Source organism: Benincasa hispida, chromosome 2 (assembly GCF_009727055.1).
Source record: "Benincasa hispida cultivar B227 chromosome 2, ASM972705v1, whole genome shotgun sequence".
Lineage (NCBI taxonomy): Eukaryota > Viridiplantae > Streptophyta > Magnoliopsida > Cucurbitales > Cucurbitaceae > Benincasa > Benincasa hispida.
Genome location: NC_052350.1, coordinates 19,661,224 through 19,723,662, shown reverse-complemented (window position 1 = coordinate 19,723,662; position 62,439 = coordinate 19,661,224). Strand labels below are relative to the sequence as shown.

General features: G+C 32.8%; 3 protein-coding genes across 7 annotated transcripts; 2 read left to right on the top strand and 1 right to left on the bottom strand.

Annotated features, from left to right (window-relative positions):
- The first annotated feature begins 12,597 nt into the window (after positions 1–12,597).
- Positions 12,598–17,968, top strand: LOC120070700 (protein OS-9 homolog). 2 transcript variants are annotated; one of them, XM_039022545.1, is made up of 8 exons: positions 12,598–12,864; positions 13,153–13,232; positions 14,824–15,027; positions 15,919–15,990; positions 16,154–16,269; positions 16,788–16,854; positions 17,128–17,234; positions 17,592–17,968. In XM_039022545.1, exons 1-8 carry the CDS (start codon positions 12,780–12,782, stop codon positions 17,740–17,742), a joined length of 882 nt encoding a protein of 293 aa, XP_038878473.1. In that variant the 5' UTR covers positions 12,598–12,779; the 3' UTR covers positions 17,743–17,968. The 2 variants fall into 2 exon arrangements, with proteins under 2 accessions (XP_038878473.1, XP_038878474.1); XM_039022546.1 differs by having other exon boundaries at positions 12,602–12,864; positions 13,156–13,232.
- A 5,682-nt stretch (positions 17,969–23,650) lies between these two features.
- LOC120071438 lies at positions 23,651–24,642 on the top strand. The gene has a single exon (XM_039023724.1). It carries the CDS (start codon positions 23,696–23,698, stop codon positions 24,479–24,481), a length of 786 nt encoding a protein of 261 aa, XP_038879652.1. The 5' UTR covers positions 23,651–23,695; the 3' UTR covers positions 24,482–24,642.
- A 2,516-nt stretch (positions 24,643–27,158) lies between these two features.
- LOC120071112 (uncharacterized serine-rich protein C215.13-like) lies at positions 27,159–31,143 on the bottom strand. 4 transcript variants are annotated; one of them, XR_005480159.1, is made up of 3 exons: positions 30,433–31,143; positions 29,890–30,086; positions 27,159–27,487 (listed from the first exon to the last, which is right to left on the bottom strand). XR_005480159.1 is itself a non-coding variant. In XM_039023172.1 (2 exons), the coding sequence occupies exon 1, from the start codon at positions 31,056–31,058 to the stop codon at positions 30,444–30,446; it is 615 nt and encodes a 204-aa protein (XP_038879100.1). In that variant the 5' UTR covers positions 31,059–31,143; the 3' UTR covers positions 28,216–30,086; positions 30,433–30,443. The 4 variants fall into 4 exon arrangements, 1 of the variants encoding a protein (XP_038879100.1); XR_005480160.1 differs by having other exon boundaries at positions 27,159–27,481; XR_005480158.1 differs by lacking the exon at positions 27,159–27,487 and adding an exon at positions 28,216–29,793.
- Between the last annotated feature and the right edge of the window lie 31,296 nt (positions 31,144–62,439).

Here is a 62,439-nt window from a genome sequence, read left to right as displayed (position 1 = left end):
ACTCGTCTGCATCATCTGTGAACTCACGAAATTGTGTTCCTAACCATATTAAACTTAACCTTATCCTTTAATCTTGTCGGCAGGTGGGGTCGCATCGAGGTACAATTGACAAACTTCTAACTAGTCATCGTACATCACTCCGGTGACTGGCTCACCGTAACAGGTAACCCCAACAACACTCTTATGTTTTGTAGATGATAGTGCACTCTCCAACAGACATATGGATTGTATGCGTCTCGGGCCTCCATCTCTTGACCAAGGCTGTGATCAGATGCCAATCCAACTGAATAAATCCTAATTTGGCAACCCCATAGAATCCAGATGTGCGCAGTAGCGGTAGTATTCGAGGATGAAGCGGGAAGTGCGCTCGAGAACTGCCTATCGATGCCTGCAAGATATTTCTCCAATAGTACGATCTCGTCATACAATATATGATCGATGAATGGACTGGTCGTACAAAACATTGGGATCAACAGGTCCTAGGTTTAAAGCCATGATTTGAAAAAAAAATATATATTATTAAAATTGACTATAATTGAATATAGAGAAAAGTGTGAGGGTAGAATAATGTAAAACTTTATTGATTACAATAAAAAAATTGAATATACAATAGATTATTATAAAAAAAATTGAATATACATAAAATTATAATAAAAAAATGAATAATACAATAAATTATAATAAAAAATTGAATATACACTAAAATGAATATAAATACAAAATTATTTATTTTTCAATCCCTAACTATCTGGAGCCCGTCTTAGTAATGAATGACACTTCCTTCGATTATGTCCTAACTGGTCACAAAATCCACATCGTTGTCGAGTGGCTGGTTCTGCCCAATCCATCTCGTTGTGATACGTGAACTTTTCAGTCTACCAGGTTTTCTCAACAACAATGGATCAGGAGTTAGGACGGGCATATTAAGGTGTGTGATCCAGTAATCTTCATGCGGTACAAGTTGAAATTGAGGAGAGTAAACATTCAACATATGTTGACAATTTGTAGTAGTTCTCAATAAAATCTTCGTAGTTCATGTTAAAATGTGAGCAAACGGCCATAAAATGCGAGCATGGGATGCCGAATGCTTGCCACTTGTTACATGAACAGTACCGCTCGAACCTATTTAGCCTCAATATTTGAACGTTTCCTCCTTTGGTATTGAGACTATGACGTCAGCCTTAGAAGCTTGAAAGTAGAAGTCTTAAAAAGTATTTGTATCTTCAAAGGTCTTCTACCTTATAGGAGTGCAACTTCAGGAGTCTTGGAAGCTTGAAGTAAAAGTCTTGGAAGAGTATTTGTGTCTTCAATGGTCTTCTGCCTTATAGGAGTGCAGCTTCAAGAGTCTTGGAAGCTTGAAGTAGAAGTTTTGAAAGTATTTTGTTTTTTCTTTAAAGGGGCTTTCTGCCTTATAAGATTGCAGCTTTAGGATTCTTGGAAGTTTGAAGTAGAAGTTTTTGGAAGAGTATTTGTATCTTCAAAGTCTTCTGCCTTATAGGAGTGCAGCTTCAGGAGTTCTTGAAAGCTTTGAAGTAGAAGTCTTGGAAGAGTATTTGTATCTTCAAAGGTCTCTCTGCCTTATAGGAGTGCAACTTCAGGAGTCTTGAAAGCTTGAAGTAGAAGTCTTGAAAGAGTATTTGTGTCTTCAAAGGTCTTCTGCCTTATAGGAATGCAGTTTCAGAAGTCTTGGGAGTCCTCTGCTTGTTAGTGAATCTCTCTCGGGTCTTCTGAGTGTAGAAATACCGCCCTTACAAATGAAGAGAATTTCTCTATTTATAGAGTTCTCAGGTGGGCTTCGTGGGCTTGGTTGGTCCATGGTCTGACCCTTGGGCCCAATTAGTTGGTTTTGGCCTGATCTGGAATTTGGTCCAATTCAACTTTTTTTTTTTTTGTAGTTTGGACTTTAAGCCCAAATAGTAATATCAAATTGACCAATTTAATCTCATCTGATTCATCCACGTGATGTCATCAAAACTTGTCTTCAATTAATTCGGGACATGTGTCAACTTCTAATTGGACCAAAAGTCAATGATTTAGAAATTCGTCGTTAATTTAGCAAAACGACATGGTGACTTGTGATTGGTCCAAAATTTCTCATTCAACAATTTCGAAGGCTTATTTTCGAAAGCAGTGAGGGGCAGTGAGCAAATCAAGGGGAGAGCAGTGAGCAAAATCAAGGGCAGTGAGTCTTCAAAAATTATCAAGGAGTGATGAGAAAAAATGAAGAAGATGGTGGTTTAAAAGGATGTAGGTCGAGTGTTGAACACTCGACCCACGGGTTTAGTGGGTTGAAAAGCATTAAGGCTATGGCAGAAGGGGCATGAATACGTCAATGAATGCATGGAATCGGAGCAGGGAATCGGATAACATCAATGCATGCAGGGAATCGTGCAGGGGAATCAGAGCAGGGCAGCTTGGTGATATATATGCACTTTTTTCAGACTTATGGAAAGTAAATAAAGTGAAGACGATTTCCATGTGGCAGACCACGTCAGCTGACTAGTTGACCGTTTAATGATGTGGCAGACTCAATCTCGCTCTCGCTCTCGCTCACAATCTTGCTCTCTCCTACAATCCTGTTTTCAATCTCGCTCTCTCCTACAATCTCGCGCTTTAATCTCGCTCTCTCAACCTCGCTCTCCCCTACAATCTCGCTCTCTCCTACAATCTCGCTCTCTCAATCTCGCTTTCAATCTCACTCTCTCCTACAATCTCGCTTTCCATTCGCCTCTCTCCTACAATCTTTGCTCTCTCCTACAATCTCGCTTTGAATCTCACTCTCTCCTACAACTCTGCTCTCTCTTACAATCTGCTTCACCCACTTATCTCCTTGTTGAGGGTTGAAGTTTCGACTTATGTATGCCAGAACTTCAACATTCGACAACCTAATATAACAAATTAGCAAATTCCCTTCAAGATGAGATCCTCATCACAAAATTAGCGAGATTTTCTTTTCCTTGTCGAGGGTTGAAGTTTCGACTTATGTATGTCAAAACTTCAACCCTCGACAACCCTAATTTACGTATTGTTTCCAATTTTTCTTGTTTGTCGAGTTCTCAACGTTCGACCTCTACATTAGTCGAATCCTCAACCTTCTCGACTTCTAGCCTCGAAATCCCAAAACAACAATATTTCTCTAATAAGTTTCAAAACAACAATATTTCTCTAATAAGTTTTGAAAACAACAATATTAATATTAAAGGTCCGATTTTGAAACACACACGTATTGGGCAAATTCCAACAAAAATGGAGAAAGTGGAGAAATTTGAGAATTTTTTCATTTCTTATTTTGTTATTTTATTTATATATTATGTTTTATTTATTTTAATATTATATTTTATTACCATTCATATTCCTGTTGTGCTCCTCAAATCCACAACAATTTTGTAACTAGATTTATCATTTAATTTTTAGAATATTTTATATCTTATATTTAGTGTAATAGAATTTAACATTAAATGTCAATAATTATGTAATGTCAAATTTATCATTAAATGTATAATCCTTTTCTTTTATTGAATGTCATATTTTGATCATTCAATGCTAATGATAATGAATGGTTTTTTCCTTTAAATCATTTTTCAAAAAAAATTGTCGCATTGGTGAATTGATTTTTTTCTTAATAATTATCTTCTCACGCTCAACATTTGATTTCAAAAATTGAAATTTTAATTTTTAATAATTTTTTTCATACCATTGTTGTGTAGGCGCTAAATTTTTATGGTATATCCTCATATTATTACATTTACTACGAGAATATAAATCTCATCTTATAAAATATAACCCAAATTTATGAACTATAACATGGAATGAAATAATAATAATATACTTACTAACAAATAATAATATGTACTTTATATTTTTAAATGTATCTCTAGCCAACAAGAGTATAACTCAGTTGACATATTGTTATGTATTATTAATTTCAACATCTGAGGTTCGATTCCTCCACCCCACAATTTAATTACAATATTTTAAAAAAAAAACTGTAATCAACTACCCAACTACATTTTTTTTTACAAAAGAAAAAAATTATAATGTTTGTTTTATTTCATAGATATGGTGTTGAGCAATTACATGTCAGAATTGGTTTTTATATGGAAATTATCATTAAATTTATAGACGTGAAACTTTATATTTGTTTAAGTAAATAAAAATAGATACGTACATGAAAAAATAAATTAAAGCACGTGACACATTTGTAAAGCATACATATAATTGTAACGCATTTCGTTTTTTTTTTTTTTTTTGGTTCTTTCATTTATAATTTTTTATTGGTAATTCTAACCTTAAATTTACTTTTTGTGGGTGTTTAAATTTCATGCTTTAAATAACACAAAAACAAATTAAAAGTTCTTAATTATTATTTTTTTTTATATATATAAAAGCCATTAAAGAAAACATAATATTGAAACTAACGGTGGGCATGAGCTAACCACCACCGCACCAGCCGCTCCACTCGTGGGACCCAATGAGGCTGGTCGGTTAGCCTTTTTAGGCGCCTTTATCAGAATTCACCCACTTCCTGCTTTACCTTGCATCCTAAGCCACCGCCCTTTCACAAAACTCTTCTATCTTTCTATGAACTACACTAACTTTTTTTTTTTCTTTTATTCACGAATTTACTAAATACAATAAAGAGTTAAAAAGTTCTATTAAAATAAAGTTTAATTTTTTTAATAATATATGCAGTAGCCTCGAATTTCTTGTGTTTTCAAAAGTGATTCTTAGTCTTAGTTATGTTTGATATTACTTTTGAAGTGATTAGTTTGAAAATCATTTTAAAAAAAGATTAAAATGTTTGACAACTAACTAAATATATTTTTAATGAATATTTTAAACAATTTTTATTAAAAGAGTTTAAATAAAAATGAGATTTTTTTAAAAAACGTTTTTTCCCTATTCAATCCAAACATGCCCTAAAACACTAACTAACACAACTTGAATCAAATATTAACTGATGAAAATGTAATGGTTTTTTTCATTTTATATAATTATCCATCATGCAAATCAAACATTTTTTTTTAATTAATTATAAAGTTGAATAAGGAGTAAATTGTTAATATAAGCATAGTTCAACTAACATGTAATGTAATATGTCCTCTCAATTGAGTAATTAAAGGTTTGAATCCCCATGTATTACTAAACTCAAGAAAGGAAAGTAAATGGTGAACTAATACATTGTTTAAATGACATTAAAAAACTCGTCAGTTGAGTTATGCCAACAGGTCATGTTGACATAAATCTTATACTAACGACTTTAAGATTAGAAATTTGATTATCTCATCCCGCATATAAAAATAAAATAAGGACAACTTAACAAATGTCTAATTTGTAGATGCAATTTTGAAAAATATCTAAACTAAGATTCTACTTAAAAAAATGTTTAAACAAAAAATAATTTATTAAAATACACGTTATTTAGTTTTAAGCATTGACAGATATACCCTTTCTAACAATAACATAATTACAAAATAGTTAAAATCAAAATGTAATCATTTGATTTCTCTAAATTCTACTTTGAGTATTTTGGTAACCACTCAAAATAGTTTTAGGAACATTTTCATAGTATATTTTGAACCATTTTTATCAAAAGGGTTTAAATAAAAATAAGTTTTTTTTTTTTAAAAAAAAAAAACTCTAATCAATTCAAACGGGTCCTTAAATACTAATTAACGCAATTTCAATCAAATATTAACCAATGCAAATGTAATATATATATATATATATATAATTATCCATTAAGCCTAGTTTAACAAATATGTAATGTGTACTCTCAATTGAGTAGTTAAAGGTCCGAATCCCCATCTATTATTGAACTAAAAAAAGGAAAGGAACCGGTGAATTAATATACCTTGTTTAAATTACATTAAAAAACTTGTCAGATGAGCTATGTCAACAGTTTATATTGACATAAAACTTATACTATCAAATTTGATTATCTCACGCCACATATAAATATAAAATCAAATAAGTTTGAAGAAGCCCAGCAATAAAATCCTAAAATTAAGCGTAGAAGTAGAGTCCAATGATAAAGCCCAGTAGAACTGAAGCAACGGTCCATTAAACGCTGGGCCCAACTTATTGCGGTCCATTAAACACTGGATACGACTGGAAAAAACAAAATTTGGGCTGGGAAGATGAATAGCAAATTAAGTGAATTAATAATTCATTAATTAATAATTAACAAATGTCAAGGAGTTACTCCAAATGCTACACACTACGAATGTTTTTTCTTTTTTATTTTTTTAAATACACATATTCTTGAACGATAATTAGTTTTTCATTAACCTGAACTGCACTTCATATCCTCTAAATCTCTAGCATAATCACTGTTTGTATAGACTTTTAGACCAATATTTTCATTTCCTCCATGCTTATAGAAAATTTCAAAATCAATTGTCCCTTTTAAATGCCGCATCACTCTATTAAATAAGAAATTTTGGACCAATCATAAATTGTCATGTCATTTACTAAATTAATAACAAAATTCTAAATAATTGAATTTTGGACTAATTAGAAGTCGTCATGTGTCCCAAATTGAATTCGAAGACAAATTCCGATAACATTTGAATCATATAAAATTAATTTGACCCAATTTGATATTATTGTATGGGTTAAAATCCAACTAAGCCAAAAAAAATGGGCTGGATTTGACCGAAATGTCAAATCAAGCCCAAATCCAACTAATTGGGCCCAAAGGCCAGGTACATGGACCAACCAAGCCCAAGCCCACGAAACCCACCTATGAACCCTATAAATAGAGAAGCTTTTGAGGGGTCAGCAATTCTACACTCCAAAGAGCTTAAAAGAAATTCTCCACAATCAAAAGACTCCTTGACTCTTGAAGCTGACCACGCTTGAAGACTGAAGTCCTTTGAAGACATAAACATTCTAAAGGCTGAAAAAGATACAAGCATTATGAACACGCTTGAAGATTGAAGTCCTTTGAAGATACAAGCATTATGAACATGCTTAAAGACTAAGTCCTTTGAAGATACAAGCATTCTTCCAAGACTCGAAGCTCAAGAACATCCACATGCCCCGCTTCTATACATCAAGCGTACGCATTCAACCGAGAGAAAATCTGAGGATCAAGCACTAAAGATCGAACCACATCGCATCAAATTAACATCAACATCAACACCAACTTAAGTTCAACTCCACGAAACAAGTTTCTTCGGAAGCCTCGTGTGGACACTAATCCTCCAAAAAGATCAACAAGCCCAAAGGTCGATCGTCCAAAAAGATCAACAAGCCTGAAGGTCAATCATCCAAGAAGATCAACAAGTCCAAAGGTCAATCGTCCAAGAAGATCAACAAGCCCAAAAGGCGATCATCTAAAAAGATCAACAAGCCCAAAGGCCAATCATCCAAGAAGATCAACACGCCAAGGTCGATCGTCCAAGAAGATCAACAAGCCCAAAGGTCGATCGTCCAAGAAGATCAACAAGTCCGAAGGCTGATCATCCAAGAAGATCAATAAAACCCAAAGGCCAATCGTTCAAGAAGATCAACAAGCCCAAAAGACGATCATCTAAGAAGATCAACAAGCCCGAAAGGCGATCATCGAAGAAGATCAACAAGCCCAAATGTCGATCAAGATCAACAAGCCCAAAGGCCGATCATCCAAGAAGATAAACAAGCCCAAAGGCCGATTGTCCTAGAAAATCAACAAGCCCAAAGGCCGATCGTCCAAGGAGATCAACAAGCCCAAAGGCCGATCATCCAAGGAGAACAACAAGCCCAAAGGCCGATCACCTAAGGAGATCAACAAGCCCAAAGGCCGATCGTTCAAGAAGATCAACCACTTAAAGATTATAATTTATTTTGAAAGTATCAAAATACTATGTATTAGAGATTGTATTCACTTTCCACAAGATTAATGCAAATACAAAATTCAAGTTCCATGAAATAAATTTCTCTTGAAATCTCGTGCGAACACACTCTTTTTGTAACTTGTAAATGAATATTCTATGTTCGTCGATGACCACACCATTTATTTTGGTGGCATTGAACTTGACCATCAGGTCGAGAACATGTTCTCTCACAGATTGACCTTCCTTCATGTGCACATTAGAAATGTACTTGAGGGCCTCGTGCCCAATCTGAATGGACAGATGTCCAAACATCTTCGAGAGGGATTCCATGGTTTGACACACATATATCATGACCTTATGCTTCTTGGTAAGAACGTAATACAGACTTGCTAAGATGTAGACTCGGGTCTTGTCATTGCCCTTTGTCCAATGGTCATAAGCATCCTTCAATGCTTGGGATGTATTACGAGTGGGGATTGGAGGACATTCTTCCATCAAGACAAACCACCGATAAAAAATAACTAAAATCGTATTTAGGTTAGATTTTCACGTCGCATAGTTTTCACTGTTAATTTTTTCGTTTTTAAGTAAGGAAATGATTGTGGAAGACATGTTGAAACAAATAACAAACAATTGATCGTATTAATTATATTTGTCTTAGCCTATTACTTAATTATCCAATCAATTTAGCAAAAATGCATATAGTCATAGAACCCTAATTAAACTAATGATTTAGTTTTTGCAACGATACTTCAAAGGTTTAGAGCAACAACCACTGAAGGGTGATCACCTACTCCTCCCTCAAATTGAAAAAATCTCAGCTAATCACTAATACCAGAATAACTCTTATTCCTATAGTTTTTAGCTATTGTTGTTTCGATCAAGGATTCATTAACTAGTTTAATTCATCCCGTAAGTGTGACCCTCTTATTTTCGAATTCCAGAGGTACACTTCAATAGGCTGTCGAAAGGAAAGACAACTATTGAAGATTAACCTAAGAAACCCTATCTATTGTTAGAGTTTGCATTGTTCCGACTCCTATAATTAGACTCTCCGAAGGGATGATCGCTCCAGGACGGCACGCAGGCGAACCATAGGAATCTCACGATGCAACCTAATGGAGGAGACTATAGGATACATTGATACACGTCCCTCTCTCACTTACTATGAACATTTTCCCTATTCACCTTGCTATTGACCCATGCAAACACTTTCTGAAAGGAGGCCGCACCCAGAACTACACAAAGCCGAGCATGAATTTCACAGTGTGAACTCTTAGGAACGTGAGAGCTAAAATTTGATATATCTCATATACTATTTTTCTCCCACTAAAATATTCTAATATTTTTAGGGTTTCATTATACTTAGTTAAAAATCGGTTAATTAATTTATTTAAGTCCTTTTAATTTGCTTAATATAACACTTATATTAACAATACTTGATTTCATTTATTAAAATCTTTAATAAAATCAATCATTTATTGCATACCTATAAAATATTTGTCTAATTCACCTTCCAGGTCGGTTCCTGGGTGGAGGTGTTTCGTTTCCGTCAGCTTAAATATACCCTGCCTAGACAAAATGTTCCTTAGACAAAGGTCCCATATGGACAATTATTTTATAAATTTAAGCTTTTAACAGAATTCATTTTAATCCCATTAAAACAAATTAAAAGATTAACCTATTTCTAATCTCATTAAAAAAACTTCCAACATAAGTCTAGGTAAATTAATTTTAAACCATTTAAAATTAATTGGGACCTATGTTTGCATGCAAATCTTGATTATAGATTTTAATTTATCTCATTAAAAACAGAACACTTATATTTTAATGTTTTATTAACACCTATAAATTTGCATCTAATGACATTGATTAAATAAAAAAAATTATATTTATAGAAAGTAATGATATGTTCAATGCAAATTCCATTTTTATTTGATAAATATAACACTTATATTAATCGTACATGAAAATCAAGCATGCACATACATCATTCCACCATTCATTATAACAATTATAACATAGCATGATGCATGTTCATGCTTAATGTGATCATACATTCTTGTAACATAACACTTATATTATGATGCATGAACATGCTAATTTAATCATGCATCCATAAAATATAACCCTTTTTAATTATGATGCACGAACATATTTATCCTAAGGTGGAATTTTAATCTAAATGGCATACATACACCACTCAACACTAATTTAAATCATAAATCAAAACACTACCAGGATTCAAACCTACGACCTCAAAGCCCCAAGTAAAAGTAGGAACCAACACACCAACTAGCAAGTTGATGTTATCATAAGCGCGTTTAAAAAATGCGTTGCTCCGCAGCACCACATGTAGTACATCAACCTCAAACGGACGCAGCGCCTGCCTTCCGCCTTGCATCGTAGCGTCGTGACGCTGCTGGGCAGAATGCCCCTTTTGAGTGATTTTTGCTTTGAACTTGCTACATTTTGGCTCCGTTTTGCACCGGTATTTTCAGCAAAATTTGCTCCACAACCAATATGAACTTACAGACTCGAAGCAAAAATTTAAATGTCCAAAATATAATAGACCCTTACATTTTAATAAATTAAAACACAAGTTCTATGTGCAAAAAACCGTAAACATCCAATATTACAAACCAATGCTCAAACACTCAAAATGCATAACAGAAACCCCACCTCTAAGCTAGATTTTATTTCAAAAACAAAACCAAAGAATGAAAATGCAAAAAAAATTGGCTCTGGTACCAATTGAAGGGATCGAATCCAGAGCAAAAGCGTGTGAACACTTGCTCCACGACCAGTACAGACTTAAGAAGTTCAATGAAACAAAATCAACACAGGAAACAGAACCAAACAGGGGATAAACATGTAATAAACCAACATGCTAATTGAAGAGTAAAAAGGGAAATAAGAATATCACATACCTTCGTTGATTCCCCAACTCTTCACGATTTCCTCGTCATCTTCTCCTGAATGATTCTCCAACAAATAATGGACACCACCAAAAGCGAAACCTCGTTATTCTCTTCAGAATCCAAGGATAGAAGAGTGGTCTCTATACCTTGGATGAGGAAGAAGAATAGAGAATATGGAGAAGAGAAATTTTTAGATGAGATTAATTTTTGGAGGCTAGTGTTTCATTTCACCAAATGAATTCCCTTTCCCTGATTTGGGTAAATAATAAATTTAAATTACTCTTAGGGCTAATTTAATTAAATAACCATTATTTAATTAATTATCCCATTAATCAAATAACCATATTAAATTCAATTTAATATATATGTTTAATTAATTAATAAACACCATATGTTTATTTGCCTCCACCTCTCAAAATTAAATAAATTCTTTATGAATCAAATTCATAAGAATTTAACAATTGAATCCTATTCAAATATTTCTCTCTTAATTATAGATCAGGTCTATAATTAGTCATATCATATTAATCTCATTAATATGTTATTCTATCAATTGATTTGAACAATTCAAAATATTCATCTTTTTCTTTAGTAGGCTAACAAGGAGACCTTATGGACATAAAGAGTAGAAGTTCCAATGATATATTAATTAATTAAACTTTCTAATTAAATTAATCAATGTTCACTAACTACCGGGCACTCCATTAAAAATCAATAGCTACACTCTTCGAACTGTAGATATATTTTTGTGTCCAAGGATATAACCAATAACAAGTTAGTCCTTCATGAGTGTCTATAACACCAAGTGGGTCAAGTTATCGTTTTACTCTTGGGTTGCCTCTTTATCCTTAAGTACCAGTTCTTCTCTAATGAACAACCTGTTTATGATCCAACCATTAAACAGAAACCCCTCGCAGGCCAACAAGAGGGTAGAGCCCTTTATTCAAGTCTCGGAGACACCACTTAAGGGAACACTCATCTACTTCCCTAAAGTCGGGAAGAAGTGAATTCTATCTTGTATTATTATGTTCCCAACTCCCTATTCGATCTTGTCCCCAAAATGGTAGGCTTGTTAGGTCGGCGAACTGGCCATTCTCACCCATTCAAATTAAAGGACAATCTCTCATGAACAGGAGTTCATAATATACTCAAGATTAAGACTAAGTTACCTAGATCATTCTATTGAAATCGAAACCTAACTAGTTAATAGTGTTACATCTAGTAGTTACTATTTTGTGGTCCGGTCTTATGAAAATTCATTACATAGGATACCTCCACTTATGTGTCATCTACACGAACGCGTTGGATCATTGTGTTTGTATCAAATACAAAGTGAGTTGTATCTATAGTGTCACTAGCATAATTTACTATTGGAAGGTCTGAAGAATTTTTAACATGGATGACATACTTCCAATTATGTTATAAATTTTTAACATACAATGAATTCGGAGCAATATTGTCATTATCAAATGAATTATGCTAACATATTTTTTCGGTCTTCAGTATTATCTATTATTTCATTATCAATCATAATTGACTTCTAATTATTGATTTATATGCTTAAAGTTGCACTTTATTATTTAAATAAGCCTGTTTTAAAATTTCACAAAAAAATTCACAATATTTGTATGAATTTCCATAACATTCGTAATTCTTCTTAGAATATCTAGGATATTTAAATATCCATTCATATATTCGTATAAATCTGGCCTATCGATATTTACATCGGTAACGATATTTTCGTCCTTGTTCCGTTAGAAGTAAGGGGAAGCATGGCCAACAAAGCCCATTGAACACTGGACCCAACCCATTTTCTTGAGAAAGCCCAACCAAATGATGTGGCAAATATTCATTGGTCAAGCATGCGTGTAAGTGCATCACTCACTGTAAACAACACGAGGCCGTCAAACCGACGACCCACTTTCTTCTTCCTCTCGCCGTCGCCGTCGTCGCCCTTTCGCCTCCAGCTAAAAATACCTATCCCTTCCACTTTGCTTCCCTCCTTTTCACCATTGTACATTCCTTTGAGGACGCAGAAATGACGAATTTGATGTTGTTGATCCTTTTAGCTGGTAATCTTTGCCACTTTGCGTTAGCTGATCAGATCTTCCCAGCTCAATTAGGTGAAATTCTTCTCCCTCATTTTCTTTTTCTTCAAAATTTCCCATGAAAGCTTTCGAAATAGATGTGATTGATGAATTTCTGTTATGGGTAGTTCGTTATACAATATATTTCATCGCATATTGGAATTAGCGAACTCCAGAGGCTGATATTTCATAGCTTGTTTAACACCAATTGAAACTTCAAAATGTAGTGCGGCGTGGCATCTTTCCGTGTATTGCTTTTGCTTATTTTGATGGTAACTTTTTAGTATGAAATTTTATTTTCTCTTGTTTCTGATTGTTGATTAGCAGGTGGTACATTTAGTCGCAACTCTCGTGGGCCAAAATACAATATTGAATTCCATCCACAAGACTCGCCGTACAATCCGGTAAGCTTTTTAATGTTACTTAGTTGTTGTGTTAGTTCTTGATATTAATTGCATCCTATTCGCTTATATGATGTAATTAGATGGGGAGCTTTTGGGTCTTAGGTATCCGTCCCTTTTTATTGTTAACTCGGAGTGTAGTGTATCTGTAACTTTGTTCAAGATATCCTCAATTAAGTCACCCAACATATAGTACTGTACAGCTTTACGAAGTCAAAGATTATAGATTCTGGTATCTTTGTATATCGAATGCTCGCTAATTAGCACTGCGTCTTCAGCATTGTAACCTTGCCTTGGCATATAAGCTGCTAATATGTTTTTTCCCAAAGCAGTTTGCCACGAACTATAGCAGCACGGTCGACTAAAATTTGCAAACTTTTAATGCATTTACCCTGGTTCACTTAGTACTTTTGCCATTTTTGTTAGAACTTTTGATACATAACTAAAGGACTTCTTCTAGTATACCCATTGCTCGAAAAATGACATTGTCAGTATCAGTATAAATGATCTTTCTCCCCATGTTCGGCTATAGCGGCAACCCCTAAATCCTGAGCCACTTGGTGTTCCAACCCAGTTCCAACAATGCACTTTTTGGACCAAGAAAGCAAGAGTGCTTGATGTTGCATATTAGAACTCATTAAAGCATGATGTGCACCATTATGTTCGATAAAAGGAATGAGGGAAGCTCCAATAGAAAAATATTGGAAGGGAAAATGACTTTGAAGATGAACTTGTTCCCATTCAACATTCAAGAATTATTGAGGGTATCAAGCTGGAACAATCTGTTCTGCATTTCTCCACACTTCCAATAATCAATCTCTAGTTATCTTATTTTGTTGTTTCTTTGTTTGAATTTATCATCGTATGTTTTCTCTGTTGGGCTAATTTTTTAGTTTTATACAATACAGTGTTGCCTACTCTGTGAAATTTTCATTAGTTGCCTTCTTCCTTTGAGACAAGGATTTGAGGAAGGGCTTTGGAGATTGATAGTTGATTGTCCTGTTTGGCACGACTAAATACAATAAATAAATGAGGAGAAATTTTCTGTGTTACATTGATCCATGGCACCTAATTTTGAAGCAAATAATTGTAGTTTCATCCTTTTGGTATTAAGCAATAGGAATATTTGGTATGCAAATGATTTCTTGAACTCCAGGACCCTCTTAGATGGCCTCTACATGAGACTGGCGTTAAGATGCACTATGGAAGAGGAGTTGGGAAGATGGCTTCTATGTGTACTTTATCGCTTAGATGCTTGATAATTAAGTGACTGTATGTACTAAATTCTGCTGCAAATGTTAGTGCAAATTAAAAAGACATTTTCCGTGCATGAAGATTTATTGGTAATGTTCTCCATAAACTTGAAGAGATGAGATATTGAGCCTGTAATCTGCATCTGTACCCAGATGTGAGGGAAAGTCACATTTCCATTTACAATCCCATTTGCCTTACGAGTTACCATATTCTTTTCCTTATCATAGACTTCCTACAGAATCTTCTTTCCCTAAGCTGTATGATATCTGTCTTCAGAATTCAAGAATATGTAGGTATATCGTATGCCATCTGAACTTACTATGTTTTTTTTATTTTGCAGGACGATGACCAGGAATCTGTGTTTATGCCCAATAAAAATGGAAAGAATTACTTATGTTACTTGCCTAAGGTGGAGAAGTCCAAGAGCGGAAAGCCAACTGTTCAACTGAACATGAGTAGCATGATTGTGGAATCTGAGAAGCGAGTCAAATTGAAGACTCCAGATGAGCTGCTTGAGGCATTAAAAGAGCAATGCTTTGTCCGGGTTAGGGTCTATCCCTGAATATTGTTTTGCATGCGTCTGATGACTATATTATCTGCATTTTAGAATATATCTCAAAAGAAAAGTAGCTGTTGGCTGTGTTTTTGAATGTGTGCCTTGAGAAATTGGCATCCCAATGAAAAGTTAAATTCGATAACCAATTTATTTTTATTTTTTGGTTTTTGAAAATTAAGCTTATAAAAACTACTTCCACCGATTATTATTAGTAGTTTTGAAAACTAAAAACAGTAGTTCTTAAAAATTTTGTTTTTTTTTGTTTTTTGAATTTGACTAAGAATCCAAATTCTTCTTTAAGAAAGATGACAACCATGCTATAGAAATTGTGAGCAAACAAGCTTAATTTTTTTCATGGTGGCCACCTACGTAGGATTTAATATCCTGTGGGTTTCCTTGATACCCAAATGTCGTAGAGGCAGGCAAGTTGTCCTGTGAGATTAATTGAGGTGTGCGTAAGCTGGCCCTGATACGAATGGATAATGAAAAAAAAGAAAATAAGAAAAAAGAAAAAAAAATCCTTAATTTTCATAAACATAAATCGGATGATTATCAATTGAGGCTTAAAGAAAGGTTAATTTAATTTCTAACGGTGCCTAAAGTATTTAAAACATTTTCTTTCTTACTTTTTTCTTCTGTATAAATAATACATATGTATTAAAAGTACACGATGTATTCAAAAAATGCAAGTGAAGTGTGTGCTTTGGGGTTGCCTTGCCTCACGCGAGAAAAGGTGCCTTTCTTGCGCTGAACACTGATAAAGCTATAAAATACTAAGGTCGTTTGCTGTAAAATATATGCATTTTTAGGTAAAACATGTGGTGATTATGTCCTGATTAATTGACATGTTAACCTTGCCTCATTAACTTCTTTTTGCAGCAAGAGGGTTGGTGGACATATGAATTTTGTTACCAGAAAACACTAAGACAATTTCATTTGGAGGATGAAAAGGTAGTCTCATATAGTGCCTTATAATGCATTCTATACGTGATTCTCTATTCTTAGCTTATGAATAAAGAAGGATACTGTGGCTGTTTATTGCTTATTTAAAAACATTAAATCATGCTCTGTTAAGTAGTAAAGACCTTGAAGTTTCTGTCGTTTTATCTTACAGGTAGTTCAGGAGTTCGTATTGGGCGTCTATGATGCAGAGGCAACTGCTAATCTCAATGAGAATCTCTCTGATATATCTACTTTGAAGGATCCTCGCTCAAAAGATGCATCCCAAAGGTGTGCTTTTATTTTCTTTAGTTACGAGTAAAGAAATTATGAACAGGCTTCTAGTAATAGGAAAAGGCGATCTTCAATCAGTAGAGCTTGTAATTTTCCTAGTTCTATCACTTCTCAAAAGTAGTAAGTTGGAGGCATACATGAAAAAGCAAAAGCTTCCGTGAGTTTTCATCAGGCGTTCTACTATTAATTTGTCTTTGTGATTCTTCCACGGTCAATTCTTACATGTGCCAAATATGATACTTAAGACATGAAACAGAAAGCTAGTATGGATTTAGTGTTTGAAAGGTTTGATTGATCATATTAGTTGTACAATCTATAGAACAGATCCCGTTCAACTAAGATCATAATCATTGATCATACAAGTGTATTGAACAGTGCTAGAGTAAGATTGGTGCTTTGTTGAGTTATGTCGTACACAAGAATTGTGCGCTAGATATAACAAGATCTATTATTTGTCAAATAGACAATTAATCTCAATTTCTCAAATTAATTACCTGTCTACATGACTCACTCAGGTATCATGCTCATCATTACACAAATGGAACCATGTGTGATCTAACAAATCAACCGCGAGAAACTGAGGTACAAATAATTAATGATTTATTGTGTTTAATCTTTATTCTTTGAAAAATACTTAGGTGCATCTCGAGCAACACTTATCTTTATGCATCCCACCAAATTGTTCAATCATAATTTACTGTGACAAATTCTTCTTATTTTTTTTTTTTTAAATTATATATATTTGTGTGTGTGTGAGTGATGAGAGGGATGCATAGAGATTGAGTGCTTCCATCCAAGTATTACTCTTTTTCTTTTTTTCCCCATTACTGATATTGATTCTTAATTACATTTCAGGTTAGATTTGTTTGCTCAGAGCCTAGAGCCATGATTAATTCTATCACAGAACTATCAACATGCAAGTATGCACTTACAGTGCGATGCCCGACGCTTTGCAAGCATCCGTAAATCTCTCCCTCTCTCTCTTTTCCCTTTTACGTACACACATCCATTTTTTCCGACTGTTAGATGAAATATAACGACGAACTTAAGTGTTACTGGCAAGCATAAGTTTATGATGGGGAGCTGAGAAAAGGAAAACTCTGCCCGGTTCAACCGAACCACTTTAAAGAACAACCTGCTGTCAGCTAAATTGTGTAGCCCTATAATTGTGTACGAGCCTAACCAATACGAGATAGGAACTTAAGAATCGAAAGTTGAGCCAACTTAAATGAGTTCACATCAAGGTGTCAATTTTATTGATAGATAACAGTTTTTGTTTTCGTTTCTCTTATTCGATCATTATATTTTTGACTGTGCAGGTTATTCCAGGAAGAGAGACCAGTGTGGTACATCATTAACTGCAACGTACTCCCCGATGATTACAAGGAAACAGAGCGGAGTGAAGAACTAGCAGATGAGATCGTTATGGTTACAGACGTCAAATATCCAAAAAATGAATCTGAAGATTAATGTGATTATATCATAGAATTTTTATCAACCAAACTAACCTTACAAAAGAAGCTATTCCTTTGTAGATTTTTTTTCACAAATGCAAATTATATAATTGATGCGAAGATCAATCCATCGATTTTCAAGCCCCTCGACGAAAAATACCCGTGCGGAATTTCGTATGCTTTGATCATATTTGAATATATAGGTCAACCTGAAAGCTACTGATATAGCAATAATTTTATGAGATTTATTGTCTTTTACAATGATTCAACTTATTGTAGGGGAAAAGTAATGAGTTTGAATTGGTAAACTCATAGCTTGCTTTTATTGAGACATTTACATCACTGCTACAATAATAAACAATTGTGAAAGACCATTATTTCGAGTCAAATAACATCACGTTCATCATTTCTCACGGAAAATTTGCAAGGTACCGTTGAAAATTTTTCCTTATTTAATATTTGTTTTTTAAAAAAAACACAATTAACTTAAATCATTGTTATGAAAAGGTAATAGAAAAAGTAATAGTTAAATTTCTCACTAAATCTTTTATATGATTAGTTTTAAGTTGACAATTTGAATTTAAAGAAAAATTGTTCAAATTTTGTAGAAGAAATGATTTCAAATCACATATATATATATATATATAAATTTTGAAATTTATATAATAGTAATAACATCTAGAACGTATCTCCGCAAGAAAAATAGATATATCTAGTGGTGTCACCTCAAAAAGTTTTAAAAAAATAAAAAATTATTTTTATTTTTGAATACTAGTTGTATTCAGAATCAATCTCCACAACATTTTTTATTTTTATTTTTAAAATTTTTCAAAGCATGTGCTATATGAAATTGCATTGTAAAAGCAGAATTTAATGGTACCCAACCTTTGTAGCAATATTGAAGTGGGTTCTCATGCTTTCAATGTCAAAATCATAGAGTGAGGCTATGATTCAACCACCATCTTCCTAACAACAATTATTTTATGGTTCTATTATTATGTATTAGGATTTCTTTAATTCAAACTCCTATTAGTTTTTATTTGGTAGGTTGATTTAAAATCTATTGTTTTAGATGCCAAAAGCAAGTAATTTTCTTTCACCCCCCTTGTTTTTTCTCTTTCATTGTATTCCTTTATCCTTACACTAACCTACAAGATTTATATTTAGATACAACATTGAAATTTTCAATGTAATTGCTAATTAGACAATGGTTCTACGACATTATTTGGAATTGTTCGTGAATTGAGTTGAGTTTAAACACTTTTAGATTTCAACTCAATCGTTACGATTATAAGTTTCTTTAACTCAAACAACTATTATGTTTTAGGTATTGAGATCATTATTAAAATTTTTATTTTAAAAAATAGTAAAATGTTAATATGAAAAATGATTGATTTAATTATTTTCACAAGTAAGATAATCAAATTAATTTTAATTTATATTATGAAAATTTTCTTTTCATAGTGTTAAAACTTAAAAAGTTACTTTTAATAGTTGATGAATAAGAAATAATCTTTAAAAAAGCATGGAATTAAGTAAAATTAAAATAAATACATGTATATATCTATATTGAAGGTATTCTTTTTTCAAAACATACTTTTTAAAATGAATAATAAACTCGAATTGGTGTGTAGTTATTTTGGGTGGACCCTCATTAACTCAATCCATACAGTTTTTATTTATTTGAACCTAACCCAATCGAAATCATACAAATTGAGTTCAATCGGTTGATTGGACTTTTCGAGTCATTGAATATTTCGAACACCTCTATTTTTATCTTCCAATTGAGGTGAGATATGCTCAAACGTCATTGACATGTATACTCTTTCTACTAAAATCAGACGTTTAAATCTTCATATTCCACTTATTAAAAAGAAAAAAGAAAAAAAAATCAACATCAATCTTAAGACAATAAATTGGTATGATTTCAAGAGACAAGTTTTAACAATTTCCTCTATGGACAAACCTTTACACTTTTCCATCTAGTGACCAAGTGGAGAAATATCTATATTATTCATACTCCACATTTTTATAAGAGGATTTTATAGACTTTTCCACTACTAAAATTCAAAGTTATAATATTAAACAATCCCAAGAGACTCTTAATTTGACTTTGATGAAAAAGATTTTGATAATCTTTATTATTCTAAATATTCTTGTAGCTTTTGTGGTAGTAGGTTTTACATCTTTATTACAAGGCTCTATGTAAGGTTGGTTTGTTAGGTTGTTTTTGTCTTTATAATATATTTATTTTTTCTAGGTGTATAATTAAGAAATAAATTATTTAAAAGTAGCCATTTTAGAGCCATAAAGACCTCCCAACATTTGTAGCATTTAAGCCCTTGATTTCAGCAATGTTGTTGTAGGTTTATTGAATTTAATAATGTTGTATTAATTAAATTAAATCTCTAACATTATTCTAACAACCCAAAAGTTATTTTCCTTGATTGGCTCTGCATAATTGGAAATACACAAATAAGAAAAGAGATAAAAATGGTAACTTTTGTTATGGTAATTAAGCAAAACAGCTTACTCTAAATATCAAATTATTTATTACTCATATTGGGGTTGTCTTGGTTATTAGCTAAAAGTGATTGGTAACTCAATGTTTAGTGGTTAAGAAAAATCATTTTTTTTTTTTTGGGCATACATGTCTAAGAATTATTTGAGCTAATGTTTCATCTTCAAAAGACCAAATTGGTCATTTAACAATCTTTTCCACCTATAAGTAAATGGTCAAATATTGATTGGAAAGAAAATTGACATTAGGATTAGGGATGGAGTTGTGAACTTCAAGGAGTACGGTGTAAATTCTAGAGAGTTATGAACTTCTAAGATCCACTAAGTAGGAAGTTAATAACGTATAAAATTGATTTTTCTAGTCGTGGGATCCACGAACTCCTTGGGCCAAACAAGGAGTGGAGTTCAAATTCTACTTCTCCTAACTCGAACTTTTGCTCCATTACCATATTAAAGGGAAACTTACTTTTTTAGTCTATGAGTTTTGAAGAACAGATATGTTTAATTCTTAGGTTTTCAAAATGTAACCCACCCTCCTAACTCGAACTTTCGCTCTATTACCATATTAAAGGGAAACTCACTTTTTTAGTCTATGAATTTTGAAGAACAGCTATATTTAGTCCTTAGGTTTTCAAAATATACCTTTTGAGTTCTCAAGTTTTTTAAAAATAAGTTTAAAAAATCTTTCAAATATTTATTATTATTATTTTAAATTAGAAAAATAAATTTTAAAAATTATCTCTTCTCTCTAAAATTATTTTTCTAATTTTAAATATTATATAATTATTTAAATTAATTCTAAAAATTACTTTAAGGACCTTTTAAACATGTTCTTAAAAACTCAAAGATCAAAGGGTTACATTTTTAAAACTCAGCAACTAAATACACCTATTCTAAAAAACTCGATAACTAAAAAGATACAATTTTAAAATTTAAAGGCAAAAATACATATTCTTAAAAATTTGAGGATGAAAAGGACAACTTTTTCTATATTAAATCAATATGAAATTACCCAAAGCATAAATTGATGGGAAAAAATAGATTTGAAAAAGGAAATTAATCAAATATTCAAATTGTTTTGTCTTACTTGTATATTAATTTCTCTTTGTTTTCATGAACACAATAAAGGCAATCAATTGTAGTTGAAAACTTTGATTTGAGTAATAAATAACTAGACCATAAGTTAAGATAAAGACATTGGTAGGAAATAAAGTGGGTTTTGAATTAGTAGTATTGGAGTGTTAGAAAGGGTTAGGTCTTTATTGCATATGTTGTGTGTGAGTGTAAATTAAAGCTCAACTATGGATAGCATTTAATTGAATATTGCTATCCCCCAAATAATAACATTTCTGACTTCATCCTACATTGTAACCAAAATATATTAAACACATCCAACCCATTCCTTTCTTGTGAATCAATCCACATGCAACCCCTACCCTACCAAAAAAACTACTTATTGACTTAGCCCCTAATGCCCCCAAACTCATACCCATCTCTCTCTCTTCTGATTGGACGACACCGCTCCGACCCATGTTCTCTAAAATCACTATCTAAATATGGCGATAATTGCAGTTACATACGAATTTGATCCCGAAATGATAAAAATTCAACCTTTAGGTTACTTATGTAATTGTTATAATTTCTGCTAAGTTTGAGGATCCATTTGAGAGTTCTGTTTTTACGATCGAAGTTTGAGGGTATAATTACAAATATAACTACTATCATTCTTTTAAGGGTGGTTTTTAAAATTTGCTCTTAAATTAAAAAGTAACTCGACTTACTCTAACATAGTTCAACCATCTTTGAATTTTAGATTTGAATCTTTATTCAATCTTATTTAATATGATGTAAGATTAAGGCAAATTTATAAACAAAGCTATTTGTCACCATTAATAAAAGGTTAAAAAATAAACTAATTATGAATAAGCAAACTAAAAAGGTTATTTGAATATTTGAAAAAGAAGCCACTTTTAAGATAGATTTGATTAGGCACTCATATGTACAAGTGGGTCTTGTAATGTTTTGAAGTTTTCTTTTTCATGGCATCATTTTCTAAGTAAACAAAAACAAACAAAATTGCTATTAAATAATTAATTTAAAAATAAAAATAAGACTTTAAGTATATATTTGGACTATTTTTAGATATAAAAAAAATAACAAAAATATTTATAAATATACGTCCATATTCATAGACTATTATTATCTTCTATCACTATATTTAAAAATATTTTAATTAATTTTACCATTTAAAACAATTTTTCTAGTGGGTCCTAGAGAAATTATTTATGAGAGGGGCATAATTGTCATTCTCATGTTCAATAAACTTCCAAAATTAACATAAAATAATTCATCCATACCGAAAGCAACAGATCTATACACCACATAACTTCTCTATCCCTCACTCACATCTAATAAAATTTTGCTAGTGGTCCAATAAATGTTACCAATTTGTTACTACATATTATTTACCGTTCAACTATGGTCATTTTAACAAAAATTTCCATTATCAAACCTACCTAAAATGAGATTATAAGAGTATAAATATAATGTTAATTTGATCTTTTATTTTTAAAGTTAAATCATAAATTTAGTTGGTAAAAGTGTCTGATAATGACCTAATTCTCAATTTTGTTTTTAATAGGTTTTAGATAAATTTAAAAATTTTAAAGATGGGTTGAATTTGAAAGTTTGGAAATTTATTATACGTAAATTTTAAATTTATATCTAATAATTTATGAACTTTTGGTTTTGTGTTTAGTAGATCTATGGATTTCAAAAAAAATTCAAAGTTGAAGCTAAATTTGTAATTTTGAAAGTTCAAGAACTAAATAGAAACAATGCTTGGATTGACACTATATTTTTCTTTTTACTTGAAAATGAATATCTTTTTGAACCCTAGGTTTCAAAGTATTATACTTTTAATCATTAAGTTTTGAGTTGGATTTCAATTTAGTCCCTTAATTTTAAAATGTTACAATTTTACTTTTGAGATTTGAATTTTGTTTCAATTTGGTCCTTAAATTTCAAAATTTACACTTTTAGTATCAGATTTTCATTAAATACTCACTTTTTTTTTTAACATTAATGTCGATCAATTAACTTAAAATAATTATGAAATGAAATTGTAAATTAAATTTTAATCGTGATGTGAAACCATGAAACTTAATTAATTACAATTCGTTAAATTTTTTAAAATTAATTAATAGATATTAATACTAAAAAATAAATATTTAGTGAAAAAATTAAAAAATATAAATCTTAAAATCTAGAAAATACGTAACATTTTAAAATTCAATGACCAAATTAAGAAAATAAAAAGTATTTTGCTTTTTAAATTTTTTTTTTCAATATTAATTAATTTCCGTCTGTTCTTTTTTCCCTCTCTCACTATATATGTCACAATCTCTAAACTGTAAAAGCATTGTTAAAGCTTTGATCAAGCTCCTTCAATGGACTGGTTCTCCTGGCTCTCAAGAACCGGCCTCGACCCACTTCACACCTACGAATACGGCCTTCTTTTTGCCCGAAATGCCCTTAAGCCCGACGACATTCCTCGTTTCAACCACCATTTTCTTCAAAAAATCGGCATCTCCATCGCCAAACACCGCCTCGAGATTCTCAAACTCGCCAAATCCCACACCCACCAACAACCCACTCTCAACAATCCCCTCCTTTCCGCCTTCACCAAGACCAAAATCTGCCTCAGAAACTGCCTCCGCAAGCTAATTTTGCCCACCGCCAGGCCCGATAAGGGGGTTTTCCGGGAAGACACGGCGGTTATCTCCCCTGAGCCGCCGACCCTGGACGAGGTCAAGGTTAAGGAGGTCGTCAAGCCCCCGCCCAAACGACGGAGTAAACACGTGTCGCTTTCCGGGCCGTTGGATGGGAGAACGCACGAGAAGTTCGTGATGAGTAGTAAGAGCTTGAAGTTATCTGGGCCGTTGGATAGAAAAGAGAGGCCGCCTATGTTTCCTAGAAGCCCAAGAACATCTGGGCCTTTAGATGGGAGAGTATCGGATTGGGCCTTGAGTAAAAGCCCAAAGGTGAATGGGCCGCCACAAGGGAGAATGATGAAGCTGATTCCGCCGAGCCGGAGCCCAAGAGTATCTGGGCCGTTAGATGGAAGAGATGGAAGCCCAAGAATTTGCTGTCGGTGTAATAGGGAAAGAATGGAAACGGATGATGATTATCATTCCTTGTGGGTTTCATTGTTTTATGACATGAAGCCAACTTGAATTATTATTATTATTATTATTTTTGGGGAGGGGTTTGTTTTAATTTTACATGATGTGTGCATTTGATTTGAATGCCAATGCAACTAAAAGAAAGTTGTCTATTGAAGTTTTGTACAAGCTAATTGTTCAAATATGTTTGTTTTTAGTTTTGCGATTTCGAATTAGAAGATTCAGATCTTTGATTTGCTAGGTTAGCTTATTCATACAAGTTAGAGTAATTGTTTTAAATTAGAAAGCTACTGAAAATATTTTTAAATATAGCAAAATATTATTGTTCATTGTGACAAATACGGATAGATAGACACTCATAGATGTCTCACTATCAATCACATTTTACTATATTTGTAATTAAGTTGGTCAAATTTTTTTTTTTCATATATATATTTTAAAACAATCCTACAAGTTATAGTATGGTTTTTTTTTGTGAATTTTTGTCGCGGATTAAAGCTAATATCTAAAGAGGTGACAGCATTAATATTTATAAGTAAATTTTTGTGATCCATTTTAGTTCATCATTTTGGCTATTTTTCTGTCTCATACTCCAGTTTCAAGGTTCAAAGCCTTTTTGAATGACTTGGACTATAAGAGTGGGTTTAAAAATTAGATCACACAATTAAAGGCCCACTGAAAATGCGGATAATTAAAGCCCAAAACTTTTCATTGAGAATTCAAATGAAAGACAAAAGGAACATGAAACTTTTTCTCCTTGCGCTAAAATTTTACGCTTAACTTAAGTTCAAAAATACCATTTTCACCCTAAACTTTGAAATTTATTCAATTTTAATCATTATATTTTTAATTGTCTTTTTTTAGTCTACATATTTTCAATCGATATTAAATTAGTTCTCATGCTAATTTATTATTGATTATATATATATATTGACATTTTTGCTATAAATTTTGAAACATATTCACATATTGTACTTTACATGAAAATTATTGTTGTTATTTAATCAAATTTGATAAAAATGAATTTTGAGAGACTAAATTTAAGATTGATTGAAAGTATATTGACTAAAATTGAACAAACCTCAAAATATAAGGACTAGTATAATATTTCAATCAAAATTTATTGTCTTAAGAAAAAAAAAAAAAACTAAGATGAAGATTGAATGTGTATAGGTTTTTTCATGGTAGGAATAAAATTATTAAAAAAAAAAAAAAGATTTTCCACTAAAACAATACTCCAAAAGGCAAATATGTCAAGTGGGGTGGCTATGGGCTATTTCTGAGTTTTGTTTAGGGTACAAATTGATCCTAATAAATAATAAAATGAATAAAGAGAAGGAATTCATAATAAACGTTTGCCTAAACATAATTAAAATAATAAAGTTTTAATTCAGTCCTGTCATGACATACATTTAAATTATATTTATGTTAATTAAATCCAAAGTAAACTCCAAATCCTTTGTGACCACAAATAATTAATTCAAAAGAAGGGATTTACCAAACCCAATTTTAGCCCCTTGTTTTTTAATTCAAAACAAGCAAACAAAACATATTAAATATAAATTTAAAGGAAAAGAAACACAAAAAAAAGGGAGATTAATGCATCAACATCATCACATGATATTTGATTAAAGAAGGGAGTTAGTGGCTAAAAATGCAACAAGTTGGATCACATGAAGATGATGATGGGACAGATTTTCCATCAAAGAAAGTTTGGTTTTCTCAGCATCCAAACAGATTTCAGTGAGCCCCATGATTTTTAATTTTTAATTTTTAATTTTTTAGTTCCATTTTTTTTTTTGGTCCCATAATAGTGGATTGAATGTTGGACAAACGATTGAGATTCGGTGGGTTTTTTTTTTTTTTGCTGGGGAAGTTTGGTACTAAAAAGGAAACTTAGAAATAAAATGAAATGAAGGGTCAATGTATGGAGAAGGAGATCCATACATATAAGAAAGGGTTGAAGATAAGACTTTCACATAGATGGAGATGGATGTTCTCGAGGTATGGACTCGTCCCCATTCCTCGAGACTATTAATCAATTTTAAAGTTTATGAACTAATTAGAAATTATTGAAATTTTGATAAGTCTATTAGACATTTGTTCGTTGAAAAAGGTTGACAATACATAAAAGAACAAAATTCAAATGATTTGTTGGATGCAAGAGAATCAGAGAAAAATTGTAACCAATTTGAGGTCAAAATGCAATGATTTTGGAGTTTTTGTGGGGTTTAGAGTGGTAGAAATGGAGAAATACAAAATTAAAACCATCTTTTCTTTCTCCAAATGCTAACTCCATGGTACTTTTTGCATGGAGTTTGGTCATATATTTTCATAAATGTCTTTGATATTTTTCTAAAGGATCTTTTAGTGTTATTTTTGGACAGTAACCCTTTTTTATATTTATTTATATTCGTTTTATATATTTTTTTTCCTATTTTCAAAGCTCTTTCAATAATGAAGAGAGAAAAATACTATCATTTATCAATTGGAGAAATTGAAAAAAAAATGTATTTAATGAATTTTTTTTCACATATCAATTTATTGATAGTTATTTTAAATATAACTTAGAACATTTCGACAGATTGTTTTAAATTTATCTTAAAACATTTTGTTAAGTATTTGAAAATATTCTAACCAATATATGAAATAACAATATATATCATAACACAATAAGTCTAAATAAAAAAAAAATAATCGTTTCTATCAAATAGACGAATACATACAACACAATATATATCGAATTTTCTACCAAAGTTAAAAAAATTACATATATAACACAGTATATATAAAAAAATAAAATAAAAAAAAAATAAAGATCCTTCGGTTTATAATACATAACCCTCCATCTTCATCTCTTCTTCTTTAGCCATGACCACCATGGATCTTTCCCCATCGTCGTCGACCGTATTTGCTCACCATGTCGTACTGTCAACTGAATCTGCTCCCTCCATTAGATTCGCCCCACATCATCCACGTCATCAATTCATCTCAAATCGTTCATGTTATCTCGTGTTGAACCATCAATTCGTTTCATGTCGTGTCTACCGCCTGCAACTTACATCGTCGGAAGAAGAAAAGAGATAGAGAGGAAGAAGAATAGAGGGAAAAGAGGAAGAAATGAATATAAATTATAGAGGAGAAAGAATATGGGTGAGAGAGAAAGTATACGTGAATATATATATATATATAACGTATGTAAGAAGTAAATTATAAATAACCACTAATATTAATAAAAATAAGAAGGTAAATGTTCAAGACATATAATACGTGTCTATTTTTTTTAAGCATTTTAGGTAGAAAATCCTAAGTTAAAAGGAAACCAAATTAAAATCAGAAGTATTAACCCACTGTCAATCTTACAAATTTCCCATTCCATCGGTATTGACAATTTTATATTACATTGAAAGTGAGGTATAAACCTCCACGTAAATTCGATCCATCTCTTCAAGCCATTGCATTTGGAGTTCCAAACAAACGCAAGAAAATGGTGTAAAAAAAAATGGTCATAGAAATCGGTGAACTCTGTGGTCCTTCACTTCTCTTCCCACCTAATACAATACAAAATCAACTAACTTGAAAAATATCAACCATACCTTTCTATGGTTCCGTATATTAATTAAGTTTATTCAGAACCATGCGACTTCGTACATCCATATTTAAACAAATAAATAAACACATTTTCTCTTCCCACCATTTTATTTACTTTTAATATTTGATGCATAACCTCTCAAAATGTATCTATAGTTTTTTTAGAATACGTTAAGGTAATTTTTTTTATCACAGCATATTTATTATTTGTAAATATTTCTAATTATTTTTGTTTTCTAAAATAATTTTTCTGTTTAAAATAATAAAAAATAAATTAATCATTTTTTAACCTATTCTTAAAATAATGTAGGTTATGAAATGAGACTACATTTGTTTTATTAGGTCTCGTACTTAAAATATTTTTTTCTAAAGAAAATGTTATGCTCCATATCGCCATAATCTCCAAATATTATATAAAACATCACATTAAACAAAATTAACAATAATAATGGAGCTTATAATGTTCTGTGCTCTCTAATACATTGACATCCCAAAACATTTTGAACCTGAATGCATGATGAGAAGGACTAAATTGTAAAAAGTGTCTTCCAACTTAAACTTCCATTCCAAAAATACCCTTTTAAACTTTTAAATTTAGGGGGAAAAAAACTGAAAAGACGACAGTGTGAGCGGAAGGATTGATAGATGACCAATATTTGCCTAACTATACCATACATATTAATTGTTTATTAGTTTGAAAAGATAAGAAGAAAGGAGAACGTAAAGAAAACGAGTGAAAGAGGCATTATTGAAAATGAAAAAAAAAAAGATTAACGATAATAATGATGGGTTTGGGAGAATAGAAGACGGCCACATCGCCCACTCATTTTCACTCCCACTGTCATCTTATCCTTCTCTTTTTCCTGAGTCGGAAAGAACTGACATCTTTATCATACCGAAGCTCGTAGTTCTTTTAGAGTCCCATCTTTCTCTTCTACCTCCTCTTTCAAAGTTGAGTACCAATTTTCCCCACGCAACAACTTTGTGTTCATTACCCCTTTTTTTGCCAATTAGGCCTTTCCCTATTTTGTTTTAAGAATCATTAGAGATATAAAATCAGAAGTTCAAATCTCTCGTCCAAGAGTGTGTAAACATTCAAATGTCACTCCAATGGTTATGACTTCAAATCGCCAGAAAGTCAAAAGTCAAAAGTTGAAGACAACAAGATTGTTGAACTAAGAAACAACCTAGCTCCAACTTGATAGGGCTTTAGGAGATCGAACCAGAACATCTCAAATTGAAATCATAACACCAGGATGAATTCAACTAAGCCCACTCCATAGAAACCAAATTAATGATTTACCCAAATTTTCAAGTTTAGCCATTAATGTTCATTTCTTAATAATAATTTCCCTCTCCGAAAAGGTTATAGGCAGCCCTTCATCTCTTCAAAGGGGCATTCTTCAATTGAAAAGCCGCATTCATAATCTCAATTTGTCAATTATCCCTATTTTTTTTTAATGAACATAGGCCAAATAGAAGTCGGTTCCTTCCACCGATTTAGGACTTTAGTAGGTCAACCCCATCTAATTCCACTGGCTTCATCAATCTTCAACTCTTATTTTATTTACTTAATTATTTTTAAACTCCAGCATTTGATCCCAATTAATTTGAATTAAAACTGTTCAGTCTGTGACGAGAATTCCATTAACTGTCCTTGTTCGTTCATAACTTCCTCCGAAGTTTCCCCCCTACCATTAATCCTACTTCCAGATCACAAAATTCAAAGTTCAGATATCAGATGACTTCCATTTCAACCTGCAATTGCATATCTGTATACAGAACAAACAGAAATTACGAAGAACTAATCAAAGAATTTGAACACAAACAGGGGAAAATACGAAGCAGAAAGATGGAAATCACTTTACCTTAGAGAAATCCACTTGATGAAACAAATAACGGCTGACGACGGACGGAGATGAACGAACGCCGAACCAAATAACAAAAACGTATGTTGTTCTGGAAGCATTACGAAGCGAGTGGAACAAACATAACAACAATGAACTGATTTCACCGATTACCAGACGCAAATAATTTTGAATCATGTCTTTTGAAATTAGAAGTCCTGTACAGTTAGAAATAAGGACGAATTAGGGTTTGAATTATGTTTGATTTTGAAATTGGTGAAAAAATTAAAGTTCAAAAGCTCCACGAATTGTTATCAATATCGCGGAAACTGTATTTATCTTCCATATATATATTTTCTGTATATACACAAAAGTTATATAGGTTCTCTAGTTCAACTCCGGGAAGCGAGGTGTAGTGTATAGGCAATCAGATCCGATTTAAGCTTCGTCTCCAACTCTATATCCCTGCCGTTGAACCTGTGGTTGGAATCCGCCGTCTTCGTCGTTGAAAACTCAGAGAAGAGGTAAAAAGATTAATAAACCAGAGGTTATTGGCCAACGTACCAAAATCTTCATCACAGATCATCGGCTTTCGACATGATTGAAAGCCGGCTAGGTCTTGGACAGAAATCCGCTCGGCGTCTTTGACTATGAGACGAAGGTCGGATGAGAGAAGCCAAAGCTCGCCTCACTAAATCGCCTTCAACTCCTCCGATTCGAACCAGAGAATTCGTCATCGCCGATCTCCGCGCGTTGAGCCGATTGGACGAGTAAGGAGTTGAAGGCTGCGACTGAACGCCTTTGTGGAGACTACACCGGAACGAACCAGGATGCGTGGTTGGGGAGCACATGCATGTCCTCTTCTGGTTGCTCTGTTTCTTCACTACTTGATGATTCCCACTGGTACGAGACAAAACAGAGATAGGCCGATTCGGAGAAATAGACCGGTCCAGTGAAAAACTCACTGACGACGCTGACGGAGAAGAAGATCCCTGCAGATTAACACGAGAAGGCGACACAGATCTACGGAAAAACGAAGTAGGGTTTCTGGTGGAAAAGCTTGACGAGGAAGAGGCAAAGGCAGATGAGGAAGAAGAAGATGAAGAAGAAGAATAGGAGCCATAGAACCTCCCAGAAGGTGAGAGAGACCTCAGAACTGGCCCGCTTGATTTTCTAGAAGAAACCGCCATTGAAGATAAAGTCAGAAGAAATAGAGAGAAGAAGAAGGAAGGAAGAAGAGAGGGTTTTTCTTTCAAGCCGTGTTTGGCTCTTCAAATTGGCAAACCTAGCTTTACTCAAGCTATGTATTTATAGCAAGGACCAGGCCGAATTTATCGCGATATTTTCACGCTTTGCAAATATGCCCCTACGCTTGTATAAATTTTTATTTAGTCTAAATCCTATTTTCGACCTGAATTTTGAATATTATTCTTTTTTGTCTTTTAACTTTTAAAAATGTCTATTTTAGTTCTTAAACTTTTAAAATTTCCTTACTTTAGTCTTTGTTATCAAAATTTTATTAATTTTTTTAACAAAATGATCAGACGACTTGTATTTTTGAATAACTAAACTATCAAATAAGTTACCATGCTCAAAAAAATTTACGATTTTAATATTATTCGTGATTTTGAATGGGACAACTTTAAAAGTTATTTTTCATTCAAAATTTTGATCGTTCATTATTTTGACACAATGATAGTTGACATTTTACTTCATGTTCATCTTACTCAACACAAATATATATGTCATCTTACATTTTCATTTAAGTTTTAACAAAATTGTAATAGCAAGACTAAATCGAACGTTACTAAAACTTTGAGCACTAAAATAGAATAAAATTCAAATTTTAAGAATAAAATAAGATTTTTTTTTTATTTGTGGGCTAGAAAGTAAAAATGACATAACAAACAAGAGGAAACTATCAGGTCAAGAAAATGATAGTTTTTTTTTTTTTTTTTTTTTGTATTTCATCGAATTAAATAAAAGTAAAATAAAAATAGGTTTTTTTTCTCCGGTGGAAGTGAGGCGAATGGAAGATTCTGTAGTCACTATAATTAAATTAGCAAATTGTTTATTAGTAATTAACTTTGATATTGTTTGGAATGAAACTGAAAACCTTATTAGAAAGACACGATTTATACACGAAATATTAATTAATTATAATTCGACGAATTTTCCCTTCTACCTTACGTTCGTAATTTGAATTTAGTAACAGATTGAATAATGAATATTGTATTCAATGTTTGAAAAAGTCATTCATGAATGAATGTTATAAGTTTGAGAATTTTCTAAAGTTGGGTTACTAAAAAAATAATTCACTTTTGGAGATTTTCACCGTTGTGATTAGGGTTGGCAACGAGATCGAAACGGGATGGAGATGGTCCCCATCCCCGCCATTTCAAGGCAGGGACGGGTACGGGATTCCCCATCGGAGAAACGGGCGTTTTCCCTTTTATTTTTCTATGGGGATTTTTTTAAAAACATTTTTTTTTTTGTAAAACTATCTTTGGTTTGGGTTAGGACATTTTAGTTGGGTTTATATTGAGCTAAATTAAAAACAAGCTAAATGTAAAAAGTTAAATACCTAATATATATTCATAGAGAGAGAAAATATGTAAAAATCTAATTATATATATAGAAAAAATATTTAAAAACTTAATCAGAGCGGGGTCGGGACACCCTCCCCATCCGTGCCCCATCCCCAGTTCAAGGACCCTAAAGAGATCCCCAGTTTGACCCCATCTTCGGTCAAATCGAAAATTTTCCATAGAAAATTTTGCTAACCCTAATTGTGATGTTACTTACGATCGTATATTGAGAAAATAAACCCTAATAAATCATGCCAAGTCAATTTAAATAGAGAGTCTAGATGCATTAATGCAATATATATATATATATAAAAGGAAGAAAAACATACCTTCTTTGTCAAACTATATATAAGGAACAAGTCCATTGCACCCTAATTCAAAAAAAACATAATAAAACAAAATATTTCAAATATAGGACCAGAACGAAGATGGAAAAGTATGGTATGTTTGCAAATAAAATCATACTAATAAACTTAAACAACGTTCAATAAAAGAGTGAAATTACCAATTAGTTTTGTGTTAAATTAACTCTAAAGTGAAATTTTAAATTTATTTTAATAATAATGAAAATATTGGAATTTAATTCATTATAATTCTTTTAAATTAATTAATAAGCATTAATACTAAAGCAAAAAAATGTTGAAAAATCAAGATTAAAAGCACAAATCATAAAATTGAATGACCAAATTGATACAAAATTAAAATTTCAAGAGCAAAATTGTAGGTTTCATTGACTAACCCTTTCATTTTTAATTATTGATTTTTGAAAATTAAATTTATTTCCTCCTCATATCTTACAATAATTTGCATATTTCTTAAAGTATGATAATTGAATTTTTAGCCAAATTTCCAAAACAAAAACAACCAATTAAAAGTTACTTTTTTTAGTTCTTAAATTTAGCTTGCCTTTTAAATTATTGATGAAAGTAAATAACAAAGGAAGAAATTTGGAGATGGAAATAGTGTTTATAAACTTAATTTTTAAAAAATAAAAATAAAAAATAAAATGATTATAAAAAAGATCTAAATAATTATCAAATAATATTGTAATATTTTATAACATTAAGATTAAATTATAACATTTTAAAATTTTAAACTAAATAAAAACGACCCAAAACTCAATACTTGAAAATTGGAAGGTTAACCTTTTGAAACTTCAAACTAAACGGAAACCACCAAAAAACGTACAAAAAAAGTATTTTCTCCAATTGTTTTAATTATTATTTTTATTTTATTTTATTTTTTTCCATTTCCTACAAGGTATAACCAAAACTGTGAAAGTGCGAAAATGGAAGGGCATTTAAGAAATTTAAGAAAAAAACGAAGAGAAGGTTTAAAAACGTAAGCAAGAGAAGGGCAGTGGGGTTAGGGTTTAGATCCAAGTTGTAGAGGGAAACGGTATTAATAGAAAAGCTATGGGCTGCGGCGATAAAATAGAAATAAAATAAAATATTGAAATATTTTTAATAAAAAATAAAAAGGAAAAAATAGAGAGCCGTTTTGTCTGACAGTTTGAAGGCAGGGTGAAAAGAAAATTGCCACGTACTAAGAATACCACACTGACACAGCTCATCTCAATTCCACGTACTCCATATCTCTTCCCGTGGGCGATTTTATTATTCCCAGTTTTTTTCTTTTTTTCTTTTTTAATAATAAAAACAAAATAAATAAACAAATAATTTCGTGGGTATTGGACTGGACAACTGGACATCTGTTCTTATAGCTGGGCCCCAGGCCAAACTTTGGGTGGAGTACTTCACATGGGAGTGTGGTCCCCACGGCTGAGGCTTTCTTTTCTCTTTTTTTTTTCTTCTTTATTCCAATTTCCAAGGCTTTATAACGAAATTAACGATTTTCATTTGAAAAAAAATTAAAGTAAAAAGGGATTCTTTATTAAAAAGAAAACGGCATATTACCGATTTAATACTTAAAAAGAGTTTTGGTATTGAGTTGGTTATTATAATTAATAATTATTATACTCCTTAAATTATAATAGTCAGTATTTAAAATGAACATTATTTTAATTTGGATTATAAAAGTTTATGTTTGAAGTGTAAACTATTTTTGTTTGATTAGACAATAGTAAACACAATAGCAAGAATAAAAGAACGGATGAGTGAAAAATAAAAAATACTTAACAAATAGTAAATGTTGTAATAAAAAAGATTTTGGAATAGTATTTACTATACTTAATTTAATTGTAGGTTAGAAATAATTGTATATCATTATTTTATTTGGTGTCCTAAACGTGGAATGGATTATAATAACTCACTCCACCAACTTCTAATGGGTGCCCAAACAACCTCTAGGGGGAAGGGGATTGGAACAAGGAGTTGGTTATTGTAGTTGGGTTATAATAATTTGTGTTGTGTAGATGATTTTAGTTTGGGTTATAATAGCATGTATTTGAGGTATAAACTATTTTAGCTTGAGAAGAAAATAGTAAACATTATAGCAAAGAATAAAAAAATGATGAATGTATAATAGTAAAAACGGTAGCAAATAGGGTTTTGACATAATATTTACTATAGCTAATTGGGGAGTTTTGAAATAGTACTTAAGAGGTGATTATTATAGTCTTCTGATAGTCTTTACCCCAAACCACCCTAAAGGTTTTGGAGCACTAGATTGGTTATAATAGTTTCTGTTTATTGCATGGATTAGTTTACTTTGAACTATAATAGTCCTATAATACAAACTATTTTAGTCATATAAGAAATGGTAAATATTGTAATAAAGAGGAATGAATAGAAAATAGTAAATACTGTAATAAATAGGGATTTGAAATAGCTGATACTATAGTTAACCGTAAGTTATAATAATTGTAAATGTCAACTAGTATAATGAGAGCTCAAATATAGAGTGAACTCGCTTGAAATTGAGGGTCCAAACAACCACACTCTCATAGCTTAAAAATAAGTTGGTCCTTGTAGGTTAGATTTTATTTTTATTTGATTGATCCATAATTTTGAACTAAAATTCCTATATCATTCATGTTGCTACAAATACTTAGAATTACAAGAATATGGCTAAATGTTTGTCATTCCTTTTAAAAATACTTCAATTATTTCACAACTTATGATATTATTCTTGTCTTTGAGGTAGATAAAGCGTTAGAATATTGAACAAAAATGTCGAGTGTACTTTTTTTTTTTCCAATGAAGATTTCTATCCTAAAATAGGTTTGAAATGTTTATTGAATATTAAAGATAAATACTATCATTTTTGAAAGATTAAAGATATTTTTTAAATAAATGATCAACCGAAAAATATGACGGTAATATAATGTTAAAAGACGGAATAAAAGACCTTTGGGAAAAAAAAAAAAAAAAAAAGGAAACTAGTGAATTTTAATGTGGTAGCATTAGCAATTGGGAATTTTACCCTACCATCGTTGTATACATTAAATATTTCAATTTATAAAAGGAATGGTTCGTGAGTTCAATAAAATTGTATGGACTAATTGAAACTTAAAATTAAATAGTTTTGCATTCTTCAAATATATGGTTGTCCTTTACGATTCATAGATCAATTTGATATTTTAACATTTTCTTGGTTATAGAACATTTTGTATTTTCTCGTTTATTAATAAATAAAGAAAAATATTTGAAGGTAGATTGCACTCATCTTAATACATTTTCTTTAATTATTAAAAAATGTATTTCAATTTTTTTTTTCTTTCATATATGTGGTATGTGATGTATGTAATGTTGTAAATAACAACCACCAATAATAATTTCTTTTTAGACAGTTCCAAAATTTAAGATTTGTAATTAACAGCTTTTAACAAAATAAGAGAAATATAAATAGAAAATTTTGTCAAATACCCTATTTTCATGATCTATAAAGAATTAAAGACACGAATATTAAATATGTATAGTCTGTTTTCATACTGTATGTTCTTTTTTTCTATTTTTTTTTAATATCAAATTACGTTTTTGATTACTATTATTATTTATTTATCTGATCTAATTGAGTTGGTAATTACAAATTTCCTCACGGAAATAAAAATAAAAATAAATAAATAAATAAATAAAAGAGTTTCTTCACACGAGTCTTGTGTGTATTCTTTTTTGAAATTATAACCAATGAAGTAGTTGTAATTTGTAAATAACTTTATGGAGAACATTACGTGATGATCTTAAAACAATGATGCATGAAAGTTTATCTTCTAAATAAAATTATTATATATATATGAAAGATAGATAGACTATCAAAAATTCTTATAAATAGAAAATTTCTAAAATATTTAAACTTTATAGTAAAAAGTTTTAAGAGTTTGTACTTTAAGAATTTTTTTTGTTATAAAATTTAAATTTAAATTTTTTTATATTTAAAAATTATTTTTTGAGAAACATATTTATCATTAACTTATTTTGTAATTTCAAACCTACATAAAGCAAGGATATTGTATAGTTCAGATATTTCATCACTTCGATCTATTAAGATTCCCCAATATTAATGTTGTGGAATTTAGTGAATCACAGTTTTTAAATTGAAGACGATAGAAATATTTTTCTATTTTTATAATAAATATCTAACATATTATTTCACACCGTTATAATATTTTCTTGATATTTCATAAATGTTTCATAATTATTCTTATAATTGAAGTTTGTTAAAATAATCAATGAAAATTGAGACAAACGATGTAAAAATAATTTAGAAGAAAAATTGAGACTCAACAATAGCACATCATTCCAGATTATTGTCACACACCCATTCCATAAATCTCGATTCCTATTCAAAAGTATAACGGACTTAAACTTTAAGAGTAGTTTCAAAATATTAGTAAAAGTTCCCAAAAAATATTTATTGATGCCAAATTCTGTACAGGTAAAACGGACATGAGCTTCATGTCATAACGAAAATTTATAATTTTGGGAAGCACGTGACTTGCAAAATATAAATATATGCAAACCCATGTGATGCTTGTCACACAGGCTACAGATGTTTGAGTTAGAAAATGTAACTATGGAACAAGTAAAGAGTTTGAGTATTGGAATGGACTTTATTCCTCTGAAGTCGTAATGATGTATTTATAGTAAAATCCTGACCTGGGGCATCCATCTTAGAGTTTCCAAGTCATATTAGGTTAACTCCCACACCAAATAGGCCAGGGCATCATTATTCATTAATTTTGGAGGCTCGACCCCAACCTCATCCTTGGCAGAGGAGGTTAGTTTGAGCTTTTGACCCAAACTATCCTCTTGTTAAGGCTCAAATAAGTCGTAGTACGCTTTAATAACCAATGAGAGGGTTGGCATCTACCTCATCCTTGTCAAAGCCAAGGTTGATCGGGCTACTTTAGCTCAAAATCGAACTAGTCATTTTCCTTAAGCCCATCTCATCCTCCTAGCCCAATTGGATTTTTTTTTTTTTTTTTATTTACTATCGTTTTCTTGGCTCAATAGCTTCATCTTCTTCGTTATGTCACTTCTATTCTTTAGCCCAAAAATCACATGTAACAGTATTATTATTTTTAAAAGATTGGAGATAGTTTTGAAATAAATGACAAATTTAAAAAGAGTGAAACTGGCAAGGATTATAAAACACATAGGTAACAAATAATGAAGACGAGCAATTGAGGAATTCCTCTATCAAGGTTTCTGTATTTCTGTATTTCTCAATAATAAAGAATGCTTGAGATGTTTACATTTATACCGGAGAAGAAGGAATAAAAGTATAACAAATATACATGAGTATGAATTCTATTGATGAGTTAATAATGGAATGTTAGGGAGAATAATTCCATACTCTTCTGTTCATATCAGCGTACAAGTCATAGTCAATCTATCTGAGTCATTGTTTGACTGCTTTGTCATCAGTTTTCTCATCATCCTTGATATCCCCCCTTAAAGAGGGGTTAGATCGACTAGGCCGAGTTTGGTTCTAAGATAAGAATGTTGAGGATATGCGAGAGATTTGATGAGGCAATCAGCAAACTGCTCATCCTTGTAAACATAACAAACCTCCAAATGCTTATTGAGTACTTGATAGCGCACATAGTGGACGTCAATCTTTGTTTTGACATGAAATACCGGATTAGAGATGAGGACACTCACCAATATTATTACACCATAGAATGTGTATGGCTGAAAGTTGAAAACCAATTTCATGAAGAAGTTATCAGATCCAAGAGATTTCAGCCGAAGCATGGGCAAGCGCCTGATATTCGGATTCCGTACTAGAGTGAGTAGTTGCTGTTTACGTATGTTTTGGAATAAAAAATGTTTTAAAATATTTATTTTTAGTTAAAATTTAAAATTTAGTCTTTATAATTTTACATAAAGTTAGAATTTAATCTCTATCTGATTTAAAAGTAGAAGTTTAACCACTCATATAGATGATTTATGAGATTTTTTTAATCAAATAATAAAGGTGATATTCTAACATTTAAGGTAATGAATTTAACTCAATTGACATCTTTATATGCTAAAAACCAAGAGTTCATGGTTCAAATCCCCCACTCTCAATTTATATTAAAAAAATAATAATGAAGACTACATTTCAATAATAATAATATAATAAACAATAAATTTAGAATTTCTTCAAACTATAATGACCAAATTTATAATTTAACCTTTATTTTATCATCTATTCTAACATAACTACAAATTTAATCTACAATGATATAAAATGGTTGAAAATATAACTAAAATATCAAAAAATTATTATCGGCAAATTAATTGTAAGAATTTTTTTTAATATTTATCTACAGTTAGTGAAATGTTTATTTGCTAATTAATTTTTGTTTTTATTTTTGTTTTAATAATTTTTTCGAAATATAAATTGATATTGATATTTCTGTAAACCTGACATGTTCATTGTTTCAATATCCTATTAAAACCTTGATATACGTTTGATATATATATATATATATTCTTTTATCTTTATTGTTTAAAAAATTTTAGTGCATTTGTTTCCTTATGCCAATAGTTTCAATTATACTACTTTTTACGGGTGAATATTATATGTGAATAATTGTAAACTATGATAATGCTCGGTGAATGGTTGAAAATATGAATATTTAGAATTACACTACTCTAATAGGGCTTTATTTCTTTTCCTTTTATTTTCTACCAAATCATCAAAGTAAATTCCTCTTAAACTTGAATCTGGACCTAGGAAGGTTTAAAGGTAGATTTACTACTAGACTAGCTAGTGATTTTGATACTATTCCAGTTATATATATATATATGAAGAACATAAAGTTGAGAGGACTCGAGTCCTCCTAAACCCATACTAAATCCGTCTCTATTTATAGTTCATCTAGTTCTGACACCTTCTTCTAACACTATAATAAGAAGGACATCTATTTGATTAAAAGTGGTTACAAAGTGGCTCATGCGGTTACTTTTGCCGCTTTGTCATTCTCATTCCTTTTAATGAGTTCGTGGAAGACGTTGTGGACTTTGCCAATTCCATCCAAATAAAAAAAAAAAAAAAAAATGGAGGGTTTTTTTTAAATCCTCAAAATGACTAATTGAAACCACACTGTGAAGAAAGTGAAGTCATGGCTATCATTTTGAAAACACTCAAAAAAAAAAAAAAAAAAAGAGGACTTAACCAATTCCATCCAAAAAAAAAAAAAAAAAAAAAATGGAGGGCATGTCTCAATACTCTCTCCACATGTGAGGTTCTTGCAAATCGCTAGGTTTGATCCGACAAGAAGTGTTTGTTGTATCATCACCATTATGAATCTAATATTCATGCTCTATAGTTTTGTAAGGAAAGTCAAAACATTTGGTCTACTTGGATCCTTAGTCTACTCCTTTCTGATATTCACTACTCTAATTATGACTCTATTTTTTGTAGGGCAATCGAGATTCTCAGTTTTCAAGATCTTAGGATCTTCTCTCTTATCATCTCCTCAATTTAGCATATGCACAACTTGTTGGTATTTGATAGCAGATCTTCCCACTCCTTGGATCCAGTTGATCAGACACTTTCTATGATTGATTCATTTGATCGTTGGTTCAGATCCTTACTTATGGGTCTGGATGTGATGGATCCTTCTATCCTCTGTGGAGGCTAAATGGAGGATTCCTCTTCCATGATTCTTTAAGTGAATTCTAATGTAGTTATTGGAAGTGAGGAGGTGGCTTTTGGAGCTATTGTTTGTGATTCTATTGACGGGCCTGATGGCTATGGAAAAGTTTCAATCTTTCTTTGGTTCAATGGAACTTGTTGAGGCTATCACCCTCCATAAAAGCATTTTAATGCTTTGGAAGTTGGTATAGATTGATTCTTTGATTTTGTGAGGCATTCTAACGAACTCATCGTAATATTTTAGTGAGGTTCAATATTTCGTAGATTCTTTGCGTGCTTTACATCGTTGTGAAGCTGTTGAAGGAATCTATTTTGCTAAGCACACCTGCAATTTTGTAGCTCACAACCTTGCTTAAATAATGTATACAATTATTAGTTTAGGATTTTAATTGATACAACTCCCAAAATTTTGAATTTAAATTGATACAATATTAATCTAGGCGTTTAATTGATACAATTCTTAAAGTCCAGGTGCATAAATTGATGTTTGTCCAACCTAACATTTAGGCTTTAATAAAATTTAAACATTGATTTTTTCCAACGGCTTTTCTTTTCTTAAAAAAAAAAGAAAAAGAAAAAGAAAAGATTAGGGCCTCATAAGGGAACTAACAAAGGCTCCTTTATTTAGGGGATTGGGGCCATAAGGCATCATCCCTTTACACAAGTTGGTGCTTTTATCTCTCCCAAGTCCCGAATTGTGTTTCCTTTGCCTTTAAAAAAATGGACCCCAAACAAACACCTTATATCCCATTCAACTTTATGTTGGGGAGACACCAAAATAAATTAAAGAGTGGTCGCAAGCTGGTGATGTTATTGGAGTTGGCATCTTCCATTTTAGCATCGTGACTATGAATGCACCAATCTTTTTTTAAAATAAAAATAATAAAATAAAACACTCATGGCCCATTATTATTTTAAAGTGGTCAATGATTGTGTAGATCACCTTGATTCCAAGTGAAACATTATTCATTCATGGTAATCTAAAAAGTGAATCATATTTGATTATGTTTTTTGTTATTTTCTTGTATTCAGTACTCGTAATAAATTATAGGACCTACTTCCAATTCTGTAATTAAAATGTGGAATTTGATTAAGGAACATAATTTGCTCAATCTGATTGTACAACATTGTAATTGTAATAATAACCGGTTGTTATTATAATTACAGTGTGAGGATTATGAATTTGTTATTGTTACCATTACCATTACTCTTATAGTTATTAGGGTCCAATGGTAATGGTAACAGTAAATGTGACTGACTCATTATTCTGTAAACGTGATCAAAAGTAATCCAATTACGTTTACGATTGAGATTCATTACGACTGATCCATTAATAAAATTTCATTATGATTATACCAATTTTTATTACGAGTTGGTAAATGTGGCTTAAAGGCATCCTGAAGAATGTTTCGCCTTTCTTAAATAGTTATAATCACTTCAAAATATTTTTTTATTAATTAAAAATCAATTTTACTATTTCAAAATTTGCATTTGAAAAGGTGTAAAATGAAATATTAAATTAATTTAAAACCATCAAAATATATATTTTCAAAATGATTTCTAATTATATCAATTATTGTTGTGCAAGCTCACATGGCATTTTTGAAATGATTTTTTAAACATTTCAAATATATTGTATGTATTTATTATTTTTATTAGTTTTTGTTATCACTAATAGAGATGTCCACAGGAAGAGGGCGGGGTCGGGATGCCATTCCCCGTCTCCATCTCCACTCCCCATTTCATCCTCCATCCCAGTGAAATTCTCCAAGGGGGTAGGATTCCCCAAAATTTTCCCCATTTGTTCTTTTTGAAAAAATTAATTAATTTAAATCACTAATGCTGACAAATTTTAATTAAATAATTAACTTTATCACTAAATTGATTATTATAGTTAGTTTTATATAACAATTTGAATTTAACGATAAATTACTCAAATTTTGGCCTAAAAAATTAATCAATTCTTTTTAGTAGAAAGAAATAAATATAAATCAAATTATTCACATATATAATCTAAATTTAAATATTCAATTTAAGCACATCAATTATCTTGACCAATAAACAATCAAATAAATGTAATTTTATATAATAATAATAATAACATAACATTAAATAATTATATTAAATAAATAAATAGAAAACTAGAGCGGAGAATGTTGGGTTATATATCCTAAAACTCGCAGTTTGTATTGTTAAACATATTCTATTATCAATAAAGATGTTATTGATGTTTATTCAATAAAACTGTTGTTGAATATGTGAATTTCACTTGTAAAGACTAAATCCAATAAACTAAAGATCCATGACTATTATATGAATACATGAACTTTATGTGGAGCCATAAAAGTGGATTAAGTTCAGTAAATAGCCAAAACGGTCTATAGTATACGAATAAGGTTGGGTACCTTATTTTGGTAACACTATCGAAAGTGGCCCACTTTATAGTTGTTACAATTTGTTGTAAAGTGCTACAAACGAAGTAATCCTGATTCGTTCATGTATTGACATGAGAAGTGGGGGCATCCTATGCAATGAGTTTGCATAAGATCAAACCAAGAAATAAGTCACTTTTACTTTATAACGTTGTTTACTATTTAAGACTGACTATTTCAAAGCGAATATCTAGGTAACTTGGCCTTAATCCTGAGCTAACTATGAACTTCTCTTTACTCGGGATTATCCTTAGATTTGCATGGGTGAGGGTTGACTCAACAATGCCGGCTCAATAAGTCTCCCATTTCAGGGGTAAGACCGGGTAGATAGCTGGGGACATAGGGTGCAAGACGAAATTCACTCCTACCTATTTTTAGGGATAATAGAGAGGTTGTTCCCTTAAGTGCTGACTTCGGGTCTTGAACAAGGGGCCTCACCCTCTCATTGGTCCGAGAGAGACTCGGTTTAGTGATTGGATCACAAACCAATTGTTCATTAGAGGATCATTGGGACTTAAGGAGCAAGATGTAATCACAGGAGTAAAATAGCTTTTGACCTAACCGTTATTACGAACAACCTGTGAAGGGTTGACTTACAAATCATGGTTATATCGAGTGAACATAATATATCTACAGTGAGAGGAGTGCAACTATTAGACTTTAGTGGAGTGACCCGATAGTTAACGAATGATGGTTAATTAGGTTAAAGAGTTTAGCCCGTTAATCTTGGATCGTTGGAGCCCATGATATGTAGGTCCATGAGGTCCCCTTATTAGCTCATATCGGACTAAACTTTAGAACAGTATGACAAACGAATTTGAAGTGTTCAAATTCAATTTTTGGAGCAAAGCTTTAAATATATATGATATATCTAACATAACATTTAATTGTGAATTAAACATAAAAAGAGAGAAAATAGGAGATATTTAAATAAGATTTAAATATCAAGATTATGAATAGAGATTCATATTGATTGGGATTGATGTTGGATTTAATATTAAATTAAATTAATTTTGAAATTAAATGGATTTGGTCAAAATTGCATTAGAAAGTCAAAATTTTTTACTAGGTCAAAATTGCAATGAAAGTCAAAATGTTGATTTTTCACTTTGAAAGTAAAAAAATCAAATTGTTGACTTTGGATTTTGAGAGTCAAATTTTGACCTTTGACCAAGTTAGTAGAAATATCCAACAATTGTGAGTGGGAAATGCCAACTTTTGCATTGCTAAGTGTTGTCTTCATTTGAAGATACTTGCCCCACTAATCCCACTTTGAGTTAGTAGATTTTTAGTGTCAAATTCCCATCAAACTCAAAGTTGCATGTTTTGCATGAAATGGTCTTTAAAAGGAAGAGTTTAATGAATTTTAATACTTTAGGCCAAAGTGAAAATTTATGAGATTATTTGATAATCTCATAATTTATTTTCTCTAAAATACTTAACCTTTTCCTCTCCAAATTATTCACTCACTAGATCCTACCATCTCGTTCTAAGGTCGAAAAATAGTCGGGAAGACTCTCGTGGCGGTCTAAGAACCGTTCGTGAGGAGATTGGAGCTTTTTTTGGAGAAGATTCAAGTCTAAAAATGTTGTATTTCTTCTATCCTTTTAACTTGTTTTAATTGCATGCTTATTCTTTGAAATTAACTAATTAAAGTACTTTATATCCATTTTTCCTCTTGCTGCGAATGTGTAAGTTCCATCAATTGGTATCAGAGCATGCTTAAAGTACTCAATTTTGGTTATTATTTTTTTCATATGGTGAGTATTGATTCATGAGATGAATAGTTGTATGTTAAAATGGATAATTTCGATTTTGACATCTTTTTCTCTCTTCGGTTATAATAATTATTGTAATTTTCTGGTGTTTGTTGGGCTTTAATGTGTCGTGCAAGGTCTATAAATTTGCTAGAGTCATTAGGTCGTTTTTAGGCCATAATTGCTCGGTTTTGGTAAGTGGACAACTTCAAATTTGGAGAAGATTTGCTCACAAACCCGAATTCAGCTTACAGGTTCAGTTCACGACCCACGACCCGACCCTAAGTGATGATCCAACCCACGAGGAAGCGCTGACGCGTGTAGTAGCTTCAGACCTGGCGACCTGCTTCTGCCCGCGCCCAGCTCCAGTCGCGCCAGGGTCTGCGCCAGCCCTCGGTCCGGCTTGTGTCCCCGTTCCGGTTCGCCAGCCGCCTCACACCAACCCAAGCCGCCCGCTTCTTCAACCGCTCCAACAGACCCAATCCTGACCCACACTTGCTCGGTTTGGTAGCTCAACCGGCCTGGACCGATTCGGTTCGATTGGTTTGACCAGTTTGGACCGATTTTGGGTGATTTTTAGGCCGTTTTGCAGTTTTGAAGGTCGGTTCAAGTGTTTTTCAAGTGATTCGGGCTAGTTTGAAGTGTCCAGAGGCACTTCGAGGCTGTTTTCTATTTTTATTGTAATAAGTTTAACTTTTAGCAAGTTTAGGATGCCAAAACCGGTCCATTTTAAATGTGTTTATTTAATTATGCATTGTGAATATATGAATTAAAAAATGTATCTATAGTGTGCATATTGTATACCATGTAGATTTAAAATCCCACCATAGGATAAGCATGTAGCTGAAGAAACTCATTTTAAAGAGATACTTGAGCGGAAGCGGATCGTCCAAATTCTATTTTGATTGAAAAAACAAACTTACAGTAAACATACGAGATATGCATTCTAAACAATTACAACATGTTTTTGTAAAGAAAAAGAGTTCAAGAGATTATACATTTGAAGAACGTTTCTTCGTGTAAAACCCTCGAACTGTCACAAACTCAAAAACAACAATAAGCTTGAAGGCCCTCTTCAAGAAATCTCGAACCAAAACAGAAGAGACAACCACTAAGAGCCTTCAGTATACTCAGGGTGAGAGTCCGGGAGTTGTGGGCTCTGACTATTTTGGTTAGGAGGGTGAGTTTGACTTTGGAGGAGGAAGAAGATTGTGGAAGAACACAAAACGATTCTGTATCATGTAGTTCTTCTTGACCGTGTGGAAGAAAAGAAAAAGTATTTTTCATTTATTCCAATTGCCACAAAAACTAATTAACCATATACTAAGGTAGTTGGAGAGAAATTAAAAAGAAAATTAAATTAATATAAATAAATATGATAACTAACTTATCATATCTTATTTATGTTAAACTATATGTTATATCAAATATAACACACAATTTATAGTTTTAATATTATATCATATACAATATAAACTATAGTTCTTTTTATCTATTTTTATGACATTTACTATAAATCATATTTATATTAAATTTAATAACTATGAATCACATTCATAGAAAATATATTTGAATCTTATTCAAATATTTATTTATTCCAAATAAACTATAATGTATCAAATACATTATGACAATTATATCATATATAATTGAATCAATTTAATTATATCATATATAATTAAATTCCCTCTTATTAATTTGAATAATTCAAATTAATCCCCAAAACTAATTCTCAACTAAATCCTTTTGAGTTACCAAGGGGATCTTATGAACCTGTAGCTTGAAGCTCCAACGGCATGTGAATAATTAATTAAGCTCTTTAATTACATTATCCACCATCTATTAATTGTCGAGCATTCCACTAAAGATCGATAACTGCACTCTTCGCACTACAGATATATTTCTTTGTCCATTGGATATAACCAATCAACAGTACGATGACCCTTCACAAATTGCTCGTAAGTACAGTTAGGCCAAATTACTGTTTTTCCTCTGTAGTTACATCTAACTCTTTAAGTACCACTGATACCTCTAATAAACAATAAATCATAGTCCTACTATGACTAAACCCCTCTTGGCCAGGAGAGGGTGTGGCGCCACATTGTTCAAGACCCAAAATCAGCCCTTAAGGGAGAAATTTATCTACTTATCCCTACTTCAGGAAAGAAGTGAATTCCATCTTATGTAGTTATGTTCCCAGCTCCCCAATCAGATGAATCCCTACAATGGTAAGCTTGTTGAGTCGACAATCTGGCTACTCTCACCTATACAAATCAAAGGACCACCCTAATAGACAGGAGTTCACAACTCACTCAGGATTAAGGTCATGTTACCTATGGTCATCTTGGTGAAATAAAAGTCTCTATTATGAACGGTGTTATATAACGAGACTAAACATTTCATGGTCCAGTCTTATACAAATTCCTTTATATAGAATGTCCTTGCTCACATGCCTAATACATGAATGATCAAGATTAGTTCATTTTTAGCACTTTACAATAATTGAAACACCTACAAAGCGGGCCATACTCGTAGTGTCACAAGGATAAGGTACTCAGCCTTATTCATATACTACAAACTATTTAGGTTATCATTTAAACATGATCCACCTGTATGTCTCCACATACATGTTTAAGTTACAATGATAACCTTGGATGTTAGTTTATTGGTTTGTGGTTAATGTAACCAAAATATCATATATTTTATGACAAAGTGAATAAAAATATCATATATTATTAATCATGTAAGAGTTTGTTCATACAAAGTTTACAAACTATAGGACCTTATGAGATTTAGGGCATCAACCCCAACAATCTTTCACTTGTCCTAAAGCTAGTGGGGTGTCCAAGATAAAAAAAAAATACAAGTACATAAACAATAAACTAGGGCATAACACGCTCAGTACAAGATCTCCCACTTGCCCTAATCCAGTTGTGGTCTGTCCCAGAGACCCATACTCTGCAGGTAACCCTCAAACACTGTAGCCATGAGGGCCTTCGTAAACAGATCAACAATATTGTGCTCTGAAGCTACCTTCGTGACAATCACATTCCCTCGATGCACAATCTCTCGGATGAGATGTTACTTTCGCTCTATGTGTTTGCCGCGCTTATGACTCCTAGGCTCACGAGAATTAGCAACAGCACCACTACGATCACAATAAAGTGTGATGGACATATATTTACAGTTGACTTTAAAACAAGCGGTCATACAATTCAAATGCAGAAATTATATCATGAACAATACAAATGCATAAAGAGATCAAACTCTACGGGCAATAGCAAAAACGTCTCCACGCTGCGATGCGCTCGAACACTCGAACAACAGAAGCCTCGAACGCCCGATCTACACGAACGCAACACCGCACAAACTCAGCACGAACACTTTGCGCTCATCCTCAACGATCTCCTCGGTCACGAACTGTCACACCCCGCCCCAGACTACCCTCTGAGCCTAGGAGAGCATATGACTACATCAGTTATCAACCCTTTTGTTGACACTTACTACCTAATAACTCTTGTGGAAATAACTTTGATACCAATGAAAAAATTCAACAAACAACTTATTATGTCGAGGAGGCTAACAACAACGGATTAAGTAGGCCCATTTTATTACAACAATGTAACATTTATACAACTCCAAGACTTAGCTACAAGTTTATAAGAACAACTGTAAAACCCTCCGAAAGTGTAACTCTGGCTTGTGGAAGAACTTGACCTTAGCAACACTCTGGAACTCCTCACCTTTCACTACCTGGGAAGAAGAACATGAAATAACAGAATGAGTTTCACAAAGCTCAGTGAGTGGTAAGCAAATTCTAGAGTCTATTTCAACTCATAAAAAAAGCATATCATAAAAACGAGGTTACATTCAAACCTCAGCTTCGAATGGGTCTGCTCTCAACTCTATCTACGCGCACGGTAGATAGCTAAACTGATAACTACTTAGAATGAGTATGTTGCCTACCTACACACACCGTAGATAGTTAACTGTTACTAATTACAACGCTTACTCTTTACGTTTCCTTTGTCTCCTATGTGCACACAGCTCCCCGCTCATGGGCTCAGAAGCTAGGCCTATTGGCCCTCTGACCATCCCATACGAGGATCCTCCCATAGGTCAAGGAACTAGACCTCTCGATCCCTGACCATCCCGTGAGGTTTTGCTGACGGGCTCAAGAACTAGGTCTATTGATCCCCTGACCATCTCAATCAAATAATCTCATTCTCATGCTAGATACTCATTCATAGCATAAGAATATACAATTTACTCTAAAAGATATGCTTTAAGACTTAAAGGAAAGTACCACTCACCTTGGTCGTTTAGGAACCTTTCTCTCTAGAAGTTCCTTAATCTTCCCGGGCTTCTCTTTTGAACCCTAAATTCCAGATTCAACTTAAAGCTCAGACTATTCATAGTTCTAAGCTTTATCTCAAGTTACTTCCTTCTACAAATATGCTCTAAAATGTCTCAGGAAGATTACCTCAAAATATTAGCTCATAACTCCTTGTGGTTTGGCCGAAAACATCAAAACATCAAGACTGGCCCAGCTTACCCGACAGCTTGACCCTTCTGTCATGTCCTCATTCTCCAGCCCGATTCCTTGGAGCTTCTTCTCTGGCAGCTACCCTGAAATCTAGGCTCTCATAGCTCAGATGGCTTTGGAATCACATCAAACGCACGAGTATTCTACGAAAACTCCTCATCCCAAGTTGATGTTACTTCCTGTCCTTTCTATCCGACAGCATCTCCGCTCTTGGAACCTCTTAACCAACGCATGGTCTTCCTACCAACGCATAGTCTCCTCCCATTACACTCTTCTTTATGTCATTTGAAGAGAATTTGAGTTATCATCTAAAGTCCTTGGCCCTATTTATAGGTGCCCAAGATTTCTCTAAAGTCGACACCTCCTACTTGGTCGCATGTCCAAGTATCTCTTCCTTATACTATTACCGCAATCTTGCATCAGCGCAACCCAAGGTGTCTTGCTCCCCTTTTACCAACGCATAGCCCTAAACTTTGCATGTCTTCTTAAGAATCCACCTCATATACTTAAGGCCTAAGGTTTCTTCCTAACAAGCCACATGTCTAGATGACATTCTTGAATGCGTCCATCCTTCATATGCGTTCATCCTTCATATGCATTCATCCAACTTCATATGCGTTCAACTAGGATAATGACCAACACCCTTTCAACACATAGTACTAGCCTTGTCCTATGCGTCCACATGCTCTCGGATGTCCAACGCATAGCACATCACCAACACATAGCAACCTTTGGGTCGACTTGGTTCTCAACTCAACACCTCAAGGTATAGTTCACCATCGCCTAGATTCTTGCTAACACATCTCTTATGACCAACGCAACCCACCTCATTAACCTTGTTACCGAAAGCCTTAACAACGCAAGGAAAAATCACTATAGGTCCACCTTAGTTCGTTAGATTGCATAGTTTATACCTTAGCAAGGCCGCCGTATCCATCGTATCCATCGAATCCATCGCCGCATGCAATCATATCCATCACTGCATGCCATCGTATACTACCAACGCATTCCTTCGGCAGCATACATGTATACCATCGGCCGCATGCCTTCGGTCGCATACCGTAGGCCACATCACTGCATGCCCTCGGCCGCTCACTCCCGCGTAGCAATGGCCACACCGCAGACCATAAATACATAGCATCGCACGCATCTGTCGTCAACGCATAGCATGGTCGCATGACATCAACGCATAGCACCGTGGCGCATGTGTAATAAACGGCATATGCTCCATCGCCTATGACATCAACGCATAGCACCGCGCGTATGTTCATCAATGTATCCCTTCGTTCGTTTAAACCATCGACCGCATACTCTAGTATCCAACGCATCCATTGCGTTTGCCTCCATCGCCTGCATGCCATCCATCGATGCATGCCTCGTTACCGCGTCATTGCTATGCCCTCTGATGCACCCACCGCATGCCCCTCGCATAACCACATGCCCTTGCACCGTATGCCCTCGCACCACCGCAACCCTACTAACGCATTTTCCTTCGTCCGCATAGACGCATCATGTCCAATGATCCATCGCAGTCGTCGCACCCCATGTGTTGATCTAACCTCCAAAAGCAGTGGCTACTGCATGCATTATTCTTGACCCTACCTTCAAACTCTCTCTCCATGCCCAAGTAACCTCTCAAAATTTTAATGGCCAAACGCCATGATCAACTCTTGCAATGCCTCTTGCCAATACTTCGGCCAATCATGTGTCCAACCTCACAAAACGCATGGTTGCCTTTCTCAACTTATGTGTTAATGTCTCCTAACTCTTAACACTCATGGGTCCTTTTTTACCTTACACTTAGCCAAATTTCATCAATTAAAGCTTAACTCAAAACTACTCAAGGAAAATCTATTCAACACTTTAGAAATTTCCTTCTCTTCAACACTAGGAATTTATAACATTTCACTTAGTTAATTTCCTTAACCACTTGCTTAAGTAGGAAAAATAGAAATCTAGGTTTAACATGAATCTCCGCAGCAAACACGAACGGCTCTAGAAAACCTCGACAGTGTCGAGTTTAGGTCTGACACCACCAACAAGGCGACTTTTGGTATTCTCGGTGTGAGAATCCAGAGGTGGGCTCTGTTCGGACCTGGTATGAGGGAGACGAATGGAGGAAACAACGATCGCATACATGACTGGGCAAGTGGGAGATGGCAGAAACCTATCGTATTAGTCGATGCCGCCAATCGTTTAGATAAGGCTAAACAGATCGTCTAGCAAAAGCTATGCGAGTCGTTTAGCTCATCGTTTAGCTCGGTTTGTCGCTACAGACACTACACGATCGTTTAAATCTGGGCCAGCGATTTTTTAGCAAAACTATGCGATCGTTTAGTAAATACTACATCGATCTGTTTTAGCTCGCCAGTCATCATTTAGTAAAATCCGAATTTACTTAACGACTTCGTGGTTTTCTTTTATGCGGAGAAGAAAACTCTAAACATTTTCAATCGTTTTATTATATATATATATATATATATTACAAATGATAACCAACTTATCATACTATATTTATAACCTATAGTTTTAATATTTCATCTCATGAAACATATAAACCATATTTCTTTTTCTATTCCATGGTACTTAATGTAAAACTAATTTACATCAATCCTCTACTAGATGTATCTCATACATCATACCGGTTATATCATATATAATCAAAATACGTATTGTTAATTTGAACATTTCAAATAAACACCAAAAACTAATCCTCAAATAAATCCATTGAGCTACCAAGGGGACCTCATGGACCTGTAGCTCGAAGCTCCAACGGTACGTCAACAACTGACTAAACTCTTTAGTCATAGGATCCACCATCTGTTAATTGCTAGGCACTCCACTAAAGTTCGACAACTAAACTTTCCTTACCACAGATATATTATGTGTCCATCTTAACCAATCAGCAATGCGACAACCCTTCACAAATCACTCGTAAGTACAGCTTGACCAATAACCGTTATGGCCCTGTAGTTACATCTATCTCCTTATGTACCACTGATTCCTCTAAAGAACATAAGTCATAGTCATACTATGACTGAGTCTTCTCTTCCAAAGAGAAGTTGTGGCCACTATGTTCAAGCCTTGGAATAAGCCTTTAAGGGAGTAATCTCTCTACTCATCCCTCCTTTGGGAAAGGGGTGAATTCCCTATTTTGGATTGAGTACTCAGCTTTCAGATCATACAAGACCCCAAAAAGGTAGGCATGTTGAGTTGGCAATCTGGCCAGTCTCACCCATACTAATCAAAGGACCGCCCTCAAAGGCAGGAGTTCCCAAAACACTCAGGATTGAGGTCGTGTCACCTATGGTCGTTTAGGTGAGATGCAAGTCTCTAGTATCATTGGCGTTATATACAGAGTCTAGTCATCTCGTGGTCCAAGTCTTATACAAACTCTTTGTATAGGACACCCCCGCTCCACGTCTCCACATGGATGGCCAGGATCTACCATCTGTAGTAGTTTACAACACCTGCAGACCTCTACAAAGCGGGCCGTATCCATAGTGTCACAAGAATCAGGTATCCCACCTTAATTCTTATACTACAGACCTATTTAGGTTATCACTTAAGGCATGATCCACTTGTATATCACATATACATGCTTAAGTTCACATAAGATAACCAAAGAGCTTTGTTTATTGGATATGAGTAAATGCCAGAATTAAATAACACTTATTTTATTCTTGAACAATGTGTATCTTTATAAAACAACGAGACTCCAGGAGAATTAGGACACTAATCCCAACACAATGGATATAACTAATCAACAATACGATGACCCTTCACAAATTGCTCATAAGTACAGCTGGGCCCCTGTAGTTACCTTGAACTCCTTAAGTACCACTGATCCCTCTAATGAACCATAGATCATAGTCCCACTATGACTAAACCCCTCTCGGGTCAGGAGAGAGTGTGGCGCCACATTGTTCAAAATCCGGAATCAACCCTTAAGAGAGCAATTTATCTGTTTACCCATGCTTCGGGGAAGATGTGAATTCCATCTTATGTAGCTGAGTTCCAAGCTCCCTAATCAAACGAATCCCCAAAATGGTTGGCTTGTTAAGTCGGCGATCTGGCCACTATCACCCATACAAATCAAAGGACCACCGTCATAGGCAGGAGTTCACAACTCACTCAGGATTAAGGTCATGTTACCTGTGGTCATCTCAGTGAAATAAAAGTCCTCATTATGAACAACGTTATATAATGAGACTAAGCATTTCATGGTTCAGTCTTATACAAGCTTCTTTGTATAGAATATCCCCGCTCATATGTCTAATACATGAATGATCAAGATCAGATCATTTGTAGCAGTTTACAATATTTGTAACATCTTTAAAGCGGGTCATATACGTAGTGTTACCAGGATAAGGTACCTAGTCTTATCCATACATCACAGACCATTTAGGTTATCACTTAAACATGATCCACCTGTATGTCTCCACATACATGTTTAAGTTACAACGATAACCTTAGATATTAGTTTATTGGTTTGTAGTTAATGCAACTAAAATATCATATATTTCATAGACAAAGTGAATAAAATATCATATATTATAAATCACATACAAGTTTGTTCATATAAGGTTTACAAACTATTGGACCCTACGAGATTTAGGGCATCAACCCCAACAGAGTTATGCTCAGCTGCAAAGTTCTTTTTGGGGTCACGCAGTAGGGACTGCGGTGTATATATTGAACATTGTTCCCTCGAAAATTTTTTTAGAAACACCTTATGAGTTATGGAGAGGACGTAAAGGTAGTTTATATCACTTCAGGATTTTTGGGGTCACGTCGTTTAAAGATATGCCTATCTGTGGGCTATCCCAAAGAGACAAAAGGTGGTTTCCTTTATGATTCTTAGAAAGATAAAGTATTTGTGTCTATAAATGCAACATTCCTAGAGGAAGACCACGTTAAAAATCATCAACATCGTAGTATGCTGGTATTAAGTGAGATAACTAGAGAAACTACAAATAGATCAACAAGAGTTGTTGATACTGCAGGTCCTTCAACAAGAGATGTTGATGGAATTGGTACTTCACATCCTTCTCAAGGGTTGAAAATGCCTCGACGTAGTGGGAAGATTGTGCAACAGCCTGATCGGTACATGGGTTTAACTGAAACTCATGTCGTCATACCTGATGATGGCTTAGAGAATCCATTAACTTTTAAACAAGCAATGGGTGATGTGGATAAAGTAGAATTTTTGGTTCTATATGTTGATGATATTCAACTCATTGGGATGAAGTAAAATTTCTAGCTGACATTAAGTCATGGCTAGCCACGCAATTTCAAATAAAGGATTTGGCAAAAGCACAGTATGTTCTTGGGATCTGAATTGTTCAAAACCGTAAGAATAAAATGATAACCTTGTCTCAGGCATCTTATATAGACAAGATGTTATCTCGATATAAAATGTAAAATTCCAAGAAAGGTATGTTACCTCACAGGCATGGAATTTATTTGTCTAAGGAACAGTGTCCTAAGACACTTCAAGAGGTTGAGGTTATGAAATGAATTTCATATGCATCAGCAGTAACTAATGTATGCCATGTTTTGTACTCGTTCCGACATATGTTATGCAGTTGGAATTGTTAGCAGATATTAGTCCAATCCTAGATATGATCATTGTCGTTAAAAACATCCTCAAGTATCTTTGAAGATCGAGGGACTATATGCTCGTGTTTGATGGTAAGGATCTGATTCTTACTGGATACACTGATTCTGACTTTTAGACCGATATCGATTCTAGGAAATCTACTCCAGGTTCAATATTCACTCCGAACGGGGGAAATATAGTGTGGTGGAGAATCAAGCAAAGTTGTATTGCTGACTCCACCATAGAAGCTGAGTATGTACAACGAGGAGACGCCATTGTCCCACATATTGCCTCTGAAGAAAACTTGGCTGATCCATTTACAAAGGCCCTCTTGGCTAAAGTGTTTGAGGGTCACCTAGTGAGACAAGAACAGCGAAATAAATAGAACTAGGGAAAATGGGAGAAGTACTGGGTATCTGATACCCTAATTTATTGTATTTATTCTCTCATTACTCAACTTTGTATATCATCCATTGGAGTTTTAATCCAAATGGGAGTTTGATGGGTTGTATGTCCTAAAACTCACAGTTTGTAATGTTAAACATCTTCTATTATCAATAAAGATGTTATTGACGTTTATTCAATAAAAATGTTATTGAATATGTGAATTGCACTTCTAAAGTCTAAATCCAATAAACTAAAGATCCATGGCTATTATTTGAATACATGAACTTTATGTGTAGACATAAGAGCGGATCAAATTCAGTAGATAGCCAAAATGGTCTATGTATATGAGTAAGGCTGGGTACCTTATTCTGGTAGCACTATTGGATACGGCCCACTCTGTAGTTGTTACAATTTGTTGTAAAGTGATACAAACAAAGTGATCCTAATTCGTTCATGTATTGATATGAGGAGCGGGGGCATCATATGCAATGAGTTTGCATAAGATCGGACATAATATTACGAACAAACTGTTAAGGATTAACTTACTAATCATGGTTAAATCAAGTGGACATAATATATCTACAGTGAGGGGGATACAACTACTAGACTTTAGTGGAGTGACTCGATAGTTAACGAATGATGGTTAATTAGGTTAAAGAGTTTACCAGTTAATCACGGATCGTTGGAGCCCATGATCTGTAGGTCCCTGAGGTCCCCTTACTAACTCATATCAGACTAACCCTTAGAACAATGTGAGGAACGAATTTGAAGTGTTCAAATTTGATTTTTGGTGCAAAGCGTTAAATATATCTTATATATTTAACCTAATGTTTAATTGTGAATTAAACATAAAGTTAGAGAAGATAGAAGGTATTTCAATAAGATTTAAATATCAAGATTATGAATAGGGATTCATATTCATTGGGATTTTTGTTGGATTTAATATTAAATTAAATTAATTAAATTGGTTAATTATTTATTTAATATTAATTTAATTTTAAAATTGATTATTATAATTAATTTTTTAAATTAAATAAAATTGGTCAAAATTGCATTAAAAGTCAAATTGTTGACTACATTCAAATGCAATGGAAATCAAATTGTCAACTTTTGACTTTTGAAAGTCAAAAAGTCAAATTTGTTGACTTTGGACTTTGAAAATGAAACTTTGACCAGTGGAAAGATCCAACATTTGTGAGTGAAAAATGCAAATCTCGCATAGCTGAGTGTTGTCTTCATTTGAAGATACATGTCCCACTAAACCTGTAAACCCCCGAACTTAGGTTCCCTAGATATGCATGTTTAGCCAAAGGAATGTTATATTACATATTTATTAAATAGAAATTCATGTTGTTTATAGGAATTATGAAGGAAGGAAAAGAATATCAAATGAAGAAACTCAATCATTAGACTGCTGGAGGCACTAAGTGTGGAGTGACATGGCAGTTAATTCTTTGAACTCAGGAAGTGACAGGAAGATTAAAAAGGGAATTGAAACTTCAATAACATGGTTTTGGCAATTGACAAGAGTATATTAAACGAATTCGGTGCCATTTGAAAGCTGGGAGAATCTAGTTTTCAAGGTTGTTTTGCTGGATAAAGATTGCAAGAGGAGAAGAACAAAAGTGGAGAATTTTCAGAAGAGGCAGAACCACGGATTAATCAGGGCCCGAGGTGAAGTTTGGAAGTTCCAGGCCAAGCTATAAGGAGTTCTGGGCTGGAATTTTAAGTTATAATAGGGATTTGGTGCATAAGTAGACAGCTGCTTGTGAGAAACAAGCAAGCAGTTTATCAGGGAGAATTATAGCAAGATTTGGGCATGAGGATCTCGTTTATAAAGAAAATCTCGCTGATTTTGTAAGGAGGATCTCGCTCTAGGGGGAAATCTCACTAGGAATTGAGGCCAAGAAGAGCTAAGAGAAGCGTATAAACCAATAAGAGCCTAACGAACAGTAGCAGTCAGTTTCCTCGAGGTTGATCCTACTGTTGCTTGCCACCGAAAGACTCGGCTTATTAAAAGACTTAGGATGATGATTAGTTTATGTACACATGTTTTGTGAGGGACTAGGGTTTCTGTAGAAATGTTTGGGCCACCTGTGAATATTTTTCTATAAAAGTGACATCTTAGTTGTATGCTTGTAATTATGTAATATTCGTAAGAACTTAAGGGGTAGGTTAGCTGTTTGCGTATATTACTAATTAAATGAATAGGTTGGTTATCTAGATTAGAAGCCTTGGGTGGTGAGAGCTAGCAGTGGGGCTAGTAGCTACCATGGTCATATCATCTTCCAAAATAAAAGGGTAATCTGGGAGGGGGTGTGACAAAACCTCACTTTGAGTTTTATGGAATTTTTAGTGTCAAATTCTCATCAAACTCAAAGTTGCATGTTTTTCATATAATGGTCTTAAATGGAGTGTTAATGAATTTTTAAAACTCTTAGCCTTAGTGTAAATTGATGAGATAATGTGATAATCTCATCCATTTTTTCCTCAAAATTTTAGCTTTTTTCTCTCCAAATTAGTCACTATCGGATCCCACAATCCCGTTCTAAGGCTGGAGAATAGTCGGGAAGACTCTCGTTGTGGTCTACGAACTGTTCGTGAGAAGATTGGAGCTAATTTGGAGAAGATTCAAAATCTATAAAGGTTTTATTCTTTTCCCCTTCTATTTGTTTCTATTGCATGCTTATCTTTATAATTAATCTAATTAGAGTAGATCCATTTTTCTTCCGCTGCGCATGTGTTCGTTCCATCACAAAAGCCTAACAAGGAGAGTAATCCTAGAATCTTCAACTAGTATGGGACTCAAACCCTTAATGTGAACCATAGCCCTTTATTTTGAGTGATCCATTTTGATAGACTTGATGAAGCATCTAACGTGAAAGTGAAGATGTAGGTTGCCTTCCATGAAAGAGTTTAAGGGTCTTTTTCTAGAGCTTTCACGACGAGCCAAGGCTTTATGTGAATAGCCAAATAGCATTTGATGCATGATTTAACGTGGAATCTGAAGGAGTAATATAACATACAACGGAAGAATTCTGAATCATTAAGCACTCTAACCACATTTAATTTGAATTCTATACATGTTCATGAGGTTTTCATAAGGGGGTTTGAACCAAACATTACATTTGAAGATCTCTTCCACAAATTCAGCAGAATGTCCACAAGTTTGAGCTTGATTCTTCAGATAGACCACCAACAAGATCTTCCCCACTATGCTCAAGAAGGAATGTGTGGTGGAAACACTCAAATTAAACTGAATTGAGGATGAACTTGAGAGGGTGTAGTCGGGTTTTCAGTTTTGTAGCAACCTAGATAAAATTCTCAGCCTTCTTTTTCAATTCCATGCATGAGGTTTCATTTTATAGACTGATTTCATGCATTAGAATATGGTTGCATGTAGGGTAGCTCTTGCTTAGAATTGATTAAAGATCTCATGATGGAATTTGATGATAAAACACCAAATGGTTAGTGGATTTTTCCAATTTTTGGGAAAAAACCACTAACTCAAATATCTTTTTCTAAAAAAAATTAAATTTTATTTAAACAAACTATTTTATTTAAAAATTTGTTTTATAAAATTAATTTAAAGTAGTTAATTTAAATAAAATTAATTTCAATTTTAATTAAAAAATTATTCATTGAATATCTTAATATTAAATTAATAAAACACCAATTCCATCAATATGATTCAATGTCATATAATTAATATTTAAATCATAATTTATATATTAATTGATTCTCCAGTCTCGTTTTAATTTTGACTAAATTAAATGTTTTAATTGCATCTTATACAATCTATTGAAAACTCTAAAACCAAATTTGAACATTTCAAATTCATAACCCTAAATTCAAAATTCATCCAATCAATACTCAATTTTTTATTTCAATTATGAGCTAGTAGATGGACCTAGTGGATCTAATCAATTGGTTAAACTCTTTAAACCGAATTAATTACTTTTCGTTAACTATCAAGGCACACCACTATAGCTCGATGGTTGCACTCTCCTCACTGTAGATGTATTTCTATCCATGTGAACCATAATCAATAAGTCGATCCTTCACAGGTCGTTCGTATTTACAGGTGAGTCAAAATTACCATTTTACCCTATAACTACATCATGTTCTTTAAGCTCCCACTGACCCTCTAATGAACAACTGATTCATAATACCACTTATGAATCATGTCCCTCTCGTGCTTCGTTTGTTCAAGATCAGGATCAGCACTTAAGAGAACAACCTATCTACTAACCCTAAGACGGGTGGGAGTGAATTCCATCTCACAAGACTATGTCCCTAGTTATCTATCCGGTCTCATCCCCAAAATGGAAGGCTTATTGAGCAGTGTTGTTGGACTACTCTTACCCATGCAGATCAAAGGATAATCTCGAATAAACATGAGTTCATAGCTAGCTCAGGATTAAAATCGAGTTATCCTAGGTTACTTTAGTATGAAATAGTCAGTTTTAACAGTAAACTGTCATTATAAAGAAAAGTGACTATTTCGAGATCCAGTCTTTATGCGAACTCATTGCATAGAATGCCTTCACTTGCATGTCTCTACATGAATGATCTATAGATCACATCATTTGTATTACCATACAAAAATGGGTCGCATCCAATATGGTTACCAGAATGGGATACCCAATTTCATCCATATACTTATAGACCATTTAGGCTATATACTATTAACTTGATCCTATTTATGTCGCTACATAAAGTTAAAAGTATTCATACTATAGCCATGGATATGTTTATTTGATTTTTATAATAGAATGCAATATTAACAACTTTATCGAATAAGATACTCAATAATATTTTATTGATAAATAGAATGTTTAACACAAAATTTATGAACTGCGAGTTCTAGGACATTCCCAACAGAATCAAGAGAGAAATCAAAAGGATTGAAACGTGTTGTAGGGATCTCAACACGAATTTACAAAAGTTCAAGAGGTAACTTACTTTTGTGAATGCAGTTGTTGCCCTAATTCACTATGCATCAAACCAAATTGCAACATATCGATGCTTAAGTTTACTGTCATTCCTTCTTTCTATCATTTTTTTGGTACCTATAAGGTCATTCGTGGTAGATTGTTGGGAATGGCCCACATTCACCTTAGGCCCAAGGCCTACAAAAGTACATGGGACTTGAACTTTTCACTTATCCCACATTGGAGAATTAAGGAGTGGCTAGAGGGTATATATATGAGACAACTTCTAATTACTTACAAAAGTGAAAAGAGTGGGTATAATGGGCCTTTCAACACATGTATGTGTTGTTGTTCAATTGGGCACTCACGTGAGAAGAATCTTTTCCATTTTATTTAATTTTTTTGTTAGACCGAATGTTGTTTTTGTCATTTTAATTAATTTTTCGTCGATCATTTTATTTTAAATTTCTACACCTATCTTACTACACGAAGCTTCAAATATTTACCCAATCAACATAATACTTGTTAAATAAATGAACAAATAAATATTACATTAGCTTTTTATTTATCAATGTATGAAAAAGAAAAAGAAAATTAACAATCACATAAGTATTGAAATAATTTTAAGAAATATTAAAAAACTATAAGTAATGGGGTCTACTTTTGTGCTATGCTTTTGCTGTAGTTCTAATTAATTATAATCATATATTAATACCATTTAGAAGACTTAATTATGTTTAAAAAAATATGACTTTAGGGAATCACATGCTATTGATTTTTCTCAAACTTTGAAGTTTCTAATTCCATCTCTTTTCCTTTCTTATTCTACAATATATAATTCAATTCACAATCACATGGTTTTCTTTCTTACATATAATTTTCTCTAAAAACATCCATTCTCATTACTTTTTGGATTCCTTACAAAATCATGAAATCATATGTTTCATATTAAATTCTGAAGTTAATTTGTCTATTGAACATATTCAATTACACCTACCTTTGTGCAACTTATTCACCCAATTAAAAATTGTCATGTGCCAAAACATTTTAGCTTTTTAAATTAAATTATTATTATTTTGCTAGATAATAAATCCGGGATTGTATGAAATATGTATAGTCTAGGTTACATCTAAGCATTACCCTTCAACAAATATTTTAAAGGAAAATGCTTGGGTGTTAATTAGGCTACACTCATCAATGTACAGTCTAGGGAGCTGCCCAATAAGAAACTATTACGTGGCAATTTTTGTATTTTTCCAAAAAAAATGTTTTTTTTTTTTTTTAATTTTCCTTTTTGTATAAAAATGGGAAGCATGGAATTAAGTTGCATGCATTCATTGTTCTATTTTAAATTTGTTTTTCAAATAACCTATTTTTTTTTTTTCAAAGGTGGTTATTAAATAAACCCAAAATTTGTAGTGTAGTAGACTAGGAGTGGACTCTTAAAAAAGTTGAGGGGGTGAAATTGAAAATGTTGTCCTTATGAGAAAGGCCTTGGAAGTTGGAAATGTCTTATTAATTGACAATTTGTTTTTCAAAAATGAAGAAAAAATTAGTGATCAAAATTGGAGGCAATCTTATTCATAATTGAAACCCTAAGTTCTACATTGTGTTTTTCTTTCTGGCCATTAAATAAGAAATAAGTGATGTGAACACAAGGAATTCTTCCATCAACTCTCTCTCAAGACAAAAATAAATAAATAAATAAAAGTTTGACCACTTATTTTACTTTGAATCAACTACTTTGATTGATTGGGTATTTGATGCTCTCATTTAAGGCCATGTTGGAATAAGTCAAGTCCATCTTAGTATGCCAAAAAAGGAGTTTCTAAAACATCTTTGTCACTATAAGAATATTCTTCTTCTTCATTATTGGGTTAATTTGTATATTTTGTGGGGGCAACCATACTAATGCTGGTTGAAATTTGTTAATAAAGTATGGTTCAAAGGAACTTTTTGATTATCAATGACAAGAAAAAGGGAAAACGACAACAAAAATGTCATCAAATATTTTCAAAACACGAGATTTTTGTGGGAGCTAAGACTTGTTTTGTACGAAACTTATAGGGGTGTTACTTTTTCTTACCTCTAGCTAGGGCAAAAATTTCCTATTTTCATTTTCATTTTACTTCTATTTATTTCTCTAATTGAACTCCGTTATTTATTTATTTATTTATTTTTGCAAAGGTATTGTAATTACGGTATTTATTTATTTAGAGGGTGTTTACTAAATGAAAATGAAAATGAATTTGTATACAATACGATTATAAAAG

Coding starts and splice junctions, on each gene's coding strand:
- LOC120071112 (XM_039023172.1), bottom strand. CDS start 31,058: ATGGCGGTTTCTTCTAGAAAATCAAGCGGGCCAGTTCTGAGGTCTCTC.
- LOC120070700 (XM_039022545.1), top strand. CDS start 12,780: ATGACGAATTTGATGTTGTTGATCCTTTTAGCTGGTAATCTTTGCCAC. Junction 15,028..15,918: donor AAGAGCAATGCTTTGTCCGG/GTTAGGGTCTAT, acceptor TTCTTTTTGCAG/CAAGAGGGTTGGTGGACATA. Junction 16,855..17,127: donor ATCAACCGCGAGAAACTGAG/GTACAAATAATT, acceptor ATTACATTTCAG/GTTAGATTTGTTTGCTCAGA.
- LOC120071438 (XM_039023724.1), top strand. CDS start 23,696: ATGGACTGGTTCTCCTGGCTCTCAAGAACCGGCCTCGACCCACTTCAC.